Below are 58,055 nucleotides of genomic sequence, written 5' to 3' on the forward strand. Positions count from 1 at the left end.
ATATGGGGCAGCCATATGTGAATGTATATTGCGGTTAAGTCATTTACTCATTTCCAATCATTCATTTTGTTTTTCCTATGTTTGAAGGGCATAGTTATGGTATGCCGGATTACTTAACTTGTTTGATTGTTCACTGTTTTCAATTTTGCACTTTGTTCAAGGTATGAAGGCACTGTTTGGGATGACTTGGCTCATGGAAAAGGTGTTTATGTTGCAGAACAGGGTCTGGTCAGGTTTGTCAGTATTTAATTCAGCAGCCTACTTCTGTTTGTTTATCTCTGTTTCTGTATCATAAGGTTGTTTTTCACCTTTCTTCATATATATATTCTTTCAAGGCCACTTAAACATCCAGATAAGGCTGTGCTTGAGTGGTAGGGACTGAAATGTATGCTTTTATTAGTCGACCCTGAGAATGTTGTAAAAATTTCCACCCTCTTTTTGGGTCTATAAATTTGTACTGTGTTGGGATTATGAGGTGCTTCAAGTACTATTCTATGCTGCTTACAAAAGGTTATTACAACAAAAGAACAAATCTTACAAGATATTTCCTTTCCTAGGTATGAAGGTGAATGGCTGCAAAATAACATGGAAGGTCATGGGGTCGTTGAAGTTGATATTCCTGATATAGAACCAGTGCCAGATTCCAAGTATGTAATAGTTGTTACTATTTATGATACTCTTATGTTATGACATAGGTTTTACAATCTGAGGAATAGATATGGACATGATATAATGTGGTTGGATATTTCCAATTTTTCTAGGCTCGAAGCAAAAATGCGAGCTGAAGGGAAAATAATATCAAGAGATTTCATGTCCTCAGAAGATAGAGAATGGTTAGAGATGGATGTTGAAGATAGCATTCGTCTTGCTGGAGGGCAGTATGAAATTCCATTTTACGAGAGTGATGAGTGGGTCAAACATTTTGGGAGAAAACCGTATGTTCCACTATCAAGTTATTTATTTCTTTATTTTTTCATTACTTTCATCCTTGCATTTGAATCTGCACTTATTTTTATAATAATGCACATGTTGGTTTTGTAGTCTTTATCTCAATTCTCAAAAGTACTAGATTGGGCATTTATGTTTTATCATGAATGCAATTTTCTGTGTTTTGAGCAGGTGCTTCACTTTTCTGCTAATCTTTGTTGAGCCTTTAGTTGGCATGTATCTCAATTTATGGTGTTATGGAGACCAATGTTTCTATTTCAGGGAAAAGGGTCGATACCGCTATGCTGGCCAGTGGAAGCATGGTAGAATGCATGGATGTGGTGTATATGAAGTCAATGAACGCACCATCTATGTATGTGCTTTAATATAAACCAATTTTTTGAGGCTCAACTTATGTAATGAAATTATTTCTTCCATGAAGATTTGGATTGGTTTATACATAAGATTAAATACATGCTACTGCACCTCAGCTCTTGGCCTTGACATTATAAGCCTCTGTTTTGTTTTAAATAATGCTTTCTAGTAACATACAAATTTGAAAATAGAAACTTTATGCAATATGTTTCAAGGGAAAGATGTTAAGATATGATGATCTTAAAAAAAAAACAAAACAAAACAAAACACTCATCAATCAATTTGGTTAGTGGTTGATATGACTATGTAAATTGTTTCTTTTTTTTTTTTTTAAAAAAAAAGTCTTCTTAGAATAATATCTCCCTTGTTGAATGAACCATTTCTCTCAGCTACCTAAGCATTCTCTTATAAGACTGCTTAACTGCTTATGTTATTGCATAACTTATATGCATGCAGGGTAGATTCTATTTCGGAGATCTATTGGAGGATGCAAATGGTTGTGATGAGAACATTTCAGCGGTATTGTGGAATTTTTCATGCTTAATAAATAGTTCAAAAGAAAATATGGGAAAAAGAATTCTATAATATGGTATTTCTCTCACATTGTAGTTTTTCAGATGCATGCTGGTATAGCAGAGGTTGCTGCTGCTAAGGCTCGGATGTTTGTTAATAAGCCAGATGGAAGTATGTAGTCTTGACTCAATTAACAATTACATTTGTATAAGCACAAAATGTTGTTTGACACGGCAACTTGCTAGACAAGGGAACAAGTGATTATGCCTATATCATATTCTTGCCAAAGAATTGCTCATATCAGAAATATCGTACTTTAGATAATTCTCTAGTGCAAGTTTCTTGACAAAATTGCATAACATCTTTAAAATTTACAAGTTGTTTAGGAAAATATGGCATATGAATTACTCCTATAATTGTCCCTACAAGTGTCTGACACGATGGACATGAGTGTTGTGTCCTCTAGTGTCCATCATGCCAATCAATGTTTCTCGAGTGTGATATAAATCATGGTTGTAGAACTATGCTTGAGTGAGAACAAGAAAGAGAAGAAAACAAAATGGAAAATAGAAGTGGGAGACCTTTGTATCTTGTGCTAACTGGATAAGTCAACATCTTAACTTGTGCTGAAGCTGAATCTTTTAAAAGTTGTAGAAACTTATAGTTAGATATGGATCGGGTTTATCACAAGTCATTGTTGGTAAAAGCCTTCATAGAAATCTTCTGCTAATCTTATGTTTTGGGAGCGAAAGGGAGCTCATAGAGGATTTCACGGAGCATGTTGACAGCTATTGTGTAAAATATGTTTTTGGGGGTTCCAGAATATGATCAGAACTTTGAACACAGTTTGTTTGTTGGAGTTTCATCCTCTATGCAGAAGGCCTGACTTAGCTATTCTCTGAAGTTTGAATACATGTATTTCTTGTTCAATATTCAGCATAATTCAATTGATACTAGAAATTTAGCTCTGCATAAATTACTATCTGCCTTTTGACTTTTAATTGCTGAGAATTTGAAAGATTAACATCTTATAGTCATGCTATTGATTTGCTTATACAGTGGTTAGGGAAGAGAGGGGTCCTTATGGTGATCCTCAACACCCCTATTTCTATGAGGAAGATGATGTGTGGATGGCACCGGGTTTCATCAACCAGTTCTATGAAGTAAGTAAAGTTTTCTTTTTCATGGTAGATTCTTCCTAAGATCATGAAAAGGAGAGGTAATAAGTAAGTTTGTTTGGCAGGTTCCTGATTATTGGAAGACATATGTGCATGAAGTTGATCAGGAAAGAGAAATGTGGTTAAACTCCTTTTATAAAGCTCCCCTGAGGCTACCGATGCCTGCTGAGCTTGAATATTGGTGGTCAAAAGGTATTCTTCCTCATTTCCTTCGCCAGTTCTTAGCCTTTGAAAGTTATAAAAAGAATCTTCCTTTTTTTTTTGTTTTTTGGTTCATTGAAATGTATGCGTTACAATTTCTTCATCAGATGAGACTCCCGAGTTTCTTCTTATCAACAAAGAACCAGAGCCTGACCCTGAAGATCCATCAAAACTAATTTATACTGAAGATCCCCTCATTTTGCACACCCCAACTGGAAGATTAATTAATTATGTTGAGGATGAGAAACATGGGGTCCGATTATTTTGGCAGCCGCCTCTAAAAGAAGGTGAAGATGTGGACCCTGAGAAGGCTCAGTTCCTACCCCTCGGATTTGATGAGTTCTATGGACGAGAAGTGATTGTAAAAGGGGATAATATATGGAAGCGATTCATAACGGCAATAGAAAATGCATTGAAGCCAGGATTTGATAAACTAGAAAAGTGGACTGAAGAGAAGAAGAAAGCTGGTGACATGAAAATGAAGCTTATTGAAAAGGAACTTGACCTTATAGAGGCTGAATTGTGTTTGGAAGAGGCCATTGAGGACATGGATGAGGAGTTAAGGATGAAAGAAAAAGAGGAGCAGAAGAAAGTGGAAATGGGTATGCAGGAGGAAGAAGATACTTCTGTGGTAGCTAACCAAGGGAAAAAAGCTATTACCAAAGAGGAGGTTGATGAAGATGTAGAAGAGGATGATGAAGAGGAAGAGGATGATGATGATGCACCTTCCAGTTTTGGATCTGTTGCTGCAGATCGAGGCCCCATAAAGAACGATCAGAAGGGAAAGAAGCCTAGGGAATCTCCATTCTCTTCATCTTCATTGTCATTTGCTTCTTCTAGCCTTGTTTCAGCTGTAAGTTCTTATTCCATTAATTTTTATTTTCTTTCTTTTTCTGTTCTGATCATTGTGCAAACAATGTGATTGATTTGCGAGAGAATGATCTGTGAAGGTGAACAATTTGCTTTATGACATTAGATTTCCAAAATTATTATTCATATGTAAACTGTGCTGAGTAGTCTCAATTTTTTGAGGTCTAAAACAATAGGAAATTCAGCAGAAAAGCTTTATCTTCCAATATCAAATGGCAACCAATCCAGGGATTAATGTCTAGTATGTTTATTTTGAGGATCCTTTATCCTAATAGAATAGATATCTTTTATGAGATTACCTTGCTTCAATTGTTTTCCTTTGCTGCTTTGCAGGTTCCATCTATGTTGCAGCAATCAATTTTGTCATTGAAACAATGTAGATTACCACTTAAACCACATCCTCCCTCAAGTGTGGAAAACCCCAATGACCTCCTGAAAACAATTGATTCAGTCAGTTTCCCTCCGGTGCTTCCCCATAAAGGAAGCTTGAGAGCATTTAATCAAGCTCATCAAAAGGTTCAACCACAAAAATGCTCTAATGGACGGATGTCTCAGTTGCACTCCTTATGTAAGATTTTGAAATGTCCTTCAGCTACTGCTAATACCAGAAGCAATCCAAAAAAACCTAGAAAGCATAACAGTTTTGGGCCGCGTGCTGCACTGGAGGAATGTTCAGACAGCATTTTATCTTTGCACATTCCAGTGTATTATTTGGAATCATATACAGATACTAAATGGTGCCGAGCCTCATTGTAGAAACTTAAACAGTTGAACCTAGGAGGGTCAGTTTTGTTGAGGCTGCATTTGATTGCCTTTTAGCCAATCTTAATTTCAAGTATGCATTTGGCTTTTATCTTTGATAAGTGAAAAGAAATTTAAACATTAGATTAAACATTAAAAAAGCATTTCGAGTTTGGATATATTCTTCTGTATTAATAAAGAGCTAAGATGGTCATCAAAGTCTCATCTGGCTTGTTTCTTGGATGCTTCATTTTAACGGTCGGTTTTTGGTAGACTTTTGCAAGAATACGAGGACGGGTGAAGTTCCATTCAGGCAATTGAGAAATTGAAGTGGATGATCAAGTATTAACAGTTTGGTCTGATTGTATTTTCATGTAATTTTTTAGACTAAGAAATGTTGTAATTTGTTAGCGACGAGCATGTTTCTGGAAATTCTTCAGTCACATACTTGCCCAGATGTTTCAGTGAACTTCAGAAAGAATAACATGCTTTACGAAACGGAAGCCTCACATTGTCTTGAAACCTGCACATCTGAAGCTCTAAGTCATCAGATTGAATACCTCAGCAAACTATATCATCCTAATCTCTATAACTGATTCACAATTAAACCACCACGAGACTACAGCATTTGAAGCGATCATCCTCAGTTTCGGAAATTTCCCAGCTTCCTCTATGCTGCTGAGAAGTTTAGGAAGAAGAAAGAAGCAACAACAAAATTAAAGTTTCAAGTATTGAAGCCTATGAAAATTTTACAAACTAACCCGATCCAGGGATTTTACTGTAAGATATCCAACACTTTGGTTCATAATCATGTGTCAAATGAACCACAGAAAACAACCATGCTCATCTGTACGTGTCCAAAACCCAAGTGACATGTGGATTATGTCCTTCTAAAAGTCACTATGTAACATTGGTGAACATGATGTCAACCTGAGCTAACTGGCTTTTCTTGTTAATACTACAATTTCAACAAGATAAGAGGAAAATGCCTGAGTAATTAGAGTAACCAAAAGTCAAGAAAAATGAAATTAAAGGGCAAGAGCTAGCTTATAGAGTTGAAACAAGAAATGAAGTAGCGTGTATTCAGCCTAACAAAATTAATGACCCAAGCTTTAGTTTGACAAAAAAGTGCTGGGAAATACTTGCATCATATTCATACCCCAATCTGCGCTGGCTCTTCTAACTTGATTGTCAAAACCCAAAGAGCACTTGGGACTTGGGAGGCAGTTAGAGCCACACCGCAAGCATGCGTAGCCAAACAAAATTTAGGCTTGGTTGCCACTCTTCCCTGGGCTGCCTCGCCTTTAATTTCAAGGTGTCAAAATCAGGAGGTACTTAAAGCTTTGTAAGCTATAATATGAAAATTCAGCACACCAGACACCATAATGTCGAGGAATCATCCACACATCACCAACTCTTTCACTACTCAAAACCTATCTAGTACACATATTTATGGTGCCGAATGCTTACTGAATTTCCAAACTTTCTTTTGCCAATTGGGTAGCTAAGAAAATGGCAGAAGAGAAGGCAAACATTGGTGATTGGGACCTAACATTTTTCCCCCTTCTTAGTTCTTCAAGTCAAGTTAATAGAGTCCCATGGCATATGAATTTTCCTTTTGTTATGTAGTTATTGTGTCAAGTTAATGTGTTTGACTTTTCAAATTTAGAAAATGAATTCCTTGTACCATAACTTTTTTATATTATAAGGAAATATTATTGTCCTTGAAAGGTGAGTAAATATTTTTTTTTTTTGATTTAGAAAAAAAAGATTCAAACTTTACCCTTTAAGTAAGTGAAAAGTGAGCAAAGATTAGGATAAATTACAAGTATGAATTAATATGTCAATAATAAATAAAGCCTAACCTCTCTCCTTGACTGGATTTGGTGGTTCATTTTTGGATTGTTGGTATTTTGGATAATGGTCAAATTTCAAGGTCCACACCCAAAGGCAAATTGTTCACTAGAACCCATGATTTCCAATTGGTCAAATTTGCAATGCAATGAACTTGAACAAATATAGCAGACAAGAGAGAAGGGCATCAAACAACATTACATGTTGGCTGCAAAGGCTAGCTGACTACGACAAGGAATTGATAAATTCTGCAAACGCCAAAATCATAGGATGCTTCTTATGAATAACACAGCCAAGAGAGTGTGGACCACTCAATAAAGCATCCCCACTCTCAGCAATGCTTGGAATGAACCAAAATTTTATTTAAAGCTTAATTGGTTTTCCCCCAACATGCAATGCCGGCCCATCAATTAGATTTTCTTCCGTGGACATTGTAAAATTATTTCAATGACTTCATTTTGGCCAAACCCCAACCAGCAACTTAATGAAAATTAAGTATAATTTACAATATTAATTCGAAAAAGATCCAAACGTATAATACATTTATTAACTAAATGAAAATGACCAATCAAAGTGCTATATCCTGTCTTGTTCCCTATAACTAAGAAAATCGTGTGAATAATGACACCATTCATTTCTTACGTAATTACCTAGATTGATAGCATTATCTTAAGTTTACTGTATCAATTGATAAAGATTCTTGGCCTCTAGAGATAAGATTAAAGGTAAGAAGGAAAAACAAAAGACCCAAAACGAAAAGCATGCTGGCTTATCTCATGATATCCCATGACATGTGAATTTTCTTTTTGTTTGATGACGAGTAATGAAAGATAAAGCCGTCACTAGGATTGATGGATAAGACCATTTCCATGTCTATGAAACTGTTCGAGCATTAGATATTTTCCTGATGGGGCTGTTGCTATTGAATTGTTCTATTCATCATGCCAACTTTGAAATTCTGATTTAAGAAAACAAAAAAGCTTATGTCAAGATCAATAAATAAATCAATTCAAGTTTCAACGGGGTATTCAAATATGCTCAACTCAACTGAGCTCAGCTATTAACCCTTTTTTTTTAATATACTTGTCTTGCGATTTGAGAGGTAGAAAGTGATGGAAAAGTTCAAAGATAATGACCAAAAGATTTATCATGAGATTGAATATGGAAATATTTGATACAAAAGAAGAACACATGTAATTTGAAAACAATATTTCTATGTAGTACTCTCAATAAGATATTCTTAAGCAATTTTTCATTGTTTATTTCTATAATTAAATTGGAAAGAGAAAAACTTTTAACAGTTATTACCCTTTCTCATGAAGGTAATTAACATGAGTTGAAGATGAAAGACAGTTCAAATCAAACCAATTAATTATGATAAAATACATTAATTTTTTGAGTTTTGTCTAGAATTTCATATAAGTTTATTAATTTTTAAAATATACAATCTATCTCTAACGTTAACGAGTAAATGTAAAATATCTAAAATATCTTTCTTCTTTCTCTAATTTTTTTTATTATTTTCCTTTTTTCAACCCAACCAATAGTATTTCCTTACACTGGCAAGTCACCCAGTGACCAGATCTAATATGAAATGTCAAATCTGATCGAATCTACCCACTAGATCATACTCTCCAGATCTAGTTGGATCTGGCGCTCTGTAGCTAGATTCGACGTAAGATGGTTGATCGACAAGAGGTAAGGTCGGTCAGTCATTTTGTCGGCAAAAGGTAGAGTAGAAATTTTTTTAAAATGAGAGAAAAGATTAAAAATGAAAAATTATAATTTATATATTATAGTAATTTTTAAAATTAATGAAGTGTAAAATTATTCGATAAATATTGTCATGTCATTAAACTAACGAAAATATTAACAATTGACAAATGCTTGGATTTATGTGTCCAACAGATAATATTCTTTTAAAAAAATTATATATTTCCAATTTTAATATACCTATATAAAATTATAGATAAAACATTTTATCTTATTATATATATATATATATATATATATATATATATGTATTTGATGCACAATGTAAGTCTATTTTCTTTATACATATAAGTTTGAAGAAATTGTGAGAAATGACATTTCTTGATAAATACATTTTAAAAGTAACCATCAAAATAAATTTAATTATTTTTAATCATATTTAGTCATGATTTGATGAAAATACCTTTTAAACTATTTCAAATAAATTAAACCATTTATCACAATTTCTCCCCATTTCTCCCCATCTGTGTTTCGGATTTCTCTCTCACCATCTCAGTCTATCAAATTTTATCAATTTTTCTGTTCGGCATTCGTTTACTATACTTCCGATTTCTTTCTCTCGCGTTTTCAGATTTATCTTTCTTACATTTTCAAGACACAAAACAATGATTTTGATGTGCTTTGGTGGGTGGTTGTTTGAAAAATTCAATTTTTAGGTATTTTAGATAAAACTAAAATGGTAGAAATAATCACAAATGTATGAACTAGCTTTTAATTGAATCAATTCGGGACCTAGATACCAATAAACTCAAAATTTTAAAATTTATAAATATAGGTTTTCAAAGATTTTTTTTTTATTTTTAGTCAAAGTAGGTGTTTTAGATAAAAAATATTTATTTTGATTTATGAAAATATGTTAGAAACATTTTAATATGTGTCAAATTGTAAAAAAAAAAAAAGCTGAGAGGATTTGAAGTTTTGGTTCATAAATAACAACAACATTTTAGGCATTAAAGTATAACAAAATGTTCTTAAATATGTCGTGTAACAACAATATTTTTTCAATATAGCATGTAACAACAATATTTTTTCAATATAGCATGTAACAACAATATTTTTTTTTCAACATGGCATGTAACAATATTTTTTAACAATGACGTGTAACATGGTTTTGTACATGACATATAACAACAGTATTTTTTTTCAACATGCCGTGTAACAATCTAATTATAACTTGTCACAAGTTTTTGTACATGGAGTGTAACAAGCACACCATAACTTGTCATAAGTTTTTATATATGGCTTGTCACATATTTTTATACATGACGTGTAACACGCTAACCATAACTTGTCACAGGTTTTTGTACATGACGTATAACACGCTAACCATAGCTTGTCACAGGTTTTTATACATGGCGTGTAACACGCTAATCATTGTTTGTCACAGATTTTTGTACATGACGTGTCACATTTTTTGTACATGACATGTAACACGTTAATCATGGCTTGTCATAGGTTTTTGTATATAACGTGTAACAGGTTTTTGTACATGACCTGTAATATGCTAACTATGACTTATCACAGATTTTTGTATGTGGAGTGTCACACGCTAATCATGACTTGTTATAAATTTTTATACATGACGTGTAATATCATAACATGTAACTTGTAATTTTATCAAACTTAACTAAAAATAATTAAAATTATAAAAAAATTAAAATATTTTATCTTTAAAATTATTTTTTAAAATGCTCTTATAAGTTTCATGATAAATTAAGAACTTACATCTTAAGAAAAAAATAATATTATTCTCTGGCCTTATCATTGCTTGTGATAAAATTAAATGAGGCAATGATTGCCTCTAACGATAACTTTCGTTGATACTCACTATTTTGTCTACTTCAAAATATTTTGTATGGCTGAAATTTGTTTAAAAATCATTCAACTGCGCTGCTACATCAAACCTGCCATCCTAGTTACCCAAAAGACTTCTCTCTAGATTTTGAGGGCATCATTTACCCGTCCTGCTGAGAGCTGATGTATACATGCTTTAAACAGGCACACGAAACATATGATCTCCATGACAAATTTTTTACCTTTCTCCCCTTCCCTATTTTTTTTTCCTTGTAATAACTAATCAGCTGCTTCTTCTTGTAAGTCAATGTTCATCCATGCACGTTTACTTCCAAATTCAACTCTCTTGTATACTAGAATTTTCTTGAGAAGAGATAAAAAACAGTTGCTTTCCCCACAGACTTTAAGGCTTAAAAGTCTGCCAAAAATTAAAAATAATTTCTATACCAATAAAATGTAACTAATGTAATCCAACACGTAACAGCAACATGATTTAAATTTTTCTTAAACTTTGTAACTTCAATTAGTAAAGCTTATCAAGACACGGCAGGGATCAAGAGATTCAAAACCCAACAATTTTTTTTTATGAATATTAACTGCTGGATGTTCCCGAAGCAAACGCAAGATCCTGGACTTTGAAACAGGCTGATCATCTGGATAGGATTCTACATACATCTGGGTAGAATTATTCAGCGGCCATAACAATCATGGAGGGGGGGGCGGCGCTGGCAAGGTGGGGTAGTCTCTTCCATTTGGCCAAAACATTTCCCATGTTATAGTTGTTCTTTCCCACTTGGTCACGACTGTAAGTCTGTAACCATTGTGGAAAGGTTTACACTTTTACGATCACTCAGTCAATACTCTTTTCACTGCAGTTGTCCAATCAAGTGAATTTTAGAATCAGGGAACTCGTCTCGTCTCATCACAATAGTGCATGAAATGAAAATTTTATGATCGAAGGACGGTTATGATGGAATCAATGAGATTGGCATCACAATCGTGTGTCAAGACTGTTAGGACTGAATAAATGAGGTTGGTGTATTGGTAAGTGAGAATGACGGGTAGCACTAAACTGAGAGAAAACAACAAAGAACATGACCAGTTTCAGTCCAAAATGGCATGTAGGAAGGCCAAGGGGAGGGGCCTGCGACTGAGTCACTCCTTTGCCCTTTTCTTTAACAAAGTTGTTGTTCAGTTGCCATTCCCACCCCCACCAGTCAATCCCCTGTCTGGTCAAGTGGTGTGCGTTATTTTGGACCCACTGCAGCTAGCTGCAGACTAGGACCATATGTCACCTGCACTAGATGCTGCTAAGGTGTTGCCTATGATTGATAACTGGAGTTTGGTTTAGAGAAGGAGTTTTAAGGCTGAACAACTTTAATGCAAATCAGTTTAATACCAATTTCTTAATCTCATTAATTGGATCACTTAAAGACCTAATTTTGGGAATGAAAGATACCCTTTTGAAAAGATTTGTATGTGACTGTATTTTAAGCAAAGAAGAATCTGTATAATGTGACCAGAAAACCAAATTAATATTCAAAAAATTTAAAAAAAACCACCCACAACATAATAATACTCATAAAGGAAATTTGATCTTAATCACCTAAATTCAAAGTTTATAATCAAAAAGGAAAAAGCTCTCAATGAGAAAAAAACCATTACCATCCCAATTTAGATTCCTTGGAATTGGACCATACAATAGAGACAGCAAGGTGCCATCAATTCTATTTATATCATGGAATTTGATATTGCAGCATGAGCCTATTAAGTTAAATAGAAATTGAATAATGCTTGAAATGAGATAATCTCAATCCATCCAAGTCCAGTTGATTTCTGTCTTAACATGACAATCCACCGCCCAAGCAGGTAGCTAGGTTGGTTGGTGAATATTAGAAATTAACATACATAAAGTCTTATAAGAAAAGTCAAAAATGAAATTTGTTGTTGAAGTTTTTAGATTTTTGTTTACAATTAAAATTCAATAATTGAGATTATTTATCAGTGCATTATGTTTAAGGTTCAAAAAATTAATCAGATAAACAATTCTTATTCTATTATATGAAATATAATAAAACACAAACTGAATTCTTGCAATTTTATACAATAAGTAATTAGATGGGATCAACTGAATCCACACTTGTCCCATTCGAGAATAGAGACAAATATTGGGATCCTTCAATTCATTCAAATTATTTTAATATGATTGTATGCTGATAAATAATGTAATATAATATGATGAAGTGGTGGCTGATGTCTGCTCACGACTTCAATAAATTGGAAATTAAAATAGTACATGATTATAGAATTTCAATAAAGTGGATCATGCCTCTATAGTTAAAAATTAAAATATAAGTGGATGCACTATGAAATCCCTTTTTTAAAAAAATTAAATGAAAATATATATTAGATTGTTGCCTAACTTTTTATCTTTATTTAATATAACTAATATTAGTGTGCATCTTTTCATAAAGATATTTAATTTCTTTAATGTAAAAATATCAACTTATGATAATGTCGGTAAATATAAGTGATTTTGCATTAACTAATTGACTCAGATTTTAATTGAGAATCATTTAATTGATAATCAATTTGAATTTCAGTGAAATTTTATTGGTTGAGAATTATTTGGTGATTAAATTTAGTTAAAGAATAAATATAGTAAATAAGTAATAGTTCTTGACGAGTAAGAATTATTTGTGTCCAAATATTAGGGTTCTATAAATGGAGTAGGTCTTAAATTCTAAAATTATAAGAGACTTATTTTTTATGTAATGTTTAAAGGAGAAACAAGTTTATTGTGAGAGTTTCACAAAATCGTAAGATACGAGACAAATAGAGGGAATTCCATGGTTTAAAGTTTAAACACTAAGGAGCATGGAATTTGAGTTTGTTTTTGAACTTAGATAGTGCTTATTTTTGAATGTTTTGTATCATTTGTAATTTTTATATTCATAGTGTTTTTTTTTTCTTTCTGGTTTGTGAATGTAGATAATAAGTGTCAAATCAAGTTAAATATTGTCTCTTATATGATATATTTGTATATTAATTTTAATTTTGAATAAACTTGAAAATTTCAAAAAAAATGTGAAAAAATAAGACCACTTAGGTAATAGTGTTTATCATTTGTCACCATATCCCTAAATTGTCCCCCATATGTGATTACATTTGCATGTGCTTGGCTCTATGACTTTATCTATTCTTTTAACACTATAATCATCATGATTAGTGGCATTTTTAAAAAAATAAATGAGTTCCTTTTAAAAAAAAAAAAAAAACTCAATCATTTATTAAAGAAAAATGTTCATCCAATCAAAAGACCACTAAAAATGATTCTTAATTTTGCAAAACTTAATTTGATAGTTATATGATTATACTATCAAAATTTAATGTACCAAAAATTAAAAGATAATATATTTTTTTTGATATATCATTATGAAGACTTCCTTGCTTAATCTTGTCATCAGTTCACAATTTATTTAATCTTTTCTACTGAAGCATATTTATAGTATATTGCCCCTGCTTAAATTACATAGGTATCAGTAACTTAAATTTTAAGAAAATTAAATTACATAGATAGCAGAGGTGAACCACCTAAACTTGATTAGGACTAGGCAAACAAAAGAGAGCAATGAAGATGGAAAGCAGCTGTTGTTTACCTGTGTTTAATTGACATCTTCAACCTAATTGTTTAGGTTTAAACATGCATTTGCAACTTCCCTGCTCATTACTTACCCAAGCGATGATAAAGAAGTTTGTTTTAATTATTTGAACCAACTATTTTTTTGGTCACATTATTTGTACTAAGTATTAATTAAGCTTACAACGTTAATGTACCAAACGTGGGCCAACATATAATTAAGGTTGAGCATAACTTTTTTTTTATATGGATAAGATGTTTTTAACTTAATATTAGAGTTGAATCACTCCCTTTATTAAATTGATTATTAGTTGAAGTGATATATTTGTTCTATCTCAATTAATTAGAGATGATTATTTTTGTTTGTGAAATAATTGTCGGCATGTGCGCCCAAATGACGTGGGTTAAGCCATAGCCACACTAATTCTACTTCTGTTGAACTACATGTTTCCAAATATGCAAAATTTTCAGCTGAGCTTATCTTTAACAAGCTTAATCTTCGCCAGGAATCCACATTTTTCAACCAAACTCCGAGTTACTATTTTTATTTTTTTTTTCTAAAAATAAATAAATAAATATATCTAGCTTCTTTATCGAACCCATACGGTCATAACTATTCCTAATTTCACCCAAATTAAAAATTGAAACGGATATTTAATTTAAAATTAATTAATATTAAATAAGAAATTTCTGTATTCAATAATTTATACTGAAAAATCTTAATTTACATGAGACAAAACCCATAATTGCAAACCTGACGTCAACACTTTAAAAAAAAAAAAAAACTTGTGCAGAAATCACCATTGGTCCACATGGCAGTCCACCGGGTCCAACTACACCAGTAATTTTCTTTTCCTCGACACTCTTCCCCACGTGTCACAATTTTACCAGACCATACCTTTTCCTATTTAGCTAAGGTCATTACTTCCGAGTAAAAGTCTCCACCAATGATACTTCCACGTAACACTGACCAGCCTGACTACGAAAGCAATTAATCGCACGTGCAAGCACGTGACTTGAAATTCCAAACGAGTAAACAACAGCCGCCTTAAAGCAAGGGAAACGCTAGTCCTACCCGACAACTTACAATTCCGAAAGCCAAACACTCACGCGAGTATCGGAGCCACCATGCCACAAAATCACTCCACGTGTCCATTGAATCACCGAAAGAACACTACACCGAGCGCACTTTAGCACGAAGCCGTTAACCACTTAACCCTCATTGCTCAAGCAAAGCCACACATATGTCGCATCAGCGGGCAATTGCCGGTCACCACTAGATTTATCTCGCGGAAAAGCGGAAAATACTTTATTTGCCACCAACTGGTGTAGCCGGTAATCTGAAAAAAATCATAGCGGTTTCTCACTCTTTATCTTCGCCTTCCTTCTTATAAATTGGCTGTGAGTGGTTGGCGGAGCTTCGGTTCCTATCCGCTTTTCGCTGGCTTTTCTATCTGCCCTTTGGTTTTCTGTTCATTTATGGTTATATCATCCAGGTTATGATAGCTTATAGTGACCGGAAACCTGAGAGCCGTCGCTCCGCTCCTGCTCTCGGTTTCCCTCGCTTTAGGTTCTTCCGTTACCGGCGCTTGAGGTAACCGTTAACTCACTTGCCACCCCCCTAAAAAAATTAGAAGAAAAGTTTTTTCATCTTCAATTTTTTTTCTGTTTTCGTTTCAATTATTGTATAATATTATACTCGATAATTTCAATTCGATGCCGAATTCAAAAAATAACCGTAAGGAACCGGAGAAGAACCGGAGGGGAAGGTTATCTGAAAAGGCGTCTTCGTTTCACGGGCGAATTCCGACGATCGCACCGGCGGAGCTGAGGCGGCCTAAGACGCTGCCCGACCTGCTTTCAGAGAGGACTATTTCCATCTCCCAGGATGCGAGGCCGAAATTGACGAAGCTGCTGTTGAACGTGACGATCCAAGGGAGCCTCGGAGCCGTACAGGTGCTGATGTCGCCGGAAAACTCCGTCGGCGACTTGATAAACGCCGCCGTTCGACAGTACTCGAAGGAAGGTCGACGGCCAATCTTGCCGTCGACAAACGCCTCGCTTTTCGACCTCCATTATTCTCAATTCAGCTTAGAAAGTAAGATCAACGAAACCATCACAGAATAATAATTAGCCGTTCGATCAGCGCACAATATCTTTATTTGGACGCGTGTACCGGTATTATTGATTGCTAATATTTTGTGTGGTGGGGCGCAGGATTGGAAAGGGAGGAGAAGCTGATGGCGTTGGGATCGAGAAATTTCTTCCTGTGCACAAAAAAGGCGGCGTCTAAGGACGGTGAAAACAGTGAAACGACGTCGTGCTCAAAGGAAGCGGAAAAGGTTACCAAGAGCGTGATACCTTGGCTCAAATTCATGGATTTCTTGTTTTGAAAAACAGGCAATTTTTTGTTCTTCTATTTTAGTGTTGCATTTTGTAAAAATAGGATTTGGAATAAATCTTTAAATAGTTTTGGGGTTAGATTATGAATCATGCGAATTTGGGGAACAAAATTGCATGTAGGTCATATCTAAAATTACTGTGAAGGAAAGAGAGTGTTTAATTATCTTTCTTTTGTTGAATTAGTTATAAAAATGTGTACAGTAATTTTGGACTTGATTGATTAAAGTTGGAATATTTCATGGAAGTTCGGTAAATTTATTGAATAAAGTGGTCAATATATTTTAAAGTTTATGTTGGCTTAAATTGAGAAAAAAATCAAATCTTTGGGATAATTTGTGCAAACCACCCAAATAATGAAGTCAGTAAGCATCTATGATCTAACAAACAATTGGTTGTTATTCAAATATCTTTGGGATGATTTGGTTGCTTTTTTTTCATTTTCCAATTGTAATGATGATGTCACGAATTTATTTGACAAATCACTCGAGTGAATGGAGATAGAAAGGCAACATTTTCAATCATGATAATATCACCAATTTATTTAAACAAAAACTCGAGTTAATATAGGTTGAAAGGTAAGTCACAAAGATTTAACGCATGTATAAAACAAAATAAACTAAAATTTAAATGGACGTAAGATTTAAGTTGGATAATGGTAACATAATTGAAAAAAATTGTTCTTCATATTTATTATATGGTTGTGCAATGATAAGGTTACTATGTACGCTGACGGAGAGTATTTTTCAAATGAAAATCTGAACCCACAGACTCCCATTGAAATGCGAGCCGACGCACAGACTTGGCCAATCATTTCCATTTGGATGAATTAAATAGTACTTGCAGTTTTTATGGAAGCACACAACGCATCCCACTACTTGAAGAAGAAAGAGAAGACAAAGGCTGACGTTACTGTGGAGTCAACTTGTGCATGTGATATTCATCTGTAGTTGTAGGTTGAGGGTTGAGGGTTTGGCGGCTTTTTAAAAGTAACTGAGAGCAAATTCCAGGTTCCAACTATAATCTTGTTAACCCGGTTTAGAATATTCTTTCTTTGTAGTGAAGACATGGGCAAATCTAATCTATATATATAAATTTATTTCCCTACCATTTTGACCATATGTGGAACAGTGGGAGACCTAGTATATTGTTGTCACTTTTTCTATGCAGAAATGGATGAGAGAATGCCCTGTACTGAAATCGTAGTGGCTACTGGCAACTGGCAACTGGCAACTGGCAGATGTGCTATTTATTGTTCATTGGGTCTCGCAATTATCATTAGAGAAGGAGCTAGCTGCCATATACATAGCTATTGGTGTCCCCAGCCCCTGACCCCTTCATTCCTTTCCGGCTGCTAGTTCTCAGAGGATATATACTGCTATTCTGCTCAGTTTGCTGCCTTTGAAAGTTTTGGGTCTTTCTCTTTCCTCCTGTTTGCAAACGATAACACAGATTCTTTTTCAATTATAAACTTAAACAAATACTATATATATTGCCAACATTTGACATAATCAAAGGGATCTACTATTTTTCTTGATGCTCCCATGTAGGAAGGTATATAAATGCAGTAATTTGCAAAAGAAGGGTGAGATTTTATTGTAGCTTGCTCTATATATTCTGTTCTTTTCAGGTAATCACATCAGTCGGATAGGAAGTTGATGTTTGCTGATACCCAATACCAAGGATAAAACAGTCATTGTGATAGCTATTTTTAGTTTTTCCTCCATGCATTTCCCTTTGTTCGTCAAGCTGTTTCAGCCTATATATATATATATATATATAATTTGACCACTCACCTTCCTAAAACATGTACTCGTCACGCGTGATTTGGCAATGTTCTGTCAGTGTACACCATGAAGGAAAAGGATAATGTAAGCTTTGACTAAAAGCTGAGAATATCACAAATCCTGATTATTATTTATCATAAACATCACCCACCTTCAAAAGTAAATGAACTGCGTCAATACCTTTCTTTGAGGATACACTGATTCTCTTTTATGACTACGATACAATGAATTAAAGAATAGTCTTAGTGATTAAATGTTTCCTGGAATTAAGTTGCATTCTTCTTTAATATATCATCAAGGAATAATAAGAATTCTGCATATATATGCAAACCCAACCACAACTTTCTGTAAGCATTTTTGTAAATATTTTTAAACATTTTTATGTGGGTTTTGGAGCAATCCCAAGCTGCCATGGAGGCACATGGAGGAGTGACAAATGAAAAAGCAGGGAAATATGTTTCGATGGCATGCATATGTGCAATGACTGGAAACTTTTTTTTAATCAAAAGCTTAGCATTCCCGGCCCTAAAAACCTGATCCTTTTGAGGGTCTTGCCGTCTGAAACCTATGTATCCCCAAAGCAAAGGTCTATGTCTCAGGAATCCTTCCAAACTTTTTCCTTTGTCAAATTTTATCTTGGGAAAGCTTGTGGTGGCCGGTGGGGCACATAATAAAACAAAACAAAACAAAAAAATGCACATGAATGAACAGAGTTGTTTTGTTTATTTACAAGGCAAAAGCTCAAGCTAAAAACGTGTAAAGAACAGGACAGTGATCAATAATCTGATGTAAGATGTCCTTTGAGTGGTGTTTGGTTAGGCGAGGTGCGTTTTCTGGTGTTCAGATACATGAACAAAAGATTATCTTGGACACCACGAGATTTTTGTCTCAAATCTGACAACCTCAACATGCAATCGTTTCAGTAGGGTAGGATCTTAATTTATCATTTTATTAACAAAATGGAACTAGTGCAATTATAGTGAATATGACATGTGCAATGGGCGTAACACCCCAAGAGACAAAGTATGGTGGCAAACCAAAGCTATCCTCACTCTGTGTTTGTTGTAGACTTGTTTTTTGAGCTGGTTTATTGATCAGCTTTCCTCTATCGAATCCTTGCTACACAAATTGAATTTGTATCCTCGTGTGTTTTTTCCATATGTATTTTTCTGAACTAAATATTTAATACTTTTCACAAGATAAGGATATGATAACATTACATATGTCTCGATATTGCATTGTCTGAATAAAACATGAAACCTAGGTCGTAGCAATGTTTCAATCTTGTGTCATATTAAAGCCCATTTTTCAAGTATTCTGATATTTTTCTGTTCTATATATATATTTTCTTCAAAGGTGATTTTATCGAACTTTATTATTGGAATGTCATGTCGAGTATCTCTTCTGATTTGTTAAAGATTCCCATGACATTAAGAATCAGATTGGGTAAAAGACCTGTACAATGACAACCTAACTGCCGCACACAAAAGATAAATTTGGCTGTTCAAAGAACACAAAAGAAAGAGTCACCAGATGCCCAGGTGCCGAAAAGGGCACTGTAACATCAGCAACAGAGGCCAAAAATCCAAATCAAAGAGCATTTGCCATCTGCTAGAAACTATAAAAAAACTGGTTCCTAGCATTCCACAAGCAGATCGGATTTCCAAAACAAAACAAACAAAGAGCTTCCAACCACGACACTAGTATTTGGATCTAAGAGGAATGTGAACTGAGTTTGTCACTAATTTTCCTTTGCAGAACCACAAAGTGTTGAACGTCTACAATTGAATATTACAATCAAAATTTGAGACGAGATGAGAGAGAGTTATCTCTTATTGTGTAATTTGAAAATTCAATAAATTTTCATATATTGATCAAAAGGTGTGTGTATATATGACTACTATTATTTTAAATGATTTTTAAACTGTATTCTTGTTCGAAAAATTTTAATCCTTTTGAGTATGTTCGATATGTTCATTTTGTATATCAAAATTTTACATATCAGTGATGGAAGTATCTTAAGCGCGATTTAATTCAATAATTATTTATTATGTACCCCAAAAAAGAATGTTTAGTTATTTACAAAACACCACTCTAGAAGAAAAAGGCCAACAGGTTGCTTTAACGCATCTTTCATTTTGTTCATCAATCTTGACTACTTTTCTTCTAATTTATGGAATCGGGCCTATTCTGTACGCGTCCACAAACATTGGGTTAGGTCTAAATATCGCCCATCCGAAAAATATTTAAAAGTCATGATTGGGCCTAAGGCCCAAACAAGTTGGGCCGAAGCCCAAAAACGAAGCCTTTTTAACGAATCCACAGTTTTCCACAAAACCCTAAAAATGGAACTAACACAGCCTGGCGGCAACTTACTTATAAATTCATTTCAATTGCCACACAAGTTTCCGCCCTCTTTAAAGCGTTGATACTCTCGCGCTTCCCCTTTTTAAAACCCTAGTTCCCCTTCCTCCCAAAACCCTAGCCCCTCAGTTGCTTCCCTCTCTCCCACTATCACCATCATCCATGGAGTTCTGGGGTAAGCCTTCTTTCTCTCGTTCTTTCTTTTATATAACTTTTGATGGTTTGGCCTTTTGCTTACGTTTCCTTTCTTCTCTCCTGCTGTTCATTTTGCTGCTTTCTTCGAACATTTTTACTCATTTTCTACGATTTTTTTTCTGGTTTTAAAAGTCGGTTGTGTTTGTGGAAGCTTTGATCTTTTTTATTTTGTTAGTCTGCTCTTTCTGATGAAATGAGGTTAGCTTAGCTAGCTTGTTATATTTGTGAATTTACGTTCTCGAAATGTAATACTATTTATCTTACTGCCTTGAAGAAGTCTTGGGTTTTAGCTTCCCTGGTGTACTACTGTCAATACAGATAATTTTTTTGCAAACGTCTTTTAGAATTTGTTTGTATCGTTAGTTTAATTTTGTTAGTATTCTTTCAGACATTGTTGTGATAAGATTTTGGATTCACTTCGTTTTGTGGTGTTTGAATGAATTTTGTTGGCAATGATTCGTGTATGTCTGTACAGAGCAAAGATCGAAATGGGTTTTTTTGTAACTGTTGGTAATGATTTTTGAAGACACTGTTTGCAATTGTATACTTCTGATTTATATTTAGAGACACGTGTATTGTTGTGTTTTAGTTCGGCTAATTAAATTAAATGATTTTAATGTTACTATTAGGTGTTGAAGTTAAGGCTGGAAAGCCTATTAAAGCAGACCCTGGTGCCAATCACGTCATCCATCTTTCCCAGGTTAGAAGTAATTTATTTGTTGAAGTTGATTTTATTATCAATGTTTTTTTTTTTTGTGTCTAAAATAACCTGCAATCTGCTTGTGTTTTAGGCAACACTTGGCGAGTCAAAGAACAAAGCAGAATCTGTAACCCTCCATGTAAATGCTGATGGGCAGAAACTCGTTCTTGGAACTCTTTCCCACCAGAATTTCCCTCAATTATCTTTTGATTTAGTGTTTGACCAAGAGTTTGAGCTCTCTCACAACTGGAAAAATGGAAGTGTCTATTTCCTTGGTTACAAAACTTTCGTGCCGGATGAAGGATATCCTTTTCTTAGTAGTAGTTAATTTTGTTTTTTGGTGATAACTGAACTCTTGTTTTTCATGAATGTTAAGTGTGTTTGTGCCATTTTGTTCTTCCTTAACTCTGATGCTGTCTTTGTCACCACTGATGAATTTGGTGAGTCCTAGAAAACATTTTGCCTATTTGTAATTTTCTTGTCTTTAGCAAGTATTTCTCATGCATATTATTCTTATGTATAGATATGTCTAGTGATGAAGAAAGTAGCGAGGATGAGGAGCTTCCTGTGGCTGCTGCAGAAAATGGTAAGTTCTCTTCCCGTCCTAGAATTTAATTAGTGGTTGAAGATTTGAATAACTCTTATTTTTAACTTGTAAACATTTTCTTCCACTACAGGAAAAGCTAAGACAGATGTAAAAACATCTAAGGCTAATGCTGGGAAACCTGATGCTGTAAAACAAGCTGTGAAGATAGAAGAACCAAGCAATAACAAGAAAACTGAGGGTGATGATGATGAGAGTGATTCTGAGGATGAAAGTGGTTCTGATGAGGAAGATGATTCTGAGGATGAAGATGAGTCTGATGAGGTCTCTTTTTCATAACTAGGCAAAAGATTTTTAATTCATTATTACACTTAAAATGGATGCTTTTCCTTATTTTATTTATTTTGAATGGCCTTCTGATCTGTGTGATATTTGTTGTCTTTGGTCTCTGAGTTGTTTGTTACCCTTTTCACTTGCATAGTAGATTGCTTTTAATCCATTTTTTTCTAGCTACATAGTGAAGGTATAAAACATTTTCTGTTCCTTGTAGAAATGATTGAAATGAATGCATTAAATTGCAGTGACTTTGGTTTTGATCATTACATATGGATTTCAGTTGGTTCATTTTTGTTTTCCTTTACTTTCTTGTCTAAATGAAGCAGTAATTGATTGACATGAGTTAGTAAAATGTTCTGTTTCCTGGGCAGATGTCTATGGATGAAAGTTCTGATGATGCGGATGAGGAGACACCTAAGAAGGTATGTTTGGTAGACTGAAGTGCTTTTTGAATTTTTTGAATCTGCCCTGATTCCATTAATGAAATTTTGTTTCTTTTACTTCTAAGGTTGAGGCAAGCAAGAAGAGACCTGCAGAAGCTGCTACCCCTGTTTCTGCAAAAAAGGCAAAATCTGCAGCAACACCTCAGAAGACAGGTAGTTCTCTTATCTCTTCACATGAAAGTCTTCTGCCGCTTTTTTCTGTTGTAATTGTTAATGGTTATCTTTTCTCTATGCTGTTTTGAAGTGGTAATGGTTAATTAGGATTGGTCCATTTATCTTCTTCTGATTTTAGTTTCTTGCTATTGCAGATGGTAAGAAGGGTGGTCACACAGCAACACCTCACCCATCAAAGCAAGCTGGGAAATCTTCTGCAAAGAGTCCGAAGTCTGGTGGTCAATTCTCTTGTGGATCTTGTAACAAGTACTTATCTACAACTTTTAAAACTACTTCCAATTTTATTTGAGTTGGTTACTTTACTAATGTCCTGCATATTACTATGAACAGGTCATTCGGCTCTGAGGGTGGTCTAGAATCTCACAAAAAGGCCAAGCATGGTGGCAAATGAATGGTGTAATACATAACATGCTCTTATGTTGTGTGCATGTTTAATTTTGGGGGAGAGATGTGTTCTGTTGTGGTTTTGGTAGATTATGCTTATCAGTAAATGAGGGGTCTATGGTTAACAAGACTTTGCGGATCCTTTTTTCTGATTCGGCACTATCATTTGGGTTATTATCCTGGAAAGGGTTTAGATTGTGATGCCGTTATCTATAATTTATGTGTTCTATTCATGCCAGTATGCATTTACATGGTCTTAAATGAAAGGTTCATGCTTTTCAAATTGTATGTTGAAGTGAAGTTTTGCATGGCGATGTTATTCATTTGCCAGTTGACTTTTATGTTATGGTTCATTGCAGCTTCCTGCTAGGGATGTCTAATAATTCTAGTGCTCTAATAAAATGTGGATAGTTTAGGGGATGACGATGTATTGGCTATTGACATTGTGCAATAGTTCATGAGCCTCACAGGTAGGATATAAACGACAGTTATATAGGGATAAACACTCCACCTGCCAAGGTTGACTTGTTCCCTTTGGTCACGTTAATTTTTTTGGTAAAAGAGACAACAAATAATGAGTTAAATCCAAGTCCAAACTCCGTTCCAGTTCGATTTTACTCAAAATTTATTAAAAAAGAAAACCGCAAAACTGATGTATTCTTCTTTTGACAAAAGAAACGTAAAATTAGTGGATAAACAACTTCCCTTTCATCTAAGCCACCAGACAGGCAAGAATCGGTTACTTGCAAATTCTAAAATTCTATAATCATCTCCTCTCATGAATAAACTAACACTAATAAGTAATAATTTGCGTTTAAATTCAGGAATACATAATTTTATAGAGCGTAAAATTTTAAACTAAGTATTGACAAAATCTATATTATTCCAATAGCTTAAAATACAGACCCTATTAGTACCTTAAACATATTCTGGATTGGCACGCGACAAAGGAGTAAAGCAAGGAAAAATTAAAGTTAAAATACTAAACTTTATAGCAATGAGTTAAGTATCTTATACAATAAAAGGCAATTCTTTAAAGTCTTTTTAACACCAAACATGTATCACGTTCCAACAATACAACACCTGTCAAGTTAAGATCAAAATAAGAAATAGAAAGTCCAGCAACTCACGGCCTCACTGAAACCACTCCTAGCTCGTCCATAAGACACCCACAACACCTATACCTTGCAGTAGAGCTGAGAAGAGGCTGCAGGCGCTTTCTTGTTTCTTCTACAAGTTAAATCTGACATACCCTTTTAACCTGTTTCTCAAGCACAGCACCGACAACCTGTACACAAATTCCATGATAAGCTGCAATTAAAATAATGGCTTGGTCCCGAGAAGCAGGATTACCTGAACCTGCAAAACTCAATAATGTTGATAAGATAACAGATTTTCCTAGCAGTAAATTAAGTGTTTGAAATAGAGAAAGAGATCATAGGAAACAAAACCCAATTTAGAACCATGAATATCGTTCAATAGCCCGGAAGTGCGGTGGTCACACGGTACCTGACTGTAAATTCATGAATGCACACATGCACACAACACTTCCAATGCACAAAGAAAAATTCATGCATGCATTTGCCTAATACTAAACGTTAAAGCTATAAACAAAATCCAGAAGATAACAGTTCCCAAAGACTTGACCTATGTTAAGGATTATATCCTCCCAATCCCTACTAAAATCTGGAATGAGTAGAAAGAGATGTTAAATCTAATCGTTTCTAAGGAACAGTAAAATTTTCGAAATTAAAATTGAAAGAAACAAAGTAGATCAAGGCCATAACAAGAGATTCATGTGAGGAAAGTATAAGAAAAAAGAAAAATTGTGCAGCTTAAAACCTCATCTGACTAGCAGACAGACATAACCAACTTGAGTGCCCATGTTGACAAAACTTAGTAATAGCAGGGAAAGAATCATTGAGACAAAATATGGTAAAACTTGTAAACAAAGTGAGAAGAAAAATAGCAAAAACAATTAGGACCAAAATGAATTTAATTGGAAGGCTGTATCAGAAAAAGGACAGAAAAGGTAGAATCTTCAAAAATAATGATGCAGTTAAGCACACAATCAAGCGTTATGAACAGAGTTGTAAAAGGCATGGAACTAAAAGAAAAAGGTAAAACAAATTTCAAATTCCATATCAAAGAATTGTGAACCTGCACACCACCTGCACAGTGGAAAATGGGCTGTAAGCTATATTTACTGGATGCTTGGTCTTAGTAGAAATATTCCTTCTTCTACTGAGGAAGCAAAATATGAAAATAATGATAGAAAAAGATAGAGACAAACCAGACAAGGTAATTTAATCAGTGTCAATGGCCTCCCAGCTATGGAGGCTACTCCTGCTGCTGCTGATGTCCATAGTACTTATCATCATTCTTTGCATATCCATTGTTACCATTCTCATTGTTATTATTGGCAGCATCATTATCAACTCTGTTAGCATTTTCTTGCTCCCTTTCACGGTTCCATTGCTCAATTTTCGCACGCCTCTCCTCACTGCCTTCACGAACTGGACTACGATTTCTCTTTCCCCCAGGGCTTCTGCTCCGTCCTCTCCTATGGCCAGGACTAGTGCTTCTATGCCTTTTACTCCGGCTTTCATGATAATGATCTCTATCACCATACCGTCTAATGTGGCCACGCCCACCATGAGAGCGTTCCTCATGGCTACCACGATGCTTTGGAGGGCTTCTGCTTCTGCTTTGGCTATGGCTTCGCCTCCTTCTATACCTCCCAAATAACTGGCGCCTCAACTCCCTGATGTAGATTAACAATGAACAAATTTAGACCTATTAAAACAAAGACCATATACAGGTAATGCTGATATGAAATGACATCCCACCTGCTGATTGTTTTCAGGTGCATGAAATTGCAATATCCACCACGATTGCAAGTATTCTCTTCATACTGCCTACAGGTGGCTTCACGGAAGTCAGTCACAGGTGAGAAGTCAACAATGATAGGACGGCCTGCAACAAAAAGGTCAGGTAATTTAAAGATACATGCATCTGTTGCAACACAATTCCAAAATGACCAATAGGTAGAAGCTAATAGAAAAGGGCAACTTAACAACATAACAATCTCTTATGTATTATGAAAAGATAGATAATACAAAAGGATAAGGTAACTTAGCCACATAAGCATCTGTTGCAATTTGGATGAAATGCTGACATAGATGAAGATAGGAAAAAAAAAGCTAATACAAAAGGATAGAAGATGTCAAACCAGAATAAAATCTTCCACTAAGATTCCTGAGCGCATTTGCGGCATGTTCTTCTTCTCTAAACTGAACATACACATTGCCCACCTGTCCACAGAAAATGATTTAAATTCTTTAACATATCAGCTTGCCAAACACAAATAATAGCAAACAAGAATGGCCAGAGAAAATATTTACCATATGGTCAGCCAAGTTGTCGCATATATTCAGACTCTCAATTTCACCGTACTTGCTCAGTTCCTCAAATAAATCCTCATAAAACTCCTGGAAAATTAACATCAAGCATCCAAGAATTTGTTTACTTTGTTAAATTAACTGTTTGCTTCTCGCTGTGGAATGCAAATTCAAAATTTTTCTTATACTATTTAACAGAAATTTTGGCATTCGATTTACTTAGACAAGAACTAATAATGATAATAATAGAAAACCTATATCCTAACTAAAAACAAATCATTTAAAATTGATTAAATCTATAAAACCCTAAAACATAACTTAATGATTATAAGTACAGTAAAAGCTTCAGAGATTTTATTTTTTATGGAGATTTACCTCGAAATGTTCTTGGATCTTGCGGGGGTCGATGGGGTTACCCTGGTTTTCGACGCCGGGGGTGATCATGTCGGGCCGCTGGTACATGTTTGAGAGAAGGAGAGTCGGGCTGATGCTGGGCTTGGTGTGGAGACGCGAGCACCGGTCTCCGTGACGACAAGCGCCTATCTTGAAATAGAACGGGCAGTTGACCCTATCCTTTTCCGTACCAAATATCGATGCCAAGTGCTCCGCCATTTTTTCTCTTTTCCTTTCCCTTCTTTTCTATTCCTCAGTTTTTCTTTTTTCCTATCCTTCCTCCCTCTCTGGCTATCGATCCGTTTCTCTTCTTACTACAGAGGAAAGGTGCGGTTTTAAGATGAGGATCATCGGACGGTAGGGAATGAGAAGAAAAGTTTTGGGTATTGGAGTTTGAGAGATTGGATAGTGGCCGTCGGATTATGCTTGGTGTCTTCGTTTTTCTAGATGTTTCCAAGTGGAAATCAGCTTATAGCCGGACAATCAGTGGGCTTAAGCACAAGTTGCTGGTTTGCCCGAGAGGTTAAGGGGGCAGACTTAAGATCTGCTGCACATAAGTGCGCGTGAGTTCGAACCTCACAGCCAGCATGTTGTTTTGTTTTGTTTAAAAGCAATATTAACAAATTGTTGAACAAGGTATTTATCTTAAATTACATAAATTTATTAAATTTGTTTGGTTGAATCAATGATGTTTAACATTTGCTTAACACATCAAAGTCATTGTATCAAGTAAACTACATACAAATGCTATAATAAAGTATTTTTCGTTTTATTCCTTCCAATTATAAAAATACTTTACTTCTTAAAAGGTTTCTTCTTTTTATGCTTTATATGGGCAAGTAAATGTATGATGGATAAAAGTTTACTAGTCCTATAAAAATAGGAACCCATTTGATAATATTTTCAAGTACGAGAGTTATTACTCTACAAAAAGGGCTTTATAAATAATTTCTTATCAGTTGTTTTATTATCATTCTTTGAGAACAACTCTTTATCATTTTGTTGGAGGATAATAGTTTAGACTAAACCTTCATGCATTAAAAATGAATAAAAACCTGGTTTGTCTTCAAATTTATGTTCATGTTCAACTCTATTCCAAAGAATATTCTATTGTTTATTTCACTAATGCGGTGAAAATATGAATAATGAAATAGAAATAAATTGACGATTACAACTATGGATAAATATTTTATTAATTCTAATTTGAATTACGAGGATGCAGGCAGCTGACATGATAGACCTTCAAAAACCAGAGTTAATATGGTTTCATGTATACTTGGTGAAATATGAATATATAGATTACCAATAGTATAAACTGCCAATGAATATCAACTCATTCTTGCAAAAATAAATTTATGCTATGACCTAAGAATTAAAGTTTTTTGTTACAATCATTTTCATTTTTGCCTATTTAAAACCTTAAATTTATGAAATATATCTTTATACAGATTCTGAAATTTTAAACTTCCTAATGAGACAACATAATATAATTCACCGTCCATGCATAAATTTTTTTTGCAGACAATTATATAAAGCATTTACTCCAATAGCTTCAAACAAAGCTGTACTGCCATTTACCTCTTTGGCTATGGCACATGAGAGAAAACGAGGAACACGTGAAAATCAAATCAAAGGCAAGATTGTAAATTTAATACCTACGAATTAAGTATCAAATCAAAGGCAAGGAGATTATTCAAAGTCTTTAACACAAAAAATGATTCTGATGATCCAACAAAACCAACCCTGTCAAATTAAGAACTAAATAACAAATCGATAGTCCAGCAGGGCAGAACCTCGCTAATACCACTCCCAGCTAGTCGATAAGACACAATCAGATCACCTATAACTTGCAGGAGAGTTGATAAAACGCTGCATGCTGCAGGTGCTTTCTTGTTTAAGTTACAAATCTGAGAGATCCTTTAAACCATTTTCTCTGGTGCCGAACTGAGAACCTGTACACAAATTCCATGATAAGCTGCAATTAAAATAATGGCTCGGTCCCAAGAAGCAGGATTACCTGAACCTGCAAAACTCAATAATGTTGATAAGATGACAGATTTTCCTATAAGTAAATTTAAAAGTTCGAAATAGGAAGCAATTATAGGAAATGAAACACAATTTCGAACCATGAACTTTGATCGTTCAATAGCCTGGATGTGTGGATGGTCACATGTTACCTGACTGTAAATTCATGCACACACACATACATACAGAACATTTAAGTGCACAAACAAGCTTTTATGCATGCATTTTCATAAAGCTAAAAATAGAAAGCACAAGGTATTAGCTTTTCAAAGACTTGGCATAAGGTACAGATTATATCCTCCCATTCTGTACTAAAATCTGGAATGAATTGAAAAAAAAATGTTTTAAGTCTAATGGTTTCCAAATGAACAGTAGAATTTTCTAAATTGAAAATGAAAAACACAGGAGATCAAGGCCATAAAAAGAGCTTCAGGGGAGGAGAGTAAAACAAAGTAGAAGTATGTTGATTAGCTTAAAACCTCATTTTGCTGGAAGCCAGCCATATCCAACTTCAGGCATGACAACTTTTCTTTCTTAATTGTCTTAAACATTGTCTACAAACTTTGACAAATCTGAGTTAATAGAGGAGAAAGTCATTTCGAGGAAAAACATGGTAGAACTTGTAAAGCAAAGAAAGAGAAATTGCATTAAATTTATTAACTCAGGAAAGGCACACGTTTGAAACTTCTGAAACATTGATGCAATCAAGCACACAATCAAGCACCACAAGAATAGTTGTAAAAGGCATGAAACTAAAAGAAAAAGGTAAAACAAATTTCAAATCCATATCAAAGAATTGTGAACCTGCACACCACCTGCACAGTGGAAAATGGGCAGTAAGCTATATTTCCTGAATGTTTGGTCTTAGTAGAAATATTTCTTCTTCTACCGAGGAGGCAAAATATGAAAATAATGAAAGAAAAAGATTGGGAGACAAACCAGACAGAGTGATTTAATCAAGGATCAATGGCCCCCCTACTGAGGCTACTCCTGCTGGTGCTGATAGTTCTTGTCATCATTCTGCACATATCCATTGTTACCATTCTCATTGTTATTATCGGCAGCATTATTATCAACTTTGTTAGCATTTTCTTCTTGTTCCCTTTCACGGTTCCATTGCTCAATTTTAGCACGTCTCTCCTCACTGCCTTCACGGACTGGGCTACGATTCCTCTTTCCCCCAGGGCTTCTGCTCCGTCCTCTCCTATGGCCAGGACTTGTACTTCTATGCCTTCTGCTCCGGTTTTCATGATAACGATCCCTATCATCATACCGTCTACTGTGTCCACGCCCACCATGAGAGCGCTCCTCATGACTACTACGATGCCTTTGAGGGCTTCTGCTTCGGCTATGACTTCGCCTCCTTCTATACCTCCCAAATAATTGGCGCTTCAACTCCCTAATGAAGATTAACACAATCAATTTAGACCAATTAAACCATGACCATATACAGGTAATGCAGATTTGGAAAAAAAAAAAATTCCAACCTGCTGATTCTTTTAAGGTGCATAAAATTACAGTATCCACCACGGTTGCAAGTGTTCTCATCATACTGCCTACAGGTGGCTTCACGGAAGTCTGTCACAGGTGAGAAGTCCACAATGATAGGACGAGCTGCAACAAAAAGTAAGGCAATTTAGTGCTACAAGTATCTAATATAACACACTTCCAAAATAACCAATAGATAGGAGCTAATACAAAATGAAAACTTAACGACAGAAGCATCTAGTAGGAATTAGGAAAAGATAGAAACTAATACTAAAGGGTAAGGTAAGAACACAATCATCTATTGAAAAACCAAATTTACCAATAGATAGAAGCTAATACAAAAGAATAATGTAACTTAGCCACACAAGCAAATGTTGCAATTAGGATCCATAACTGAACAATAGATATAAAAAGAAAAATACAAAAAGATAGAAGATGTCAAACCAGCATAAAATCTTCCGCTAAGGTTCCTAAGTGCATTTGCAGCATGTTCTTCCTCTTTAAACTGGACATACACATTGCCCACCTGTCCATGAAATTGAAGTATACCTAACATTTCAAATTATCAAACAAAGATAATCTCAAATATGCATTGCCCAAAGAAAACACTTACCATATGATCAGCCAAGTTGTCACATATATTCAGACTCTCAAGTTCACCATACTTGCTCAGTTCCTCAAATAAATCCTCATAAAAACCCTGCAAAATTAGCATCAAGCATGTAAGACTCTGTTTCCTTTGTTACAGTAACTGCTTGCTTTTCTCTGTGGAATGCAAATTCATAATTTCTCTTATACCATTTAAGTTACTATATTATTTCAGATGCATAGGATTTCACAACATTAACATCAACTACCGCATTTAATACAAAAACATTTTTAAAAATAGTAAAACCCATAAAACAATATCCGAACAGAGACAACTACAAATAAATCATTAAAATAGATTAAATCTTAAAACCCTAACACATCACTTAATCATAGTAATAAATACCATTACTTAAAACTTTCAGATCTTAAATTTTTGGGAATTTACCTCGAAATGCTCCTGGATCTTGCGGGGGTCGATGGGGTTACCCTGGGCGTCGACGCCGGGGGTGATCATGTCGGGCCGTTGGTACATGTTGGAGAGAAGAAGAGTCGGGCTAATGCTGGGCTTGGTGTGGAGACGCGAGCACCGGTCTCCGTGACGACACGCGCCTATCTTGAAATAGAACGGGCAGTTCACCCTATCTTTTTCCGTACCAAATATCGACGCCAAGTGCTCCGCCATTTTTCTCTTTTATTTCACTCTGTTTTTCTTCTTCCTTTCTCCCTCGAAGGATCTGTTTTCCTTTCCTTCTCTTTTTCTTTTCTTTTACGAGGGGAAGCGTGGTTTCGAGACGGGGATTATCGGGCGGTGCGGAGTGTGAGAGAAGGGTTTTGGGTGTTCGAGTTTGTGCGATGGGATTGTGGCCGTTGGATCATGATGGCTTCTTTTTGCTAGCTGTGTCCACAATTAAAAAGGAAATGATATTGATTTTACCCAACCAAAATATTTGGTATAGGTTTTTTTTTTTTTTATACCCTGAGATGGATTGCATTAGTGAGCAGAAGCAAAGAACAATTTGAAACTTTTACCAAAAAAAAAAGAAGAGTAAAGAAACAAGCCAAGGATTGACCAAGTGATTGTAATTTGTAATTGCAAGATTCAAAACTCCATCTTTTCATTTGAATTTTCTCATAAACAAAAGGCAAAGACTATTTTGGATGTTCATCCAACCACGGCCCATCTTCATCACTTGAACAGACCCATCGATATGCGTAGGCTAGGGTCATTTCTGGAGCTACACTTGAACTTACATCAAACCATGGCCAGCAAAAGCCCAACTGAAAATTGCAAATCCATTCTGGGCTCAAGCCCATGAAACGTTTCCAGCAGAAGCTAACAGATCATGCGGTTATATTTATATATTCATATCTTTATGAATAAATTTAGCCTTAAGTCACAATAATAATTTATATGTGGATAAGGCCGAGGGAGTTGGTGTAATAGAGTAGCAGATACATAGCCAAATCTTAAGTTTTGGAAAAACAATAGCTTGGTTTACCTTTAATGTTCTATTTTTCCTTTGGAGTGTGTAAGGGGCTAGCAAATCCATTGCCAGATATTGCAGATAACCATAAGTGGTTTCCCTTTTATGATCAGCCAGAACCTTACTGGTTAAAGTTTTTTGATTGGGAATTAACAAATGTTTGAATAATATTCAGCTAGAAAGATTAACTTTTGACTTTAAAATTGCTCTTGCATTGAATATTCTTGATAAATTTTCAATCCTAACCCTCATCAGAAGAAAATAAAAAGTTCAGAATAAGCATATAGGAAAGGGCTGGTTACATGAGTTAGGCAGTCTCACAAGCTTGAAAATGGACAAATGGTGTTGAGTTTTAGGTTGACAAGAATTCTAGATTTTAATTGATTAGGATTCTTGTTTGTTTACAACATTGAATAGTTGTATGGTTTTAAACTTTTTATTCCACATCGATTCCTAATCATATTCTACTTTGGACTTTTATATTATAAAAGTGGATCTCTAAGCTTTAAAATTGCAAGTAATGCTTTGAGAGCTTTAAAGAGAGGACACCCTGTAACTCTATCTTTTGCTTTAGGTGAAACTAGAGTGGTTTGGGTGAGTGTTCTTGGGACCTTATTGAAAAAAAGTGTGTAAGGGATCTTCGGTTGGTTTGGGGAACTACAAAGGTCAATTTATTGTACTTTAATTTCTCAATAGTAAAAGAACAATTTCACTCCGTTGACGTAAGTAAGAGGCCAAACCATATAAATTCTTGTGTTTTTCTGTTTGCTTGATTTCTCTGGGTTTTATCTTTGTTGTTTCTTGAACAATTTTTATAACAAACTGGTATCAGAGCTTCGGGTTCGATAAATTCAAGATTTAACAAGGATGTCAAAAGTTACTGGTTCTACGAATTTTTTAATCGAGAAGTTTGATGGGAAGACTAGTTTCACACAATGGTAGAGGAGGATGAAAGATCTCCTTATGCAGCAAAGTTTAATGTGCCTTTTGCTAAGAAAGGAGGAAGGACAACCAGATGACATAAATGATGTTGAATAGGCAGAGTTGGAGCAAAGGTGTATGAGCACTATTTGGCTTTGCATTAAAGATAACGTGTTTAATCATGTTATTGATGAGGATTTTGCTCCAAGGTCGTTGATAAAGTTTGAGAAGATTTACTTGACGAAAAATCTTTCCAACAAGTTGCAGCTTAGGCGAAAGTTGTATCGCTTAAAAATAGAGGAGAATGGAGACCTCATGAAGCATATGAATGAATTCAATGGAATCATTGATCAGTTGAAGAAGGTTAATGTGAAGATGGAGGAAGAGAAAAATGCACTATTGTTCCTAGATTCGCTTCTAGACTCTTATGAGGTATTTGTAAAATCTCTGATATGTGGGATGGATACAATAACGTTAGAATAAGCACAAGCAACGTTAATGTCTCGTGAAGCCTGAAAGAAAGGGGATAGAGATCCTAGTGGCTTGGCATTGGTAACTGAGGTTCGTAAGAGGAAGTCAACCGGTATGGGATCTAAGAGTGACAAGTATAGATCCAACAATGTTTAGTGCTTTCAATGCAAAGGGTATGGACATATTAAAAGGGATTGTCCTACAAAAGGATATCAAAGTAACGAGAACAAAAGTGAGTGTGCTTTCGTTGCTGAAGGTGATGATTGTGATGTCCTTGCAATCTCAGAAAATATGGATGCAAATTTTTATTGGTATTTAGATTCTGCTTTTATTACTCACATATATTATCAAAAATATTGTTTCAATTTACTTCAAGAAGAGGTGATTGAGAATTTGACTTTGGATAATAAGTCAATAGTGAAGGTCATGAGTCTTGGAGTGATGAAAATAAAAATATTTGATGGGGTTGTGCGCTCTTTGGGTGGTGTGGCCTATGTCCCAAAGATGCGTAAAAATATAATATCATTGAACCCGTTAGACTCCAAAGGGTAAAGATATTCTGCTTGTGATGGAGTGGTAAAAGTCACACAAGGCGACATGATCATGATGAGGGGGAATTAGCTTATATCGTCTAGAATGTGAGGCTTCAAAGGGATGGGAACAGTGCACAGGAGATGGTAGCTACTAAAGTGAGATTTCATTTGCCGAGAAGGTAAGGAAAGGTTCCCATGATGTAGACGATGGTGAAAGTATGAAAAATCTTATCAATAGTGAATTGGAAGGGTCGTCGAGGTCCTTTTCTGAAGTCAATTAATGCCATTGGCTTGATGGTTGCACAGGTGCATTAACAGTTTTGTGGAATCGAGTGTTGGACCATGCTTGATTCGGTATGTGTAGTTGTGGTGATTATAAAGGCCAATGATTTAAAAAGTTTTATGCTTGAAGAGTTGTTCAATGTGTTGGAAAGTAGGTTGAGTTAGAAAGTTGAAATTAGGTGCGACGGGTGGAATAAGTTTAAGGAATTTGAATTCAAGTCAAATGTGAAAATTTGTTGAGTTTTAGGTTGACTATAATTCTAGATCTTAATTGATTAGGATTCTTGTTTGTATAATACATTAAATAGTTGTATGATTTTAAACTTCTTATTCCACATCGAGTCCTAATCATGTTTTACTTTGGACTTTTATATTATAAAAGTGAATTTCTAGACTTTAAAATTGCAAGTAGTGCTTTGAGAGCTATAGAGAGGCTTATTCCACATCGAGTCCTAATCATGTTCTACTTTGGGCTTTTATATTATAAAAGTGAATTTCTAGACTTTAGAATTGCAAGTAATACTTTGAGAGCTCTAGAAAGGGGACATCTTGTAACCCTGTCTTTTGCTCTAGATGGAGGTAGAGTGGTTTGGGTGAGTGTTCTTGGGAAGTTATTAAGAAAAAGTGTGTAAGGGATCTTCGGTTGGTTTGAGGTCAATTTATTGTATTTTAATTTCTTAATGATATAAGAACAGTTTCACTCCGTGGACGTAGGTAAGAGACCGAACCACATAAATTTTTATATTTTTCTGTTTGCTTGATTTCTCTGAATTTTATCTTTGTTGTTTCTTGAGTAAGTTTCATAATAAACGAGGATACTTGTTATTGAAAGAGTATAGTAGATGGTAGATGCTGTGGAATATTATGAAGAAGAGGGTGACCCCATGTTGCAGAAAATGGGGCCTAAGAACTCCCCAAGTTATGGCTGTATAAGGAAAAGGATCCCGATGTGTCAATGTTAAAAATTGATCCATCAAACGGCAGTTCCAAAAAGCCAAAGCAGGAGACAGGAAGTTGAGAAGACTTGCCAACTAACCATTTAAAGTATCCAAACAATTATTGTATTCTGCACACACATGTATCAGGTTTAGAATTAGATTTAGAATTAAAAAAAAAAATTACTTGGAAATGAGGGGCAGATTCAAGGCTGAAGTTAGCCCCAGATTCACTCTGAAGAAAGTGTAGTAACATTTTTACAAGGATAATTATTGATAGAACCCCACATCGTGTGAGAAAATGAAAACAGTGGAGAAAGATATGGGCAAATGCTCTTTGGAACAATGTGGGGAATGCCCCGGAATACTAAGGCTGAGAAACAAAAATGCCCGTCGGGATTGTTCAATCTAAGATTTGTGTATAATGCAACAAGCACGGCTGAAGTAAAAACAATAAATTTGCTTGTGAAATCCATCCATGCATTGTTAAAACAATACTGTGGGGAACTTAGCACTGAAATTTTTAACTAACTGTCAGGTTGTAGCTGAAGTTTTTTATTTGTTCCACTTCATGGTTCAGTCTTTTTCATCATTCATTACATTATCAGGGTTTATCACTCTGCATCACCCTATCTTTTCCTTTAATGAGGTGAGTAACTGTCGCAGAAAGCTACATTTGTCGCCTCCAAATCCTGTCATCGCCACCTATGAAATGAAAAAGGTACTCTGTTAGCTATGGGGTCCTTGAGAGAAATTGTTGCAATGAGTGCCTGAAACAAGGGCACCATTGTTTGTCGCAATCATAGGTAGAGTTTTTCCATCATAATTGAGAAAGATAAATTAATGCAGTCTGACACAGTTTGGTTGTTACATTTATAATGCCACCTTGTCCTTGTTTCATTGATTATTTGTTACTGCCACTATTCTATACCTGTAATATTGATAGGAAAACCTTGTGCTTTGCAACGATAATGGCATATTCACTTTGGTGACGCTGTCACTCAGAGCAGTTGGCAACAGTTAAGGCTCATTATTATATTTATGAACATTGCTTGCAACATTAGAGTATATACCATGGACTACAAACGAATCTGGAAAAAATATGGATTACAGGGTTATCTTAGTTGGTAAGTGGGGTATATATCCTCCTCACCTATTAGAACCAATTTAAATACCAAGACAAGAAATTTGTATTGTACAAAAAAGAAAGAAAAGTTAAAAGAATAAGTCAATATGCTTCAATAGCAGCAGTTGATCATGGGCACAACTTGGTCCAGGAAAAGGAATTAGCCTCATTCTTTGTTTGTTTGAGGGCTATGAATATACTTAACCTACTTCAAGCCAAAGAGAACTATATCTTTTCTTATGTATTTCTTCAACATTGGATGTATAAATTGTTCTCAACCTTGATTTGTTGTTAATCTTCCATTCAAGTTGGCTATGTCTTCTATCTCTTAAATTGCTGCACAAAATTTTTCTCTGTTTGCTCTTGTTATAAGTTTCTTGTTTTGAAGGGCATGTGCCCAAAAGGGTTCTGTGACAATCATACAATCATGAAAAGGCTGATTATACAAGGTCGGTTAATGCCTGGAGCACCTTGTTTTTGAATTCCTTTCCTTAAAATAAATTGTCAGAAAACTTTATTTGGAAGTTTCCATAATCTATATGACCTCCAATTAAAAATTCAATTATCTTTCATAAGGCCCAATAGGCCAATCATTGTTAGCAGTCCTTGGAGATTTAAATAGAAACAGGTTTTGCAGGCCTCCCAATTCACTCAATCAAAACATTAACCTACTCTCTCTTATTATATATGCCAGTTGCAGATATATTATTACTGCACCTTTTGGATGATATATTTTAAGTCTGCTTGTATGTCTCTCTCTTTATCTCTCCCATTAGTTGAAGTAAAAGTGACAAAAGTTAGCTGAGATAATGAGGCTTCTATTAGAAGAAACATACAATGAGCATTATTTAAGTTTAATCTTTGAAAGCCATTGTTCCATCATCAATGGAAAGGGTTAGATTCCTAATGTGAAAACGGGTACTCAAAAAATGTTGCTGAAAAAAGAAATAACAATATGTTAAGATAATGCAGAATGCATAATTCATCCCACCAGCTGCAAATGGTTGGGACAAGACATGAAAGGTAAGCATGAAGTTGTTTCTTGTAAACTACCTTGTAATAAAGTGACTGAAAGAAGAAAAAGATTAGAAATGATTATGGGTACTGTTTGTGTCTCAGCACACAGATACAGTTCATCTGCTGTTCATCCTAGTAGCTGTGGTTATAATTTCAAAATGGGAGCCGATGCTTCAACTCTAAGTTTAATCAAGAGAAGCTTTTCCATAAATGAAGTACAGTATGTTTATATTTTTATGTATGGCTTCATGTTACTTTAGAGAGAAGTTTACTTGTGTAATTCAATTTGTAGATGTACTTTGTATGAATGGATGCAATGATTTCAGGATTTGGAATAGTTTAACATTTTCATCAATCTAGAACATTAAGGAAATCCTGGGAATGTATGCAAGGAAACAATAAGAAATGTTGACAAGGGGGAAATCCAATGCAGAAACGGTTGTCATTATAGTTTTAAATAGGTCAGAGGTAAAAGGTTGATGAGTGAAGTTAAGGCTTTCTTTTCTTGGCTGATGAAAAGTTTAGAACAGTTTTTAATCTCTAAATAATGCAGCAATAATTCCCACAGTTGAAGTCTTGGAAAGGAATCAAGTAAATTAGAAAAGGGACCAGAAAGGAATCATTAACAGGCTGGCAAATCCCCTTTATAGGGTTCTGAATACAAATCCAAGGATTTAACAGAAACATATAAATACTGGGAATTTGATAAATTAACTGTGATTACAAGTTCACCCTTCCATTCATCACTTTATTCCCTTCAAAAACCTTGAGTAAAAACTAACAAATGGGAAACCCAAAAATAAAAATCCAAAATAAATAAGAGAAAGGAAAAAAAAAATCTCACAATTACAGGCAAACTGTCCAAAGAAAATAACATCATCTCCCTGTTGTCTTTACTACAGGCTCGTTTAGCATTTTCTTTGTCCTTGACACTGTATAATATATTGGCATAACAACAGCATTTGTTTTCTGGTGAATTCTCCATTTACTGGAATGATTCTGAGGGAGAGATGGCGACAGCCTTTGGGCTGAATATGTTGAATGACCTATTTCTGTTTGAATGAGCTAAAAATAAGTGATAGTTGCAGTCAAATGTTGCAGACAGACTCCCACTTATACTTAATACTTTTGCTTGTGGGGGAGAAAAAACACTGATACACCAACACAAATGCTACCAGGACTCTGCCACTAGATGATGGTGCCAACGTAGCCAATTCCTGTGATGAAGAAGGTAATTGTTTGGAGGAAGAGGTATACAAAGTAGTTGTTCTTCCCATGGACAAAATCATAGCATCCACAAATGAAGAGGAATGCTGCAAATCCCAACTCCAATGTGTTGAGTCTGTTAAGAAAACAAGGACAAGAAATTACACAGAAAAATTGACAACAGCTAAGTATCCTTCCTGGTAGTGGTAAATAAACGAAGGGGTAAAAAAAAACCTATACTAGTGGTCCCTAAATATAACATTCACATATTATAATATTGTCTTATATAAATTTTTTATTCAGAGAAGACTTAGTAAGTTTCCAGACATATCTATTGGTAGAAGCTAAGTAGCTAACAATAGAATCATGTGAAGTTAGCTAGGATAGGAGCCTTATCCCTTTGCAACTACAATAACAATGAAATCCATAGAATGTACTATCTCTGATCACTTTGGCTGTCTATTTAATAAGGTGCCAACCTGAAGAATCTCAACCACCATACTGCAGAGAGCAATGCACTAAATATTTGACCATTAGAACTTATGGGGTTAGGTTGAGTAGGCAAATATTTTTTTTTGTTTATAATATGCAGATTTGGTGGGCAGTATTTTATAGAAATAAAAATAAGAAAGATGACCTGAGACGAATCTTAAATTCTTTATGGCAATTGGATTAAGGGTGAAGATGAGTTCTTACCTATCAGTAAATTTGAATCTAAATTTCCTGGGTGCTTTTGCATTTGTCTTGTTCTTAGCAGCATCTGCTGCTTTCTTGACAGCATCTCCTAGTTTCTCAGTGACAACCCACTCATTGGCTCTGCCTGCCTCCAGGAGACCGATAAATGTTGCCTTAGTCCGGTGCAATGACATCACATTCTCGAAAAGAATCCAGTAAAATAATAGGTGGATGGATCTGCAAATGCAAAGAAAATTAGTCTTTGCTGTTGCAAATCATGTTAAAGTAGATATCACACCAGAGAACCAATTGAGGGTATACTATACCTTGGAGTTCCTACTGAGTTTAGAATGGTGATGACGGAAGGAATATAAACGGCTCCCCAAATAGGAACTTTAACTTCAGGAACCAAAATGGTAAGCGGAAGAACCACACAGTAAAAGAAAAAGGTGACCATATGAGCAATGATCTTTCGGACGAAGAAGAAGCTGTAGATAACATATACTTTCTTCCAGAATTTCACTTTCTGCAATACGTAATAAGAAAAATCAATTAACTGTATAAGATGTAAAAGGAGAACGGAAAGCCTTAAAACTACTAGCTTATATGTATGAGAAAATTTACAGCAGTCCTGAAGCTGAACTAACCTTATTCTGAATGATTTCCCACACCATTTTCCTGAATAGATTAGCAGGACCACAAGACCACCTATGCTGCTGGAAGCGGAAGGCCTTAAAAGTACTAGGAAGTTCACTTTTCACCTAAGGAAGACATAGAGAAGCATAAGTCACCTGCTCACTGGAGGGGGACTATGCATTGCATAATCACAGAGAAATAATACCTGAAGATCACCAAGGTAAACAAATTTCCATCCCCTAAGACTAGATCGGACAGCAAGGTCCATGTCCTCCACGGTGGTTCTATCCTTCCACCCACCTGCCTCATTAATGGCAGCAATTCTCCAAATACCAGCAGTTCCTGCATTTGGATCATGCATAAATTTAAGTTATAGTAATTGACAACAGCCACTAGATAGGGAATCTAATGCACAATCTTGATGTTTACATGATTAATTACCATCATTCATGAATAATTTGATGACTCTGACAAGGGTTAAAAATAGCAGAGTTGCTTTGATCTTTCAAGTATTTAAGTAGTAATTTAAATTTTGTTATGTATTTACCCTCAAGCAGCATTGGAGGAATCAAATCAGACACCAAATCTGTCCTGAGCAAAGCAGACTTCTAACAACACTCTAACTGTCAACTTTAACATCTACAAATTTTCAGCTCAAGCATCTTTGAAAGGCTCAAACTAAGTACATTGTTTATCATGAAAATTATGAAAATTCTATGACACTCTAGCAGACAACCTTGTTGAGTTGGTCAATTCGTTGCTAGAAAATTGTTCCCAGTTCCAGTCACCCTCAAGCACCAACTACATCTATTTGTAAAAGCAAGAGTCACCATCACTTAACTGGTAAACTAAGAACTTTGAGGAAGTCTTAGGCTCCTAGCAGATGTCACCCAAATTGATTTGGAAAATAAATACAATAAGGAGGAGAAATGTAGTTAGCTTAACCAAACAGGCACGAACCAAAACTAATTGTTAAATGAATAACGAGAAAAATAGGTTTTACCATTAAAACCAAAGAAAGCATGTGTTGCTGACCCAACTTCCTGTTCCACTGTGAAATGGTAATCCAATGACATCTCCTGCATTCTTGTCAACAAGCATTCGTCCGCGTTCACTGCAAAACGATCCGCTTTAATAAAATCTTTCCAAATAATAATGTGCGTTATAATTATTTAATTTCATCAAATTCGTAGTAACGTGCATATCTTGTACGGATAATTAAAATTAAATAATCACGACCCTAAGATTATCCTCACACTTTCTCTATATGAATTGTTAATTTTGTGAGATAAAGTTATTAGTTGAAGGCACCTTAGGCAGTTATTTTCCGTGTTCGAATCCTAGTAAGGTAGAGGGAAACAAACAAAAATAAAAGTCATTTAGACTTTTTTGTCCTCACATGATTCAAATCACAATGTGCCACGTCACAAGTGCATGAGGGTTGCTTCTAAAATCTATGTAACTGACTGCCTTATTTTATAATGTTAAATTCATGCACCCAAACAAAAATTTTGAAACAGTTGTTTTTTGTTTCTCAAGAAAAAAAAATCCCAATGGTACTTGAAAAAAAAAAATCCAAGTGTCGGCAAAGTGGAGTAAGGTCCACTACTGGGGATATAGTACTGCCCGCATCTTAACTTTACCTTTTAGCTGGGCCCCCGTTCTTTTTTTTTTTACTAAAAACGTTAAACGGCACGTGGAAAGTGGAGTGGCTGCTGCGGTTGAAATGACAATGTTAACCTCCAAGGTCTGAAGAGGACCCTTGCTGTTGACCACGTGACCCGTATAATCTGGGTCGTTGATCAATAGAGCAAAATCCCACCCTTTTTTGTTCTTTTATTCTGACGTGACAAAAGCAACCCCAAAATCACATGCAAGTTACTAAAAATAGAAGAACGAAGCCTATTGATTGAGCTAATCGAGATAAAAGTCATGTCACCGGTCACAAAAAGGCAAATAGTTTTACAATTTTCCTAATAGAACAAAATAAATTCAAAAGACACTAAACAAATTTCCACGTCATACATGATATATAAATTTTAATCATATTTACTTCGCGTTAGTAGATATCATTTTCATTTTAATTTTCACACCGAAACGTGTTTTATTAAATTGCAATTTCAATGTCAAATTGTTGATTTTTCAATATTAAAAATGACAATTACTTTTTCAAAAATCTTTAAAAAAATATTTGTATCTTAACATATAAAATGGTGCTAGAAAGAATTTGCTTAATATCTGGTCAACAGGAAAAAAATGAATAAAAGAAGAATAAATTACAAATATTAAATATATATTGTGATTGTGTCATCCAAAAAAAGAAAATTGAGAGATTCTTTTTTTTTTATTAACCTTAAAAGCATCATAGATACTATGAAAAACAGATGCTATGAATCAATTAATCGAATTTATTTTTTAAAATCATCATAAAAAAAATAAAATAAAATTTTTTGAAACATAAAAAAAGGTGATCTATTTGTTATTATTTATACGAACAAAATATTATGAATTATGAAAAATTCAACGGAACCCTTCCTCGTGAAGCAAAGAGGGGATGGATCCCGTTGAGTTCTTACACTTTTATGTCTATAACTAAGTTTATCCCATTAGTGTAATTTCCTTAACTAATCACATCTTGTAATGCTGCTGCCTACTATTAAGATTGATTAGGTATTATCATACAATACTATAATTCTCATAGATGGGTCCCATGAACAGTGATATACGGCTGATTAAAGAGATGGCTAAGGGCAAACTGGGGTCCCCACCCCGTGATTGGTGGGTTTTTTTGTGGACCCACTTCTGCCCCATGCAGTCTGCAACCAATTCCGCCGACAAAAACCAAAACCCAAATAGAGAATTAAAACAAAAAAAAAAAAAGGCGTTCACCAGGGAAAATTGAAAGTTAAAACCAAATAGTAGTATACCACCGACACTCTTGAGAAATTTAAGCAGTAAGGTAATCAGGTCATTAAATGAGAGTAATTAATTAATTAAATTAAATTAAGAGAACAAGGTTTAGCTTACCAAATCTCCAGCGAGCTTGAACGAGAGCAATGTCTGGGTTGCGGGCCAAGAAAGGGATGCTTCTTCTAAGGAAGTCTGGCTCAGGCCTGAAATCGGCATCGAAAATGGCCACATATTCACAGTGTTTGACATAGCTTCTCTTCAACCCTTCTTTCAAGGCTCCAGCTTTGTAACCTGTCCTGTTTTCCCTGATTTGGTACGTTATGTTTATGCCTTTGCTTGCCCATCTCTGGCACTCCTGCTCTACCATTAGCTACATGATTTTTGAACAAAATCAGCTCAAACTCAAACCCCATTTCGGCAATTTTAAAAACCACTGGGGATAATAATGAAGAATTCAATGATGGAAGGAAGGTGAGGGGAAATAAATGTTGGGAGTAAATGAGTTTTTATGCTTTCACAGTTAAAAAATGACAGTAATGCATAATGCTGTAAAAGAAAGAGCTGAAGGTTAGCTGATATGAAGGAAAAAGGATTTGATATTATCAAGAGAATTAAAATGCATAATCTTTGGTAAGCAACTGAAGAGGAAATTAAAGGAAATGAGTGAGCCAAATGCATCATGAAAACAAATGGGTAGAGAAACGTATTAAGATTTTTACCTTGATTGCAGGGTCAGTGGAATCATCGAGTACTTGGATCACAAGACGATCGGAGGGCCATGAGAGTCCACAAGCTGCTCCAATGGAGATCTTGTAAACCTGTTCCAAGGGACAGAAGAAAAAAATAATCATAAAGCAGCAAACTTTTGAGTTTGAGCCTTTTCCCTGAAACCCAGAAACAAAATACCAAAAAGAAACAAGTTCACCGAGAAGAAAACAGAGAAAAAATAGGGAGAGACACTGACCTCTTTTTCATTGAACATTGGGATTTGCACTAAAACCACGGGGAAATTTGAGCTACCAAGTTCCACATCATCTTGAATAAGCTCAAAGTTGTAACGCTTCTCTGGTTTTTTCCAGAAGAGCTTAACAAGAATAATGACTATTCCCATGTAAACACGCTCCATGAAGAGCATGAGTGACATGATTAAGCAAATGTAGACACCAAGTTGCAGTAGAGGAACAATTAATGGTGCTTTGATAAGCTCCCAAATCAAACCAATTTGACCTGTAATATCATCTCTTGACACTTGAAAGGACTCTGGAATCAGCAGCTTTGGTGAAATTTGAGCCATCTCTGCCTGTCTCCCACTCAGCAGAGAAGAGGAAAACAGAGAAAAAACAGGGGATAAGAAATAAAGATACCAAGAAAAGCCAAAAAAGAATCTCTCTCAGTGGTTTTTTGTGAACAATGTAGTTGAAAATGGGGCTTTATATAACTTGGAAGAAGCCTTTGATTATATCGAAACTAACACAAAAAAGTTAAGAACCAAATTCAAATCTGTCACTCGCTCCTCTAATTATCCCAGAGATGGGAAGAACAGAAGTAGCTATTTGCCAGCCCTCCTCTTGCTCTCTCACAACTATGCCAGCCAATGCAGATTCCGTTTCTTTCTATCAAAATGAAACAGAAACAGATGGTACTGCAAGAGAGAGAGGAATGCGGAGAGACTCTGAGGGAGGAAAGCAGGGCAATAGATAGAGAGAGAAAGATGGGCCTTTTATCGTCAGATTTGGTCCTATTTGGACTTTAATTACTCCCCTTCTCCTATTAATTTTCTTTTGTAGTAATACTTTTTTTTGGTGACCATAAAAGCTGAGAACATTAACTGTTCCAACTAGAGGGGTGAGTGGACTTTTTGATTAGTTCAGTTTGCAAGATTACAAGGATTTTTTCTTGGCAAGGACCTTTTTGTCATTATACAAGAAAAGATTAATTGAGTTACTGATATAACCCACCCAAGAGTATGAATTTCTTTTCACTTTTTGGATGCTGTGGCATTTTCTGATTGATTAGTTGTAAGCTGCTCCAATGGCAAAAGCCAAAGATTAAACACTTTCACTTTTTCAGGGAATTGTCATTAACTGCCTGTACCTTAAAGTTAAAAAAAGTACATCTGGGAGAGGATTGAAGAAGGCTCTAAAGGAGAGACTCCTTGTGAGGGCAAGAATCAGGTTCATGTTACTAGTAAAAAATTGCCGCAGACAAAGCACAACCTGGAGAGGTAGTTTTCCCTTCCCATTCCCATTTTTATCTACCCAAGCCAATGTATTTTTCTTGGTGCATTGTGAGTTTCTGAACTGGTTGACTGAAATACCTTATCCCACTCTCCTCCTAGCATTAATCAAATGTGACCACACTAAAATTTGTCATTGAAATTACTGTTACCACCAAAATTTACTTCTCTGTTCTCACTCTGTTATCATTGGAAACGTATGGTTTTTTCTTGTTATTTGTCAGCTTCATTTTTAGTGCTTAGACTTGAATGAGGTTTACCAGATCACACAATCCTTCATTAGTTACTTTTAAATGCATGACAAGAAGATTTAATTGCTCATAAATATTATTTTCTGAATAAGAACTAAAGCGTTAACTAGAATGAGACAAATAAGAGCAAATGTCTTGTTTCCGAATCAACTTTGTTCTACTCTAAATAAGAAGGGGTAGTTGCAAAATATGAATCCCGTTATGAAGATACTTTAACAATTCTAACCTTCTTATGTCTGCAAAATAGGTGCCCAATTAATAGCTTTAATGGCCATGAACAAAACAACAAAAACCATTCTTGTAAGTATCATCTTCTCTTTATTGATTGTTTGATTACCCTTTAAGTGAAAATTTTCAAATGCATTGCATTTATGCAAAGAGACATGAATCTTATAGACCCATATTCAGCTCAAAGGAGGCTGGCACCATCTGATTTGGGACCCAAATTCTATCTCCCAAACGGTAGTTCATTGATTGATTTGACCCTCTAAGCTGACGAGAGAAAATTAAGATGAGGGGAATGTCTAGCAATTATTTCCATTGCCTTTGCTCTATATGCCTGCGAAGCTAGGAGCATTTGATGTGGACTGTACTTTTCAAAGAAGTGCCTAAGCTTTTGTGACATTAGTGAAATAAATTAGATACTGTGGGTTCTGAAACACCATGAATGTTTATTATTCCTTTAGAAAAAGGATATACCCTCGATGACTTTGTCTGCAAGAAAGCTTAAGAAGCTCTCATTTCATGTTATATGGATTAAGGAAATCAATATATTGTGAAATGCTAAGCTTTAAGTTAAGTCATAAAACTTACCAAAAAGGTTCAATGATAATAGCAAGATTTTTCCTTTTTTAAAGTTATCATGTTGAGGATAGAGTACAATTGATAATGTATTCTAGCAGGCAGAAGGAAATGACTGTAAAAATCCGATAGCTGAAAATCTTCTGCAGCTGTTATCATACATTATTCAGTCTAAAAGTTTGTTAGCAAAGAGCTATTTTGTATAAATTTGATTAGATTTTTCCTTTCTGGGGGAGCACAGTTGAATCTCATGAAAATGAGTACTCATTCTATAGTTTTATATATATTTTTTATACAAAAAAAAGGGGCCAAGATCAGGACTAAAATTGGTAATTTGAGATGGAGGAGAACAGAAGAAAAGGGCCCAAGAACAAAACAGTTTTGCTCTTTAATTCTCTCAACTAAATTGGCATATATAATTGATGTTATGATATGGAAAGAGGAAAAATATTATGCATACGAGTATATGAATAATTCAAACCTTAATAAAGCCTATACCCAATTATCATGTGAGATAGGACCAAGTATTAAAATTGTGGCTGGCTAGATGGCTTTGATTCAACTATTACAATTCCTCTTAGGATGCTTTATTAGACCCGTGAAATGACAAGAGAATTAGTGCTATAAACATGCTTCTTTCGTTGATTACGTGATTGTTTTCAGTGTACAAAATGATGTAGTTTCCCATCGTAATCAAAAACAATGAAGAAAAAAAAATATGAAAGCATATCCCTTTTTTGTTTTTGTATTTTTATGCACAATCTCTCCGCACATAGTGCCACTCAACCAGGTGCTTTTAAGTCCATCAACTTCAAACCTAATACAACTTTAGTAGTAGTACCAGTAGTAGTATTTTGTCATTTTCATCGCTTTCTATTGCGTTAATTAGCAACTGTTTCAAGTTGACTGCAAACCATAGTTTGACTATGGCGAAATTAATAGATTTGTATATTCAATTAAACGTGATGGTGCAAATTGCAAAATTTGGGAGGCTTATGCATCTGAAACCGGCAAGTGGCTTTTTAAGATCACAAAATTACTGAAGCCTGGTGCATGTTTTGAGCCTAGAGCGGTGTGATCCATGCTTTTGTCCCCTATCTCACCAAGATAATGTATGGAAAAAGATAGGCTCACGTTCCGTTCTTTACTGAAATTCTGCACTTTCTATTATAAACATAATTCGATCTTGACTAGTGTTCCTCTTTTTTCAAGTCCAAAATGTACAACCATGTGAAGCCTACAAGACCAAATCCAAAACGAAGAATTCCCAGCACAAAAAAATAAAAATAAAAATTATAGAGATATATCTTATTCTTGTTTATTCGACATTTGTGATATATTTTTCTTGCCGAATCATGTGGATCTTTAATGTCATTTGCATCTTAATTGAAGAATTAGCTGCTTTAATTAATCAAGCAAGTGCTATGATCCTTGACACCAGGGTCATCATGTTTGTCTTTTTGTCAAATTTTGGGACATCGTTCTCTTAATTCTAGAATTTCACCACATTTACTAGCTGATAATGAGTCAAACATTGAAGGAAAGGGATACAAAAAAAAAACAAAAACACATGTTGTGAATTCAGCAAGCCATGTGCCGGACTTGGTCTTTCCATTTTCTAATGTTCAGCACACCTTACTTTCTTGTCCAACTGCTAAAACTGTCCTTCCATATGTTACATCCAGTGGGAGTAAGTACTCCTTCCTGATCACGTTTACCTTGTTTGGTGAAATGAGGAATTACCTTGCACATCAGATCAGATGCTGGACACTTACATGCTGTATCTCTGAGCATCCTGTTGGTTGGAGGAAATTAAGATGCAAATAGTCAACAGTTTTAACAAATGATATAATCAGAAATATATAGCAAAATATGAGACATTAATGCATTTTGTAAGTTTGTCCGAAAGAAGAAGAAAATCTGTAAGTTGGATACTAAAGATCCAGTTGGTAAGGCAATTTAGGGCAAACAGACTAACCCACAATCTTTATGGCCGGTAGTCTAGATCCTCCTCCATGGCATTGGAAAGCTGAGGCTAATCACGAAAATAATGTGCCAAAAAGTTAGACATGGGTGACCTACCATGGTAAGAATGGGATGTGGAGCCCTTTTTGTCTCCACCTCTTTTCTTTTCTTGTCTTCACAATAATTCATTCTTATATCAAACACTATTTTTCTATTAGCAATAAAAAATTTCCATAATATCAAAAAAAAAAAAAATTAATTCCATTGTACCAAGTAATTAAAATTTATTGGTGCATGATTGATGCGATCATGAAGTCTTAATTAATTCTTATAATATGTTCAGAATTATTGAATATTTATTCTACTTTTTACTTATATAAATAATCTCATAGTAAATTATAAATTAAATATATATTGAAAAAAAAATCAAGATAATCCATTAGTCTAGTTAGGTGGCTTTCAAGTCCTAAATAGGCCAATGGGTTTCTTTTACAAATTAAAAGCCCTGGCAAGATTTTACACAGGCTAGATACTGGTAAAGCTTATTGGCCAAAATAAAGAAGATATTTGGTGAAGCTTCTATGGAGAACTAGTCTACATGTGACCAATTATTATATATTACAACTTCCTTCTTTCAAGTTCCATTCCCTAATATTAAATTAATTACATTTTGATTATTCAACCATTGGGTTCTTTTTCTTTTTCTTTGTATCTTGTGATGTTTTACTTTGCTATATTATACTTAAAACCGTATTGAGAAATATTCTACTAAATTCCTATGGGGAAAAAGAAATTGGAAAAGAGAAGTTTGGTGGTCAAAGTAAGCAGCATCTTTTTATTACATAAGACTGTTATAAAGAAGTAGCACCAACACAATTTCTTTGTCATTTATCGTAGAGTTTTGCATGGTCCAACTAGCACAAAAGTTTTGCGCTTTGTGAGGGGCGGGAAGAAGGAAGAGATTGGTGATGACTGATGAGCCCTACAGCAATAAGGAGACCTAGCTTTTTCCATTTTGTCATGTTTGATTAATATTATAAGCCAAGACTAGTGAGCAAAAGTCTAATCAAGTTGACAAGTTAAAATTTGTGAATAATTAAGATGGTTAGATTTTTTTTTTTTTAAAATAAATTTTATTCTTTCATCACGAGTAATGCCGTAGCAAGTGTTTAACTTAATTGACCAAAGACTTTAAATCTTGAAATCTTTTTCATATTATACCCACAAAATTCATTTATTTTTTTCAATTAACTACCTTTCATCCAAATTGTAAAGTGAGATTTGCATTTGAATCATATTACACTTAAATATTATTAAAGTTAAAAGGATAATTTGTGTAATTTAATTGAAAATAATAATAATAATAATAAGTATGTCTTTCCCAAACCAAGGCATGGGAAGTATTCCCTTTAGACTTATTCTCCATTTGTTATTATATGCTTTTGTTTTCCAAAATTCCAAGTGGATCGAGCCATATACCTAGCTAACTCTAATACATACAAGTTGAAGTAATCATTAATTAAATTTGATATAACGCCAGCTTACCTACCTGATAATTACAGAAGAACCGATTTTTTGTTTTTATTTTTTCCATTCAACAAGATTAATCTATTTATAAGTATTTTTGTACTTATTTCATGAATAATAAATGTATAACAGGGGCCAAGGATATGGTCCACCTATTTCTTGCAGTTTGCTGTCCTCACAATGGTCATATACCACAAATTTCATGTCAGTATACAATAAATTAATTAATGAACTGATGGGTTTGTAACTTTGATGTCTTTATGCCAAATAAAATTTAAAGATCCTATGAAATGCCTCGACAAGCTGGGTTGGGTCTATCCTATCCTCCATGGATAGCAATCTTAAAAATAAAAAGCTTTGATGTCATTATGCACACAAAACTAATGTTGGATTGTTATCTTCTCTCTTCTTTTTCTCTTGAGGACTCCGAAGCAATGGTTATGGTCATGGTCATGGTGATTATGCTACTATATGTTTTTACCCCCCTTCCTAATAAAAGAAGAGTAAGAAAACAATAGACACTTAGCTTCATCATGTCGAAGTACAACAAGTATAAATGTGTCCAGCATTGTACTTAACTTCATGATATGTCATTCTCCAGTTCTATATATATGTGCACGTTTTTACTATACCTTTTACCTGCTGTCCATTTCCCAGTTCTCAATTTTCACCTATAAATTCGTACAAATAATGTTTGTCAGTGAATTTTGTGAAGTACTGGGGTGCCAAAAAGATTGGAGACAAAGGTCTATATGTATGCTACGGTAGATGATGTCTTGTTCCTTTAAGATGTTAAGTCTCACTCTCAATTTCGTGTTTAAAGCCGTACACTTACTGGTTTCCATGGAGATGGACGCATACGGTATACCATATTTCAGCAAGTTGCTTCTTTTATAATTGAAAATAAGATGGTAGGGTGAAAAGAATCAAAGGAGAATGTTAATATCGGTGCCCATCCTTATTTTCAAAACGAACTAATATGGCACCATAAGCGTTAAATCATAGTTATAATGAGACGGTTAGAACATCACTATAAGCCATTAATAAAAATGAGCAGCTGACGGAGAGTTTGCTGAATTGTTTAGTTGCAGATGCTCCACTGTACCTAATGCCCTCTGTCTGATTTGACAAATTCGTAGGTTTAAATTCAAGTAGCAAGGCTTCCTTAGCACACACAACTAACTTGTTTAGTTTACTTGCTCAATAGAAAGAAAAAACAGGGTATCAACAACAAACATAGATACCATATCTTGCTGGCAAAGTGTTTTTTTTGCCTAGCCTCTCCAATCTCCATCAAAAAATGATAAAAATTGTGACTTTCACCTGTCCAAATTGTTTAGACTAAGGTCAAAAATTATTTGGTGTTCAATTTTTTTGCAAACGTGTATAATGTTTGGTCACTTATTCCCCTTTTTTATTCCATTATTATGATTTAAAATGAAGGACATACTTACCTTTGCAAGGCACTTTTTTTATTTTTATTTTTTAGTTCAATGGTTGAATTATATACAATATAATTATCATTTTTTATAAATAGTTTTATTTTTTTGCTCAATAATTATTTTATATATTGATGATAGAGTTTTTAAACTTTGACATAATATTTTAAAAAGTTATTTAAATTATTCAAAAAAATTTAAATAAATTTTATTTTTTTATTGCTTTCAATCCAGTCGATCCAAATTAACTCTTATAATTAATGTAATGGTTGATTTAGTCAAATAACACTTATCTTTTTATTGTACATGATGTTGATGTGACATATTAAGATATCATAATAGATAATGATCTAATATATTAATAAGACATGATAATATAACATGACATTTTCACTCTTTATATTAGCACCACATGGGTATAAAATAATAAGTGATATTTTGACTAATAGTAATTAGTTAANACCACATGGGTATAAAATGATAAGTGATATTTTGACTAATAGTAATTAGTTAACCATTAATTATAAAAGTTTATTTGATTTAAAAATAAAAATATAAAGTCTTATTGGACATAATAAAATAATAAAGATTTATAATTAATTTTTTTACACAATTTAAGAGCTTTAATTATATATAAATAATTAAGGATATATCCTAAAATATCCGATTCTTCAAAATTTAACCAAAAAAAAAATCAATTAAGAATGATATATTTAATTAAGGGACCAATTACACTCAAGCAAAAAAAAAATTAATGACTTTTAAACTATGTCGAGATGGTAAAGTTCTCAGACCCACATATCACAACAGTTTTATTTTAGGGGAATTGTGTTTATTAGAGATGAACCATATGAAATAGTATTGAATTCCAACCTTTTCCCCCCGGGCCTACTTCGAAAATTTAAACATCTCTTCTTTTATTGCTTGATGTTATACTAAGAAGCTTTTCTTCTTTTCTTCCTGCTCAAGCTTCTTTAATTTATGCTCAATATCCGCCTATTCCTTTTCTGACTTCATAGAATCCTTCTTTCAATCCTAAAGTCTGTATTTTCCTTTATCGAGCCCCTTATTTGCTACTTTTGGTCCAGCAGATCCCACTTTTCCAATCTTCTGTACTGCTTTTTTTAGTTTTCTTAATTTCTTTAAAAAGCAGATGCCACTCCCCTTTTAAAATCTTACCAAAAAAATAAAAAAATCCTACTATTAGCTCCATGATTTATGCCAATTGCCGCCATGTCAAATATCTTATTCCCATTTTCTTGAACCAACAAAAATATAAGCGCTGTAACGTTCTAAATGCTCCAACATTTATTTTTATGACAACTTTTTTGGGTTAAATTATTAATCACATCATGGTTCACCATGTCATATGGTATGAGATATTCTGCCGACAATATTTCTATTTAGTTAAGCTGGGCATTTTCAGGAGAAATTTTCCATTTCAAGTATACAGGAAAAAAAATTAATTATTATTACATTGTTTATTAAATTTCCCCTTCGTTTTTTTCTTTGTTGGTCTTTTCCTTTTTCGCTTTTTCTTAATCTGGGTTGAGTCAGTGGACTATAACACCTGCAAATCTGCTTAATTCTATGGTTTGGGTCATACACAAGACAGCATCAATCAGTAAGTAAGAAATTATACACAATTTTGCCGACAAGATTTCATCAGTAATAACTTTTTTATTTTCTGTGACATGCATGTTTGCTAGGACATGAATCAATCAGACCAAATGTAATAAGGTCAGAGACAGTTTAGCTTGGGCAAAAAGATCATCAAAATCAGCTGAGAAACGCCCCACTTTGATCTTCTGAAAATGATAGCCGCCCGCTACTCTGAGAAAAAAATTTTCCCCTCTCAACGACCTTTTGCTTTTTGGCTTATTTGGAGTACAATCCTGCCTTGTTTGGTTAAAGAATTTTTGGATATATAAACGATGATAATGGCACAATTTGCGTTGCTTAGTAAGGTGTTTTTGCTTTGCTCAACTGAACTCTAGACACAAAAACAAAACCAGTAATCATAGTAGTTATAAACTGGCCCTCACATTAATTAAGGATAATAATCACAAAGATCAAAACAATTGTTATAATTGCAAATTAACGCATGGAAACCAAGTTTATAAAGCTGAGTACTGTTTTCAGTCCAAGCTGGACCTCTACTCTTCTTTTATGTTCAAGAGACCCCATGGGTTTAGCATAGTGGTAAAAGATATTTCTCTTTTTTTTAAAAAAAAAAAATTGATTCGACTCATTGAATGAAGAAAATTACTTTTTTATTATATAAATTGTTGGAGGTCAAAAGGAATGTGGGTAGTTACTACTTCATATCTCAAAGTTCATATTCAACACAAAATGTGTGGTACAACCTAGTATTTCTCGAGTTACTGACTCCTTTATCATTAACTATCCTTGGGTTAAAAGTGAAGTCAAAAGTTTACGACTCAGAACCTAGAGCACAAGTCTTGCATTAATCAACTTTTAATTGCTGCTCCTATTAATCAAATTCAGACAGGACTTTTCATGATTTGTTGTCCCTTGTCACCCTTGTTCTTCAGAGGGAAAAAAAAAAACATGTTAAGTTCCTAGACATGCGTTGTAACCCAAAAACCAAGAGTCCTAAATGAGCAAATCATGAGAAAAGAGATTGATGGCAACCAAAAAGGTGAATCTGTCGAATTGGTAATCCATCACATTGGCAGATTATGAGAATTCCATATTTTCAGGACACTTTTTATATATGGGCTGACAATTTGATCACCTCATTGCTCAAATGCAGTATTTTTTTTTATAGCCTCTTCTGCATGATTTAGTTCAATACATTTGGATTGGACCGAAGCTTATCAGCGACTAGCAGTACCTAGAAGTCAAACAATTGTGATTTATCAAATGCTTTCTCTTTTGAAAAAGAAAATGAGATTAGGGCCAATGATTGAGGCCCAAAGTTGAGCTAAGATTTGCTCCATGTTTGGTTTTGGTAAGAACTAAGGAAGGAAATAGAAAGGGGGAAACATAAGAAAAGAAGAAAGAACATACCAAGGAAAGGATGAAAAGTTGGTTTTCTTTCTTGTGTTTGGTATGGAAATGGAGGAAAAGAAAGAGATTATGAGTTAAAAGTTGTAAATAAAATTACCAACTTAACTAGAAAATTTATTTTTCTTTCAATTTAGAAGGAAAGAAATGGTCCAAATCCATTCATTTTCCTTTCTACCAAACATAGAAAGGAAAACAAAGAAACACTAGTTTTCTTCCACTCTCTTTCCTTCTTTCCTCTTACCAAACATAGTGTTGATGGGCTGAAATTTTGGACCGGACTGTGATCTATTAATTCCTAACCCACAAAAGCCCAGTCCAAAGAATAAAGACAGTTCTCTAATGCGGTAATGTGGCCTTCGCTGAAGTTCGGCCTTGACTCCTGCTCACTGACCGTATGTTTATTTAATACCCCTTTCTCTCTTTTCTTGGGCTTGGATCAAACTGTAGGCCCTGGTTAATGCGGTTCATGCCTTTGATAGACATGTTGTTATTGGACCACTGGGCTGATTTTCTCTAACTGAGCTCCAATGAATCATTTCTCAGTTTATAATATTGCATCATGTCATTTAATTTGTTTAAATTTATTTACAAACATTAAAATAAGATTCACGATCCAAATTTTAATTTCTTTGACTTTATTAATTTACAATTCCATTCAAAACTATATCATAATAGGACCATGAAATTGTGACTCTTGTCTAACGAGTAACGAAATTGAAAGATTCATACGGCAACACTGGATAAAACAAATCGAGGGATCAAATTAGTATCCAAACAAATCATGGATTCCCTTTTTTCTCAAAACAAAGTCAAGGACAAGCACCTCGGAAAACTATACTTGGACAAACTTGTCTTATCCAAAGGATCTAGGCTTGTTGGAAGGGAAAACGTTTATATTGTTATGAAATATAATTTGAAAAAATAGTTATGAAAGAAAAATATAATAACAAAAAAAGATCTTATTCAGATTTGTATTTACAAATGAAATGAAGGGTTTATTTATAGGCTAATAATCTTTTATTTAGATAAAATTTACAAGATTATGATAATATTAATGGATTTGACTTGGATGAATTAAATTCTACTAGTAATGTTAATCTAATCTAATCTATATCTAAATCTAAATATAAATAATCAAATATAAGACTTTAAACCAAATTACACTCTTTGTCTGACTAGTTGGGCTATTTGGCATGTCTTGACTGTTTGGTTTGATCTGAACACTTAGATTGTAACATAATGAACACTCACACATATATTTATAACATTACCCATTGAATGTCCATTGTATTAAAAATATACCTCATTAAAACCTTATTACTGATGAGAAAAAATTCGAGTGAATGAAAAAAAGTACATAGTTCTTTTCAATAATATGCTTTTGAAATACTGTCTCATTAAAAACTTTATTGAAAAAACTCAATAATAAAAACCTTGACAAAGAAAAATAGTACAAAATGTATTTTACTCTCTTTGATAACTGCATTATTTAAGATTTTTAAAATAACGCATTCCAATATTTTATACTAACTTTTCAAATATTACAGTAGGAAAATCTTTGGTGAATAAATTTACTAGATTGTCACTTGAACGAATTTGTTGAACACTAATATCACATTTTCCTTGGAGATCATGATTGAAAAAGAATTTTGACGAAATATGTTTTGTCTTATCACCTTTAGTGTATCATTCCTTTAATGTGGCTATGCAAACGGTATTATCCTCACATAACGTTGTTGAATTTTTTTCTTGGTTGACAAGTTACACGTTTCTCAAATATGTTAAGTTATAAATCTTAATCAGATATATTCACGGCTTGCCTTATGAATTGTTAAAACTTCTGCATGATTAGAAGAAATATCAACTATAGATTGTTCTATAAAACATTATAAAATAATTGTACCCCCACATGTAAATAAGTAACTTATTTTGAATCAAACTTTGTGTAGATCAAATAAATATTTTGTATTCACATAATCAATTAAATCTAATTTGAATATATTTGAGTAATATAAGCCTATATCTATTGGTCCTTAGAGATATCAAAATATATATTTAATTCCATTCAAATATATTCAAGTTGGAGAAGAATTATATCTTGCTAATAAATTTATACCAAATGATATATTAAGTCGTGTATTGTTAGCATGATACATTAATACTCTGAAATATGATACTTCAATATCAAGAACTTATTCATCATTCTCATGAAGTTGGAAAAGGTCATTTTTCACATCTAGTAATCTTACAACTGTAGACACTCAAATAAAATAAAAAATTTAAATTAAATTAAATTAAATTAAATTAACAATAAATAAAAAATATATAAAAAAATAAAAAATAAAAAATAAAAAAATAAAAAAATAAAAAAAAATCGGGATGGCTGGGCGTACGCCCAGCCATCCCGTCGCCTTCCCATCCCCCACCCACTACGCGTGAAGTGGGGGGCTCTGACCACCAACTCCAGGGGGTGGCAGAACCCCCCCTCGCCGGGTTGTCCAAAAAATTGGACAACCCGGCTCTTTAAAAACCCTGCAAAAAAGAGAGAGAGACGGGAGTTAGCCACAAAAAGGGGAGAGAAAGAACAAAAAGAAAAACAAGGAGAAAAGGGTGAGATCCGGGAGAAAAGGGAGAGGCCGACGGAAGGGGAGATCCGAGCGAAGAGAGAGAGAGATCGACGGAAGGTTCAGATCTGAGCGAAGAAAGAGAGAGATCTGCCGGCAAGTAGGGAGAAGAGAGAGGGAGGTCGGCGAGAAGAGAGGGGAAGACACCGGCGCCGGCGGGGAGAGGAAGAGTTTTAGAGAGAAGGCAGAGGGAGAGGTTGGCTAGAGAGAGAAAAAAAGTGAGAAAATGAATAAAAAAAGCCGAAAAGGGATTTTATACCCAGAGTAAGTACGCCTAAACGGCGCCGTTTCAGTGAAGTGAAGGATTCCAAGGGTCGGCGCCTAAACGACGTCGTTTGAGGGAGTCTCCAGAGCCCAAAACGGTGCGTTTAGGAGAGGGCCAAGCGGACCAAGGAAGCAGGCCAGGCAGACCTCCGCGCAGCCCAGACCACTTGGGCCCTCCTTCCGGCCCAAGCAAGGTGAGGCCCAACCCATTTTTTTTTGTAGATTTGGGCTCATTTAGTTTATTTTATTTATTTGTTTAGTTTTAATAAAGATATGTAAATAATAAAAAATATTAATATTATAAAAATATTGGAAGGCTTGCAAAAATAAAATAAATAATAATAATAGTAATTTATGATGCAAATATACATATTATATTATATTTTTAGATAAAAAAATAAAAAAAATAAAAAATAAAAAATATATAAAATAAAATAAAAATAGTGATAATAATAAAATGAAAAAAAACAAATAAATAATAGTAATAAATAATATAATTGGAAGAAAATATTTGAGTATTACCACCAAAAAGGGGGCAAAGAGTTGCCTCTTTCCGGTGGATATTTTCGGGTACGAAGTCAGAGACGGATTTTCACCGAAGCGTCGGGATAAATCCGAACTCTAAACT

General features: G+C 34.5%; 6 protein-coding genes and 1 non-coding gene across 11 annotated transcripts in view; 4 read left to right on the forward strand and 3 right to left on the reverse strand.

Annotated features, from left to right (window-relative positions):
* Positions 1 to 5,303, forward strand: part of LOC18590400 (protein TIC 100) — a 6,428-nt gene extending 1,125 nt beyond the window's left edge. Inside the window, exons 2-12 of one of the 2 annotated variants that reach the window (XM_018128046.1) lie at positions 162 to 233; positions 558 to 647; positions 762 to 935; positions 1,210 to 1,300; positions 1,759 to 1,821; positions 1,920 to 1,986; positions 2,875 to 2,978; positions 3,059 to 3,185; positions 3,302 to 4,047; positions 4,398 to 4,899; positions 5,079 to 5,303. In XM_018128046.1, the coding sequence (XP_017983535.1) occupies positions 162 to 233; positions 558 to 647; positions 762 to 935; positions 1,210 to 1,300; positions 1,759 to 1,821; positions 1,920 to 1,986; positions 2,875 to 2,978; positions 3,059 to 3,185; positions 3,302 to 4,047; positions 4,398 to 4,820 (1,957 nt within the window). In that variant the 3' untranslated portion in view covers positions 4,821 to 4,899; positions 5,079 to 5,303. Of the gene's footprint in view, positions 1 to 161; positions 234 to 557; positions 648 to 761; positions 936 to 1,209; positions 1,301 to 1,758; positions 1,822 to 1,919; positions 1,987 to 2,874; positions 2,979 to 3,058; positions 3,186 to 3,301; positions 4,048 to 4,397 lie in introns of both variants that reach the window. The other variant, XM_018128047.1, reaches the window with a different exon arrangement.
* Positions 15,273 to 16,558, forward strand: LOC18590402 (uncharacterized protein At4g22758). Its single transcript, XM_007015889.2, has 2 exons — positions 15,273 to 15,964; positions 16,084 to 16,558. The coding sequence occupies exons 1-2, from the start codon at positions 15,583 to 15,585 to the stop codon at positions 16,257 to 16,259; spliced, it is 558 nt and encodes a 185-aa protein (XP_007015951.2). The 5' UTR covers positions 15,273 to 15,582; the 3' UTR covers positions 16,260 to 16,558.
* Positions 20,426 to 23,528, forward strand: LOC18590404 (histone deacetylase HDT1). The gene is made up of 10 exons (XM_007015892.2): positions 20,426 to 20,592; positions 21,242 to 21,312; positions 21,404 to 21,615; positions 21,742 to 21,752; positions 21,836 to 21,898; positions 21,990 to 22,180; positions 22,564 to 22,614; positions 22,701 to 22,788; positions 22,944 to 23,055; positions 23,140 to 23,528. Exons 1-10 carry the CDS (start codon positions 20,580 to 20,582, stop codon positions 23,198 to 23,200), a joined length of 873 nt encoding a protein of 290 aa, XP_007015954.2. The 5' UTR covers positions 20,426 to 20,579; the 3' UTR covers positions 23,201 to 23,528.
* On the reverse strand, positions 24,162 to 27,422 carry LOC18590405 (splicing factor U2af small subunit B). 2 transcript variants are annotated; one of them, XR_001929495.1, is made up of 7 exons: positions 26,970 to 27,422; positions 26,598 to 26,684; positions 26,426 to 26,507; positions 26,043 to 26,169; positions 25,487 to 25,957; positions 25,354 to 25,364; positions 24,162 to 24,481 (listed from the first exon to the last, which is right to left on the reverse strand). XR_001929495.1 is itself a non-coding variant. In XM_018127587.1 (6 exons), the coding sequence occupies exons 1-5, from the start codon at positions 27,204 to 27,206 to the stop codon at positions 25,534 to 25,536; spliced, it is 957 nt and encodes a 318-aa protein (XP_017983076.1). In that variant the 5' UTR covers positions 27,207 to 27,422; the 3' UTR covers positions 24,162 to 24,481; positions 25,487 to 25,533. The 2 variants fall into 2 exon arrangements, 1 of the variants encoding a protein (XP_017983076.1); XM_018127587.1 differs by lacking the exon at positions 25,354 to 25,364.
* On the forward strand, positions 27,493 to 27,575 carry TRNAL-UAA. Its single transcript has one exon. It is a non-coding gene; the product is annotated as a tRNA-Leu (tRNA).
* LOC18590406 (splicing factor U2af small subunit B) lies at positions 28,611 to 31,978 on the reverse strand. 3 transcript variants are annotated; one of them, XR_001929587.1, is made up of 7 exons: positions 31,537 to 31,978; positions 31,114 to 31,200; positions 30,945 to 31,026; positions 30,500 to 30,626; positions 29,952 to 30,411; positions 29,817 to 29,827; positions 28,611 to 28,939 (listed from the first exon to the last, which is right to left on the reverse strand). XR_001929587.1 is itself a non-coding variant. In XM_018128250.1 (6 exons), the coding sequence occupies exons 1-5, from the start codon at positions 31,771 to 31,773 to the stop codon at positions 29,997 to 29,999; spliced, it is 948 nt and encodes a 315-aa protein (XP_017983739.1). In that variant the 5' UTR covers positions 31,774 to 31,978; the 3' UTR covers positions 28,611 to 29,010; positions 29,952 to 29,996. The 3 variants fall into 3 exon arrangements, 2 of the variants coding, with proteins under 2 accessions (XP_017983739.1, XP_007015960.1); XM_018128250.1 differs by lacking the exon at positions 29,817 to 29,827 and having other exon boundaries at positions 28,611 to 29,010; XM_007015898.2 differs by lacking the exon at positions 29,817 to 29,827 and having other exon boundaries at positions 31,537 to 31,973.
* LOC18590407 (glucomannan 4-beta-mannosyltransferase 2) lies at positions 38,465 to 45,026 on the reverse strand. Its single transcript, XM_007015899.2, has 9 exons — positions 44,252 to 45,026; positions 44,007 to 44,105; positions 43,405 to 43,657; positions 41,381 to 41,491; positions 40,583 to 40,719; positions 40,389 to 40,502; positions 40,068 to 40,267; positions 39,763 to 39,978; positions 38,465 to 39,202 (listed from the first exon to the last, which is right to left on the reverse strand). Exons 1-9 carry the CDS (start codon positions 44,579 to 44,581, stop codon positions 39,049 to 39,051), a joined length of 1,614 nt encoding a protein of 537 aa, XP_007015961.1. The 5' UTR covers positions 44,582 to 45,026; the 3' UTR covers positions 38,465 to 39,048.

Source organism: Theobroma cacao, chromosome 9 (genome assembly GCF_000208745.1).
Source record: "Theobroma cacao cultivar B97-61/B2 chromosome 9, Criollo_cocoa_genome_V2, whole genome shotgun sequence".
In the NCBI taxonomy this organism is placed as follows: domain Eukaryota; kingdom Viridiplantae; phylum Streptophyta; class Magnoliopsida; order Malvales; family Malvaceae; genus Theobroma; species Theobroma cacao.

Coding starts and splice junctions, on each gene's coding strand:
- LOC18590402 (XM_007015889.2), top strand. CDS start 15,583: ATGCCGAATTCAAAAAATAACCGTAAGGAACCGGAGAAGAACCGGAGG. Junction 15,965..16,083: donor TTCTCAATTCAGCTTAGAAA/GTAAGATCAACG, acceptor GGTGGGGCGCAG/GATTGGAAAGGGAGGAGAAG.
- LOC18590404 (XM_007015892.2), top strand. Junction 22,615..22,700: donor ATGAGGAGACACCTAAGAAG/GTATGTTTGGTA, acceptor TTTACTTCTAAG/GTTGAGGCAAGCAAGAAGAG. Junction 23,056..23,139: donor TCTTGTGGATCTTGTAACAA/GTACTTATCTAC, acceptor TACTATGAACAG/GTCATTCGGCTCTGAGGGTG.
- LOC18590405 (XM_018127587.1), bottom strand. CDS start 27,206: ATGGCGGAGCACTTGGCATCGATATTTGGTACGGAAAAGGATAGGGTC. Junction 26,685..26,969: donor AGATCCAAGAACATTTCGAG/GTAAATCTCCAT, acceptor TTAATTTTCCAG/GAGTTTTATGAGGATTTATT. Junction 26,508..26,597: donor ACAACTTGGCTGACCATATG/GTAAATATTTTC, acceptor TTCTGTGGACAG/GTGGGCAATGTGTATGTTCA.
- LOC18590406 (XM_018128250.1), bottom strand. CDS start 31,773: ATGGCGGAGCACTTGGCGTCGATATTTGGTACGGAAAAAGATAGGGTG. Junction 31,201..31,536: donor AGATCCAGGAGCATTTCGAG/GTAAATTCCCAA, acceptor CTAATTTTGCAG/GGTTTTTATGAGGATTTATT. Junction 30,412..30,499: donor CACCTTAAAAGAATCAGCAG/GTTGGAATTTTT, acceptor AATCTTCATTAG/GGAGTTGAAGCGCCAATTAT.
- LOC18590407 (XM_007015899.2), bottom strand. CDS start 44,581: ATGGCTCAAATTTCACCAAAGCTGCTGATTCCAGAGTCCTTTCAAGTG. Junction 40,503..40,582: donor TTTACCTTGGTGATCTTCAG/GTATTATTTCTC, acceptor TGTCTTCCTTAG/GTGAAAAGTGAACTTCCTAG. Junction 39,979..40,067: donor AACTCAGTAGGAACTCCAAG/GTATAGTATACC, acceptor TTGCATTTGCAG/ATCCATCCACCTATTATTTT.